This window comes from Spinacia oleracea, chromosome 6 (genome assembly GCF_020520425.1).
Source record: "Spinacia oleracea cultivar Varoflay chromosome 6, BTI_SOV_V1, whole genome shotgun sequence".
NCBI lineage: Eukaryota > Viridiplantae > Streptophyta > Magnoliopsida > Caryophyllales > Amaranthaceae > Spinacia > Spinacia oleracea.
Window position 1 is genome coordinate 120,694,799 of NC_079492.1, and position 72,089 is coordinate 120,766,887.

At 36.1% G+C, this 72,089-nt stretch overlaps 3 protein-coding genes and 1 long non-coding RNA gene across 5 annotated transcripts; 1 reads left to right on the forward strand and 3 right to left on the reverse strand.

The window, feature by feature from the left end:
* Nucleotides 1-20,821: 20,821 nt before the first annotated feature.
* Nucleotides 20,822-26,252, reverse strand: LOC110803968 (sugar transporter ERD6-like 7). Its single transcript, XM_022009517.2, has 18 exons — nt 25,986-26,252; nt 25,822-25,884; nt 23,794-23,883; nt 23,642-23,701; nt 23,481-23,546; nt 23,339-23,404; nt 23,174-23,249; nt 22,978-23,042; nt 22,810-22,902; nt 22,619-22,699; nt 22,417-22,501; nt 22,273-22,319; nt 22,123-22,185; nt 21,989-22,048; nt 21,831-21,884; nt 21,672-21,731; nt 21,403-21,517; nt 20,822-21,313 (listed from the first exon to the last, which is right to left on the reverse strand). Exons 1-18 carry the CDS (start codon nt 26,169-26,171, stop codon nt 21,192-21,194), a joined length of 1,452 nt encoding a protein of 483 aa, XP_021865209.1. The 5' UTR covers nt 26,172-26,252; the 3' UTR covers nt 20,822-21,191.
* Nucleotides 26,253-29,493: 3,241 nt separating this feature from the next.
* LOC110803963 (uncharacterized) lies at nt 29,494-31,479 on the reverse strand. The gene is made up of 3 exons (XM_022009513.2): nt 31,304-31,479; nt 29,733-30,000; nt 29,494-29,688 (listed from the first exon to the last, which is right to left on the reverse strand). Exons 1-3 carry the CDS (start codon nt 31,477-31,479, stop codon nt 29,494-29,496), a joined length of 639 nt encoding a protein of 212 aa, XP_021865205.2.
* Nucleotides 31,480-31,978: 499 nt separating this feature from the next.
* LOC110803974 (DNA polymerase delta small subunit-like) lies at nt 31,979-39,687 on the forward strand. Of its 2 annotated transcripts, XR_008924166.1 has the most exons (16): nt 31,979-32,135; nt 32,247-32,376; nt 34,313-34,419; nt 34,532-34,658; nt 35,499-35,606; nt 36,622-36,737; nt 36,835-36,918; nt 37,439-37,507; nt 37,614-37,685; nt 37,796-37,887; nt 37,964-38,091; nt 38,389-38,490; nt 38,601-38,668; nt 38,788-38,867; nt 39,083-39,248; nt 39,386-39,687. XR_008924166.1 is itself a non-coding variant. In XM_022009524.2 (15 exons), the coding sequence occupies exons 1-14, from the start codon at nt 32,079-32,081 to the stop codon at nt 38,845-38,847; spliced, it is 1,320 nt and encodes a 439-aa protein (XP_021865216.1). In that variant the 5' UTR covers nt 31,979-32,078; the 3' UTR covers nt 38,848-38,867; nt 39,386-39,687. The 2 variants fall into 2 exon arrangements, 1 of the variants encoding a protein (XP_021865216.1); XM_022009524.2 differs by lacking the exon at nt 39,083-39,248.
* Nucleotides 39,688-43,320: 3,633 nt separating this feature from the next.
* Nucleotides 43,321-45,243, reverse strand: LOC130462712 (uncharacterized). Its single transcript, XR_008923408.1, has 3 exons — nt 45,163-45,243; nt 44,438-44,502; nt 43,321-43,452 (listed from the first exon to the last, which is right to left on the reverse strand). It is a non-coding gene; the product is annotated as an uncharacterized lncRNA (long non-coding RNA).
* Between the last annotated feature and the right edge of the window lie 26,846 nt (nt 45,244-72,089).

Sequence of the window (72,089 nt, forward strand, 5' to 3'; positions counted from 1 at the left end):
TCAAAGTAAGCAGTTCTCAAACAAGTAATCTCAAATCACTCAGGTATTGAGGATTAGTGTCTAATAATTTTAATGAAATTTACTTATGACAGATTTTCATCTCTTACAGTAAAGTTTCATAGGTCTGTCCGATACTAGTCTTCCCAAAGTAAGTATCTATGCAAATGATTATGACATTGCCATGTCCTCATAGTTCAAGAAACAGAACTACTAGTCATCTTGCATTCTAGTCGTCTAACGTTTTCTATGCGTCCATCTTTATAGAAAACTCCGACCATGGACTATTTTCAACTTTTGACATTCAAGTTCACTTGATAGACATTTCTTAGTCACGGGACTGGTCCTGACAGTCTATCTTGAATATATCGTCAAATTGAAGGGAATCATCATTTAATAAACCACAAATTAAATGGAAAGATGAATTATATTCATTTATTGTGAATGATTAACCAATAATGTTTTACAAAGTATTAAACTCTAAAACTTTAAAACATTAAATAAGGACATCAAAGCCATTCTCCAATATGCTTGATTCCCATAGCTGCAGTGTGCGAGTTGTGCTTCGTCTGCGGCAGAGGTTTAGTCAATGGATCTGAGATGTTGTCATCAGTTCCAATCTTGCTTATTTCAACTTCTTTTCTTTCAACGAACTCTCGTAGAAGGTGAAATCTACGAAGTACATGCTTGACTCTTTGGTGGTGTCTAGGCTCCTTTGCCTGTGCAATAGCTCAATTATTATCACTATACAGAGCTATTGGTCCTTTAATGGAGGGGACTACACCAAGTTCACCTATGAACTTCCTTAGCCATATAGCTTCCTTTGCTGCTTCATGTGAAGCAATGTACTCCGCTTCAGTTGTAGAATCCGCAATGGTGCTTTGCTTAGCACTTTTCCAGCTTACTGCACCTCCGTTGAGGCAGAAGACAAACCCAGACTGTGATCTGAAATCATCTTTGTCGGTTTGGAAACTTGCGTTCGTGTAGCCTTTAACAATTAATTCATCACCTCCACCATAGACCAGGAAGTCATCTTTGTGCCTTTTCAGGTACTTCAGAATGTTCTTGGCAGCAGTCCAATGTGCCTCTCCTGGGTCTGACTGGTATCTGCTCGTAGCACTGAGTGCATACGCAACATCCGGGCGTGTACATATCATAGCATACATTATTGAACCAATCAATGATGCATATGGAATCTCATTCATTCGTCTATGCTCATCAAGTGTTTTTGGGCACTGAGTCTTTCTTAGAGTCATTCCATGAGACATTGGTAGGTAGCCTCGCTTGGAGTCTGCCATCTTGAATCTTTCAAGCACCTTATTGATATAAGTGCTCTGACTGAGTCCAATCATCTTTTTAGATCTATCTCTGTAAATCTTGATGCCCAATATGTACTGTGCTTCTCCTAGATCCTTCATCGAAAAACATTTCCCAGGCCAAATCTGGACAGAGTTTAACATAGGAATGCCATTCCCGATAAGTAATATGTCGTCGACATATAATACTAGAAAAGCAATTTTACTCCCACTAACCTTCTTGTATACACAAGATTCGTCTGCGTTCTTGATGAAACCAAAGTCATTGACTGCTTCATCAAAACGTATATTCCAGCTCCTTGATGCCTGCTTCAATCCGTAGATTGATTTCTTTAGCTTGCATACCTTTTTAGCATTCTTTGGATCCTCAAAACCCTCAGGCTGTGTCATAAACACAGTTTCTGTTAAAACGCCGTTTAAGAAAGCGGTTTTGACATCCATCTGCCATATTCCGTAATCGTAATATGCAGCAATTGCTAACATTATCCGAATAGACTTTAGCATTGCAACTGGTGAAAAGGTTTCATCGTAATTCACACCGTGGACTTGCGTGTAACCTTTTGCAACTAATCTAGCTTTGAAAACTTCAAGTTTCCCATCCTTGTCCTTTTTCAGTTTAAAAATCCATTTGTTTCCTATGGCTTGGTATCCATCTGGCAAATCGACCAAATCACATACTTGGTTTTCAGACATGGAGTCTAATTCAGATTGCATGGCTTCATGCCATTGCTTGGAGCTAAGGCTCGTCATAGCTTGTTTGTAAGTCGCAGGTTCATCACTTTCAATTAATAGAACGTCATAGCTCCCGTTTGTCAAAATACCTAAGTACCTTTCCGGTTGAGATCTATATCTTTGCGATCTACGCGGGGTTACATTTCTAGATGGTCCATGATTCTCACCAGATACATCTAAAGATCTCTGAGTTTCATCCTGAATGTCATCTTGAGCATTCTCTAGAGTTTGTTGTTCGACTCGAATTTCTTCGAGGTCTACTTTTCTCCCACTTGTCATTTTGGAAATGTGATTCTTTTCCAAAAAGATACCATCTCGAGCAACAAACACCTTGTTCTCAGATGTATTGTAGAAGTAATACCCCTTTGTTTCCTTTGGATAGCCCACAAGGATACATTTGTCAGATTTTGGATGAAGTTTGTCTGAAATTAATCGTTTGACGTATACTTCACATCCCCAAATCTTAAGAAAAGACACATTTGGAGGCTTTCCAAACCATAACTCATATGGAGTCTTTTCAACAGCTTTAGACGGAGCTCTATTTATAGTGAGTGCAACTGTATTTAGTGCATGTCCCCAAAATTCTACTGGAAGTTCGGCCTGACCCATCATTGATCTAACCATGTCTAGCAAGGTTCTGTTCCTCCGTTCCGACACACCGTTCCATTGTGGTGTTCCAGGAGGAGTCAATTCTGATAGAATTCCACATTCTTTCATATGGTCATCAAATTCATAGCTCAGATATTCACCGCCTCTATCAGTCCGCAGTGCCTTAATCTTCTTGCCTAATTGATTCTCTACTTCACTCTGAAATTCCTTGAATTTGTCAAAGGATTTAGACTTATGCTTCATTAGGTAGACATAACCATATCTACTGAAGTCATCAGTGAAAGTGATAAAGTAGCTGAAACCACCTCTAACATTTGTACTCATTGGTCCACATACATCTGTATGGATTAAACCCAATAGTTCAGTTGCACTTTCTCCAACTTTAGAGAAAGGTTGCTTTGTTATTTTTCCAAGTAAACCTGATTCGCACTTACCATAATCCTCTAAGTCAAATGGTTCTAGAATTCCTTCCTTTTGAAGTCTTTCAATGCGTTTCAAGTTAATATGGCCTAATCGACAATGCCACAGATAGGTGAGATCTGAATCATCCTTTTTGGCCCTTTTGGTATTTATGTTATAAACTTGTTTGTCGTGATCATAAATAAAGTCCATTGACTAATCTAGCAGATCCATAAAACATCTCTTTAAAATAAAACGAACAACTATTGTCTTTTATTAAAAAGGAAAATCCCTTAGCATCTAAGCAAGAAACAGAAATGATGTTTTTAGTAAGACTTGGAACATGGAAACACTCTTCTAGTTCCAAAACTAGCCCAGAGGGCAACGACAAATAATAAGTTCCTACAGCTAATGCAGCAATCCGTGCTCCATTTCCCACTCGTAGGTCGACTTCACCCTTTCTTAACCTTCTACTTCTTCTTAGTCCCTGTGGATTGGAACATAAGTGTGAGCCACAACCTGTATCTAATACCCAAGAAGTTGAATTAGCAAGTATACAGTCTATAACGAAAATACCTGAAGATGGAATGATTGTTCCGTTCTTCTGATCTTCCTTTAGCTTCAAGCAATCTCTTTTCCAGTGCTCCTTCTTCTTACAGTAGAAGCATTCGGACTCAGAAGTGGGTTGAATGACCTTCCTCTTTTCAGACTTGGCGCCAGTTTGCTTAGTGGGGCTGGCCTTCTTGCCACCTTTCTTAGCATTCCTCTTCTTTCCAGATTTCTTGAACTTGCCCCCACGCGCCATAAGCACATCTTGCTTATCACTTTTGAGCGTCTTTTCAGCGGTCTTCAGCATACCGTGAAGCTCAGTGAGCGTTTTGTCCAGACTATTCATACTGTAGTTCAGCTTGAACTGATCATACCCGTTATGAAGAGAATGGAGGATGGTGTCTACAGCCATTTCCTTAGAGAATTGCTGGTCCAGCCGACTCATATTCTCAATGAGTCCAATCATTTTGAGAACATGTGGACTTACGGGCTCGCCTTTCTTAAGCTTGGTCTCAAGAATTTTCCTATGAGTCTCGAATCTTTCGACCTGAGCCAGATCTTGGAATATGTTCTTTAACTCACTGATGATCGTGAAAGCATCTGAGTTGATGAACATTTTCTGTAGATGTGCACTCATGGTTGCAAGCATTAGACATTTCACATCCTTGTTGGAATCAATCCAACGATTGAGGGCTGCCTGAGTGACCCCGTCGCCCGCGGCTTCGGGCATCGCCTTTTCCAGGACATACTCCTTTTCTTCCTGCATAAGAACTATTTGCAAGTTCCTTTGCCAGTCAAGGAAGTTTTTCCCGTTCAACTTCTCCTTTTCGAGAATTGATCGAATGTTGAATGAATGTTGTTTGCCATAGTTAAAACTACAATTGAAAAAGAATAAACAAATAAATAATCATTCACAGTTTCTCTTAATAAACTTAAATTCTAGCATATATGCATAATTTAATGTTCATTAAGCATTTTATTCAAGTTATGTGTTCCGGCAGGTGTAAATAAAATGATTCCAAAACCCTAAAACCCATTAAAGAATTAAGCACATTATGTATTTAGACTCAATTCTAAAATCTTTTAGGTAAGCAAAAGCCTTTTGCTAATAGTCTAGAAACTACTCTTGGTTGATAGGTACGTCTAAGAACTTATTAGGTAAACCTATCGATTTTGCCACGACATAAAAGGGCTCCTTACTTATATCGTTGAGTTTCACCAAAACTAACATGTACTCACAATTATTTGTGTACCTTACCCCTTTAGGATCAATAAGTAACACCTCGCTGAGCGTAAAACTATTACTAGATTGATGTAAATGTTATCCAAGTAAGTGTTATTTTGGCATGGCACCTTTTAACTCAATTTTTAAGTTTGGAACTTAAGGCTCTTACTATGTTGGTTAGATTTGAAGTGAACTAAAATCCTTAATCATGCAACATAATCAAGCCACAATCTCATGCATATTTAAGACATATTTAAAAGCAATAAATAAATTAAAGCATGCATAAGATAAGTGTGATCTAATATGGCCCGACTTCATCTTGAAGCTTCAACTTCAAAGTCCGTCTTGAAAATGGTTGGAAACTTCGTCTTGAATTTCACCGTGGGAGGCGCCATTTTCTTCAAACAGGATAAGCAATAATTAAACTAATTACAACTATTTGATGGTACGCAGACCATATTTGAATTGAAAAACAAACTTTGGTGCATTAGACCAATTACATTCAAATTAATGGTACGCAGACCATATTTTCTATCCTATTTGGGCCATACTAGTCACTTCATAACCTGCAAAACAGTACATATACAATATATACCATTCACCCATTCATTATCATGAATGGCCCACATAGCTGGTTAGTAAAACACGTTATGCATCACATAAATATTTGCAGCAATTAATCAAGGGCACCAATAATCTACCAATTATTCAGTCCTTATTAATTCTAATCAAGTTGTTTAACCTTAAAGGATTTGTAGACCTAATCAAGAGTTTATGACTAAAGGCTCCCACTTAAACCAATAACTTTATATGCTTTACTAATTTTAAACATAAAAATATATTTCTAGTCTAACCGGAAACATACAAGTTTAATTGAAATTTAAAGCTCATATAAAATTATAATCGAATCCATTTAGTTTAATTTATTTTTCAGTTGATTTAAACGAATTTAAATTAATTCAAGGTTTAATTTTAGTAAAATAATTAGTATAAATTAAAATTTATAATAATTATAATATTCAAAATTAAAATCCGTGAAAACAATTTAAATTATTAATTTTAAAACTAATTAAAATTATTTCCGAACTGAAAATTCAAATTAAAATTCAAAACGACTCAATCGCAACACGACGAGGCACTTGGGCTTGCGCCCAAGCCCCATCGAGTGCACGACCGATCGCATGGCCATGGCACAATGTCAGCAGCAGCCACGCGCAAACGCAGCAAGCCAAGCCACGCTTGCGCGCAGTCTGCTCGCCCGCATGCATCGCAGCAGCTCTGGAAGGGATGCATCGCTCGCTAGGCGCGAGCAGTCCCTCGTGGCGAGGTAGCGCTCGTTGTGTGCGGAGCAGTGCTCGCTGGGCGACCCAGCTTGCGCTCTGCGCGCGCCTCGGCCTTGTGCCACTCCCATTCGCCCGCCGCCCATCAACACAGCACACACGCCCAGGCTCCTCGCCTCGCGCGCGTGCCATGACTTGGTTGCTCGTTGCATTCGTACCGCACGGGCGACGAGTTCCCTTGCTCGTCGTCGCGTGCCCGCACTATACAACACCCCTTAAGGGTAACACGTAGCTTCCATTGCTTTGTGCGTGCAACATTTATGGGCGTTTTTCATAAAAATTTAAAAAATTTTAATTCAAAATTAATGACAAATTAATAAATCATATTAATTTCATAATTTTAGGGCGAAAAATCGAAAATTTATTAATCAATTCATTTCCGATTAACATGGATTCAAATATAGGTCATAAAAATTTAAAATTTATCATAAATTAACAATTTTTATGGTGGTTTTTAATCATGGATACCTAATTAAATTGTCAATCAATTATGAAAATCAAATCAAATTCTAAATTATTCGAATTTCAACAAATTAATTACAATTACAAATTAGGTTGTATAGTTAACAAGCTTAGGCATTCAAAATTGTTAAACATATAGAGTAGGTCAATCAAAAATTCAAGATTTATCAACAAGAATCGCAAATATTCAATTTAACATCTTAAATTTACAAACTTTTGCGTTCGAAAAACTAAAACCTCCGAAAAGTCATAGTTAGGCTTCGAATTTGGGAATTCTGGGTTTGGCCGAAAAATAGTGTTTTGTCAAAATTTTAGAATGCCTTTTACATGCGGAATTGACACAAAAATCACTCGATTTGGATGAGTAACGAAGAAACTGCCAAAAAACTGCGTACATATAATTAAATAAACGCAATTTGCAATTAATTAACAATTACGAAAATTAATCACCCCTTTTAATTCTTTGCAACTTTGTAAAATTTAACCATGTCATGCAATTTGGATTATGAAAATAATAAGAGGCTCTGATACCACTGTTAGGTTATGATACATATGACAAAACATAAATCATGCGGAAAACCTTAATGCCATGAAACATATTATTTACACATAATCATTTAGCATAATTTAGGTGCATACACTTTGTAGCGTGCCCTCCCTAGCTGCGCCCGAACCGAACAAGAACAAGTCTTTAGGACTCCAAGTGTCGTCCCTCCGTAGATAGTCCACAGCACGTCCGGATCCGCCTTAAGCTTGACCAACTAGAATCGCCCTTAAGGTTCCTAGGAATTTTCGGCTAAAATGGTTGCAAGTGTTTGGCTGATTTTTGCTTCAAAATATTACCTTTGAATACTTCAATGTTGTGTATAAATTTGTGACCCTAGGCACCTATTTATAGAGTTATGGAAAAGGACTTATAATCCTATTAGAATACTAATTTAGTTTAATTAGAATCCTTCTAGGACTCTATTAAATAAACTTTATCTATTAGGATTAGGATTTAATCATATGACGAATCCCGATAGCTTTAGGATTCGTGTAACACGCACACTAGCAGCGCACAAGCACCGCACGCCCATGCGCAAGCCTTGCGGCCCACGCACAGCGCACAACGCTGTGGCCCACTTGCTCGCAACCCATCGCTGCGCTCGCGCGCGCCAAGGCTTGGCTGGGCCTGGCCTTGCGCTGGGCCTGGTCGAGGCTTGGCGTGTTATTGGATGCGTGTGGCTTGCTGGGCGATGGCCTGGCTTCGTGTTGGGCCTTCGTCTAGCAAGCCTCGTCCGATGCTAATTCGTACGATACGCTTCCGATTAAATTCCCGATTCCGGAATTCATTTCCGATACGAACAATATTTAATATTTCCGATTCCGGAATTAATTTCCGTTTCGAACAAATATTTAATATTTCCGTTTCCGGAATTATTTTCCGATTTCGATAATATTTCCGATTCTGACAATATTTCCGATTCCGACAATATTTCCATTTTCGATAATATTTTCCGATACGTATCATGTTTCCGTTTCCGGCAACATCTACGACTTGGATAATATTTATATTTCCGATACGATCCATATTTCCATTTCCGGCAATATCATCGTTTCCGGAGTATTCATTTCTTGCTTTTGACAGCTCCCACTGAAACCAAGATCCGTCGATTCCGAATATCCATAGATGGATTATTTAATGCCATTAAATACTTGATCCGTTTACGTACTATTTGTGTGGCCCTACGGGTTCAGTCAAGAGTAAGCTGTGGATTAATATCATTAATTCCACTTGAACGTACTGAAGCGACCTCTAGCTAGGCATTCAGCTCACTTGATCTCACTGAATTTTTAACTTATTAATTAATACTGAACCGCATTTATTAGACTTAACATTAAATGCATACTTGGACCAAGGGAATTTATTTCCTTCACTCAAACCACGCGTGCTACAGCATTGGCCCAGACCGTGCGCTTGGCTTGTGCGCCAAGCAAGCTTAGGCGCCAAGTCTCCTTGCGCAGCAAGTAGCTTGGGCCTCAAGCCTTTGTTTTCCTAATCCTACAATTGTTGGAATTCTAGGATAATTATTGTTTGATTATTCCTAGAATACTAAGTAGTTATGTTTAATTATTATTACTCCCTACATCCAGAATATTCGTTACACTTACCTTTGCACAAAGTTTTAGGTGATAAGTGGTTGTTTGGTATTTATTGAAAACGTAGATGTGGTAGGAGTTAGTGGGGTATTTTTTTAATTGAATGAGAGAGGGTGTGAGGACAAAAAAAATAGTGGGAAGAGAGAGATAATATAATAATTGTGAGGTCATTCCTAATTTGGAAGTGTAACAACTAATCTGGGACGGATGAAAAAAGAAAGTGTAACAACTAATCTGGGACGGAGGGAGTATTATTATTAGTATTATTATTATTATTATTATTATTATTATTATTATTATTATTATTATTATTATTATTATTATTATTATTATTATTATTATTATTATTATTAATCAAATGCCAACAAAGTCAAACATTTTACAAATAATTAGTGGGAAGCCGAGATACAATCTTGGCCCCCACTCCTCTGGCTATAGCAAAACCTATCCTGGTGAAAATATAAGCAGTAGCACGAGCCTCAATGTCTTGTGTCCTAGAAAACTTATGAATCCGCTTCAGCAACGCAACAACATCCTTATCCAGCTCCCCCAAAGAAGAGAAAGATAATGGAAGAAAGCCATAACCATTGGCCCTGCAACGTGCTCCGTACTTGGCCCGCTTTCGAATAGTCGCATCATTCACAACCCGACCCGGGGAAAAGCCAGACAACCCAAACTTTGTCAAAGGAGAAGATCCCGTCAAGTCAACACACACATCACAGCCCCGATCCCAAGAGTAGAGCAATACGTTTGTTGGTTGGAGAGCTCCATCGTTCCCTCCAGATAGACCAATATCAACCTCTTTCCGCGCCGAGATCCCAGACCGATAACAAACATCAATAAGGGTATCCCGAACCACATTATGACGATGTTTAATACCCACGATGCCAGCACATGACACCGCATGATCACCAAAGATGTCTCCCGCAAAGACCCTGGAGCAAGCAGAATATGGCACCATAACAGAGAACAAAGGGACCCCCAATCGATAACAGAACACACATCGATAAGCCTTAGCATTCATCGTCTGTCCCAAACCTGATATGGGGACCGCACGAAGCCAAGCAGAGGTGTGATCTCCCTGTTGCGATTTCCACAACGCCGACTACCGAGACGATAAAGAGAAGGTGGATTCTGCAGATGCAATAACCTTTGTGAAATATATATCTGCCAATTTCTTCATAAGTTTAGGGGCAGAGACCTCACTAGGGTTACTCGGAATGTCATAATCCACCGTTCCACTAAATAGACTCAACGCATCTTCAAATGCTCGACCAGGACCAACAATATCAGCATGTCGTAGAAGCTGTGTCTGCAAACCAAAAGACTGCAAACGAGAAGCAAGAAAAAGCATAATGTCGAACATCACCCGCGGAATAAACACCAAGTCCGCCAAAAGAAAAAGGTAAAGTGGCAAGTCGCCACTGCCAATCGCCAAAGGCAGGCCCCGTAGCAGTAACAATACGCTCCAAGGAAGATCGAAGAGCCTCATCGAAAGTGCGCTGAGCCGCCTCAAATATTATTATTATTATTATTATTATTATTATTATTATTATTATTATTATTATTATTATTATTATTATTATTATTGTTATTTTTTTTTATTTTTTTTTATTATTATTATATCAAATGCTAACAAAGTCAATCAAAGTACAAAAAGTTAGTGGGAAGCTGAGATACAATCTGGGCCCCACTCCTCTAGCTATAGCAAAGCATATCCTATTATTATTATTATTATTGTTGTTGTTGTTGTTGTTGTTGTTGTTGTTGTTGTTGTTGTTGTAGTAACGAAGTATTATTATTATTATTGCTTTAATAAGAAAAATGTTGTTTTCTAGATCTGAACTGATATGTCCATATCAAAATCAGTATGATCAGATCATGTCCATATCAGAACTGGTATGATCGGTATGTGCAGATCATGTCCAGATCAGAATCATTTTGTTATGATCATAACCGGTATGTGCAGATAAGTTATCAATATGTATAGATAAGTTAAGATAAGTTTTTATAAATTTAGATAAGTTCAGTTTAAATAATTTTAGGATTTTTTTTCGTGACATTTAAATACACAAATAAGTTATTTTCAAAAAAAAAAAAAAGTTTAAATAAGTTATTTTCTATCAAATTTAATTGAACGAAATAAAACCTTAATATGAAGTACTCGGTAAATATTACCTATACAAAATATGGAGTGACATTTAACCATGATGGTACAAGAATAAAAATTTGCCTTGTGGAGGCCAACAAGCTGAAATCAGGCAATATATTCATAAATGCAAAAATAGCCTTTACTAGTTTTAAAAAACACCCAAAACAATGAGAGATAGAAACTAGAAATGGAAAATACAAGTAAAAATAGAAAACTTTGTGTTGATAAATTAATTTAATTTGGATTTATGGAAAATTGAAAAGGAGTATTTCCACTTGAAGAATTGACCCAAAAATTACAAAAGAAGCCAAATGGTTGTTCTTCAAAGTTGTTGACCAAACGTAGAAGCTGCCAAAACATAATGTGGGGCGCACGTTACTATGGTGAAAAGGGTGCCTCCACAACGAGACACCCCCATTAATAATAAAGACCACTACTTACAATAATTTATTATTGATATTAATATTATTCTAATACTCCATTTGTCTCAAAATTATAGTTTGTTTGACTAAAAATACGAATTTTAAGAAAAGTGGAATTAAGTGGGTGGGAAAATGAAATACTGTAATTATTAATTATTACTCCCTTTGTCCCGGAATATTCGAAACGGTTTGACTTTTTGCACTGTTCACATAATTTACTTTAATGGTATTTTATTTATAGTATATAAAAATAAATGTTACTCCCTTTTTCTCTTTTTGTTTTTTACGTTTGGTATTTTGCACGCGTTTTAACGACTAATTAATGTGCATTGAGATTCTTCTTAGTTTTTATGTAAACGAGGAAAATTACGTTTATTTATAATGTTTTCACTCTTATCAAAATTCTGATATTGGGAAAATGAGAAAAAATTAATGTCATAATGGAAAAGTGTGAGAGATTAAATGATCCAATTGATTTAATTGGTTAAAATAATAATTGGACACAAATTTTGATAGAATATTAAATTATTTATGTGATAATATAAAAAGAAATGTAAAGAACATTTTGAAACACCCTAAAAGGAAAACGTAAAAAACAAAAAGAGACGGAGGGAGTAGCATATATTATATTGTTGGTTTCATCTTAATATTATATTTTTAAAATAATATTTTATAAGTTTTTAATATGTAATTAAAGATATTGATAGTCAAAGTTGTGCATTAACAAACGTATCAAATCAAACCATTGCGAATATATCGGAACGGAAGGAGTACTTCGTATAAAAAATGAGGAGAGAGAATTTGAGAAAAAGGGGGTGGCACATGATTAGCCACCTCTCAAATAAGGACAACGTACACGTCCATAATTTGTGAGCACTACCAAATAGCTTTTGTAATCATTTATTGGATTTTTATTTCACTCTGTGCTTTTGCCATCGTTTTATGTTTTTTTTTAAATACGGAAAGAAATTCAGGTTAAGCCCTTCGAAAAAATCGACTTAAAACATAATTGCGAATAATAAGAGAAAGAGTGGTTAATACACTCAAATCATAATCGACATAAAATTTCATGAACTTTTTTTGCCGCCTTAAAGTCCACAACTTAATTAGTTTTTTTTAGTAGCAACTAGTTTAGGACCCGTGTAACGCACGACTATTACTAATTTTTTTTATTATTTTAATAGTAACTAAAAGACTTGTGATATTAGGAAAACATGAAAGTAAAAAGGATATATGAAAAAGTATAAATTCAAAGTTGTGTAAAAAAAATATTCAACTGAACTAAATTTGCATATTACGATACAAAGTTAAAAATTATAGTAGTTTACTTTATATTTAGAACAATCTAACAACGTTAACCAAACCCGAATGGCTCAAGACTAATTTTTGAAAAGACCAGATCGAGCATAACCAAGATAGTCAAATACAACATATTTTGAATTGAGTAAAATCTTGATAAATAAACTTATATGTTAGTCTACTTACCATGTATTATTATTTTAATTAACATTCTCACTTACCAGTTACCATGTATTATATTATTAATAGTAGACTAACATTAGAATTTCATTTATCAATATTTTTTATATTTCTTATCAGATTAAAAATTTATAATAATACATAAATAAAATTGTATCATAAAGGAAAAAATAATATTGATTTAGCTTTTCTCCAATAATATATTATGCAGTACACATCTATGGTAATTAAAATATATTTTTATCTTAGTTTCCTAAAAAAACGTAATGTAATTTATTTATTTTAAAGTAAAAAAATAAAAAAATATTTTGGCGGGAAAAAATCGTACCAGGAAATGACACGTGTCATTCCTGGTGTCTCTTTTAGTATATAGTAATAGATAGATTGTCGTAACAAATTCAACATATTAATGAATTATTAAAATCGTGAGAGTCGTGGTGTATAAGTATATTGTTATAAAACTCGGGGTATCTCATGAAAAATAAGTTCTAATCAAATATATTAGATCTAATTGAATCAGGGGAAATAAGACGAATCAAATAAAGCCTCACACAAATATGAAAAGTAAATAAAAAACTTATATAACTTCGTATAAATAGATCTATAAAATTCTTCCAACTTCTAGTTTGTTGTTATAAATAAAATACCATGGAGTATAAAAGTGGGAGAAGTATTGTGATAACTAGGAAAGGAAGGTGATTTTGCTCAAGAAATTATTTGATTTGGTAGATTCCATAGACTTTTATCAAGTTTGAGTGAAAAACTATGCAAACCAATATAGGCAAAAGATAACGAGAGAGAAGAGATCAAGCTTCAATATTTGGATACGAGGTTGGGGTAAGGAAAGGAAACGAAAGGAAGGGATCTCCCTCCTTATTTAATACGGAGTAAACACTATCCATTTAAATTGGAGAAATTTGGAGGAAAAATGGAACTCATCTCCCCCTTCCTCTCTGGAAATTATTTGGTGTACTTGAATACACCGTGCATCCAATGGTATTTTTATGCCCATTTATGACCCCTAACACATTTTCTCCTCATACGTAGGGAGAAAATATGAGAGAATGCATCGTACACCCGAGTGTATGTAATAAGTTCCCCCTCCCCCTCTTCATCTCTCCCCCCTTCTCTCTCTCTTTTTTCCTATATTGCTTATTTAAACATACTGTATGTGATTTTCATATACTTTTTCCAAATTCAAAAAAACAAAAGTTGGATTTAAAAAATATATATTTTTCGTGTTTGTTTAATTTGATCTAGTTCGAGTTTTTTTTTTTTGATAAGCCCGAGCTTGTATTTAAATGAGCTTCTCATGAGGTAAATTGTACAATGAAAAATTTAAATGAGTCAAGCTCGATTAAGCTCACCTCGAGTTAAGATATTTCTTCTCAAGTCCAGCTCGAATAACCAAATACTCGCGTATGTCACTATAGACACCTCATATGTTAGGATTATTTTATATTGCCTCTGTTCCACAATACATGTAACATTCTTTTCGCACGTTCCAAAACGCTTCTTTGGACATTAATATCTCCAAATGCATATAAGTAAAAATTATAAAAATTGATTTTTGGAATCTTCACATTAATACGAACTTTACAAGATCTTAGTATCTCACTTGACTATGTTTTTCTTACATAATTGTGAAAGAAAGATTGTCAAAGCAAAAGGTCTTGCATGCACAAGGTGTACAATAAATTTATTGTACACCAATATGTCTTTTACTATATTTTCTCTAACTTTTCCCCACTTTTCTCTAATTTTTATATTTATTAAAAAAAAGTTAATAGATAAACATCTTAAAGTGTTAAATGATTAATTTTATACATTATTAGTGATTTTGAAGAAATATTATTTATTAAAATGAAAAATTTTATCAAAAAAAAAAAACTTTTACGTGTATAAGGGTAACTTTAAGCATTTTACGTTGACTTTGACTTCGGTGTACAATATTTATCGTAGACCCCATGTAAATAAGAATATGTGTTGTCAAAGTTGATTGATGAATAGTGCGCAAATGAGAAATGACGCATGTATTGTGAAACAGATGTAGTATTAGGCTCCGTTCTATTCGACTTCTTTTGACTGAACTTATCTAAACTTATTTTATCTAAATTAAAAAACTTATTTTGTCTGAACAAAACTTATTTGTGTGTGAAAAGTATGAAAAAAAATTATTTTTTCTGAACTTGTATTATACTCCCTCCGTCCCTAAATACTCGCACCGCTTTCCTTTTCGGGCCGTCCCTTAATACTTGCACCGCTTCTACAAATGAAAATTTATACCAATATTATATTATTTATCACACTTACTTACTAACCCCACCTACACCCCTATTCCCTACAAAAAAAATCATTTAAAAATGCACACCCTCACTCACTACTCTCCACCTCTTAACATTTCCCACTAATTATATTAAAAAAATACTTCACTATCAACTAACACCCATTAAATTAGTACTCACTCCGTATTTTTTTAAGAGATACACTTGGCCGGACACGGGTATTAAGAAGAATAATTGAATGAAATAAAATAATAAAGCAAGTGGGGTTGGATAGATATTTTAATAATTAAATATGTGGGGACCATGTCATTTTGGTGGGTGGAGGGTAGGGTGAGTTTATGAAAATATTTGTTTAATAGGATGGTGGGTGATAGGGTATATTAGATGTATTATTTAATTAGATGGTGGGGTTGATAAGTTACTAAAAATGGCAAGTGTATCTCTTAAATAAATACGGCCGGAAAAGGCAAGTGTATCCCTTAAAAAAATACGGAGGGAGTATAAGTCAATTCAAATGTCTTAAACTCCGCACCGGTCAAACCGGTGCGAGTATTAAGGGACGGAGGGAGTAAGGACTTATCCGAATTTAACTGAACTTATCTGAACTTATTTTGTCTGAAATAAGTCAAAATAAGTCGAACAGAACAGAGCCTTACAAGTTACAACAATACTTTTCCATTTTAATAACCAAACAAGGTAAAATAGAAAATACTCGTATTTTCATAATTGTACTTATATTCTCTCAAAATAACATGACTATTTCTAAACGGAAGAATTACAGGACCGTGTATAATAAGTGCGAGAAGTGCCAAAAGCTTGATAATCATTAATTTCTCTAACCATTGGTTGGTTTGTTTGGTGTGGTTTGGTTTGGTTTGGTTTTGTTTAATGTGGTTATTTGGTTCTCAAAATTCAAGTTTTTGTCGACATCATACAAGTTAGATATCAGAAAAATAAAATGTTGGATTTTGTCCATAAAAGTAGAGAGACTTATCAAATTTGTACTCATCCAAATGAATAAAATTGGTAGAGAAAAGCAAGTAAAGGTTACGTAATGGGGTAATGAAACTTCCTTTTCCGTGATAAAATTACAAAAGAGAGAGAAAGTTTAAAGACCGACAATTATTACCATCACATTATTCACATACTCCTCTTCATATGTAAGACAAATTCTATACAGTTGCTTGTCCTCTCCTTTGTCCTATTCACCACTTGCCTATTCATTATGATGACAACTCGGGTTAATGGGTTGGATTTGAGTTTAGTCTCGGGTAAATTTCGAATTATGTTTAAAATATCAGAAAAAGTGTAAAATTTTGATAGTGTATTACTATTATATTTACTGCTAAGGTTCTATTTTGTTCGACTTATTTTGATTTATTTCAAACAAAATAATTTCAGATAAGTTTAGTTCTGTTCAAATAAGATCAGATAATAAGTTCAGCAAAAATAAAATTTTTTCCAGATAATTTCACACAAATAAGTTATTTCAGACAAAATATTTTTTTTTAGATAATATAAGTTCAGATAAGTTCAGATAATATAAGTTCAGTCAAAATAAATCCAATAGAACGGAGTTTTAAGTACTCTGTGTGATAATGGGTCAAATTGGGTTGTTTAGGATCGTCCAAGTTCAGTTGAGGCGGGGTTTGAGTTTTCCTCAATAACTTCAAGTCAGAGTCGAGTCAGGTTATCGGTCAGATTAGGGATTATGCGCCCTACTTAAAAGTGTGCAATGAACTCCACTCCCTTCATCTTTAAAGGTCCATGGTAGAGGCTTCTGCGCTTTAAGCTTCTACCGTGGACGAAGCTTAAAACGCAGAAGCCTCTACCATGGACCAAGCTCAAAACGAAGAAGTCTAATTTCTTTAAATTATTGTTTTTTATTTTTGGGTTTTTATTAAATGTATGAACCAAATTCATTAAATTCTAAAAACACATTAACTAAATTTATTAGCAAGTTTGATGGAGAGATTAAGAGTGAGGTGGGGTAAAATGGGGGAAAGAAAAAGATAATATAATCAAGGGTATTTTAGTAACTATATAGGGTGAGTGAGTAATAATAGGGCGGGGTTTAGCGCTCCACTTAAAAAATTGTCTTATTTTTCCTTTTATTTCACACGGTCCTCTAGTTTTCTCTATTTATCTTTCAAAAGGTTTTACACGCACAAGGTGTACAATAAATTTATTGTATATCAAGATAACTTTTACCTAGTTTTTTGTAACTTTTAATTATGTTTGATTAACCTTTATACTCTATATAAACAAAATTGATAGATAACATTTTAAAGGGTTATATGATTAATTTTAAATATTATTAGTAATTTTGAATAAATAATTTTTATTAAAATGAAAAAAAATTATCACTAAAAATACTTCGTAGATAACCTTTTTCTTATATAAGGATAACTTTTAAGTATATTTTGAATTAACTTTTACTCCGGTGTACAATATTTATTAAACACCACTTGTAAATAAGAATTTATGTTTATTTTTTACCCCCACATGTTGATAACAAGTTTAACATTCCACTTTTAAGGTTCGGAGATGAGACAATCTTTTAAGGATGTTGAAAAATTTTAGTTTACTTTTTCTATGTAGATTAACTAGTTATTAATTCGGGTGATATACACTCTGTATATATAGTCATATTATATAATGCGACTATATGAGATCACAATTTTTAGTTGGTTTATTATAGTTCATGGCATAATGAAGTATGATTGGTTAGCCAGTTTAGTTACGCGGGTCTGCGCTTGAGCCACTTTCAAATATTATTCAACTTATGTGGTTCGATTATGTAACCTCTAAGTCACAAGGTAAGTCCTCAACGAACTTGTGTTGATTGAGAATACTCTTTACATGAAGTATGGATTGTTACAGGTTTTTTTTTTTTAAAGGTAAGATGAAGTGTATTACCAGATTAAAACTCCGAACGAGTTAGCAGGCTAGACACTTTGAGAGTGAGAGGATGGTAAAGAGAACCCTCCTTTAAAGTGCCCCTAGTGGGGATTGTACCTCCAACCTTTTGGTTGGAAAAATGAATCATTTCCACTAGGCCAATATATTGCTTGGTATGGATCGTTATTGATGAAACAAAATACACAACAAAATTGAATTAATACGTAGTAATTCCTTTGTGTCTAAAGTAATAGGCCGGTTGCGTGTTTGAGTTTTGATTGACACATATTTACATAAGAAACATTTTGATTTGAAGCCGTGAACGCATTTTCATAATAAGAAAATTAAACATGTGACGAAAGATATTTTTTTTTTGTCCTTAGGTTTTATAAATTGTTAGATGTTTTAACTCATTGAAAAATATTTTTAAATCGTATAAATCTTTTTTCTTCTCTAACTTAATGATGTACAACATGAATTATAGTATTTGGTCCCTAATAAGTACGGAGTACCTACTAGCGGTCATTGTTTTTTAAAGGTCGTAACTCGTAAAAGCTGATATCATAGCTAATTGAAAATTGTACATAAAAAAACTTTTGGAGTAGGCGACACTCATGACGGAGAGAGAGAAAGTCGGTATAAATACTACACACAAGAGATATCATATATGGCTCTCTTGAAATGTTGTTATCTCAACCACTCATAGAAAATTGCAACCCTAATTGTTACGTAGTGATTATATAAATAAGATGATTTCCATATTGAAGTTGGTAGCAGGAGAATTCATTAGTACACTTTTGTCTTAATTCTGATTACGCAAAACAAGCTTTTCAAGAGGATCTTAAGAATATTCCAAGTAGCTCCAATTATCATTTTGTGTTTTATATTTTGTATTGTCTAAGCTGTTTTGGCTTTAATGAGTAGCTTTTTCGGGGTGCAATGAGTCATAGGACGCAATATACAATATGTGGTTTTGAATTTATGTATTTTTTGATTACTTGTAAATGAGTATCAGAGTATGTAGCTATTGATTTTCTTTTGTGTTTTGTTCTTATACAAAAAAAAAAATCGGATTTTTCATGAGATACCCCCGAGGTTTAAGTTTATTCACCAAATACCCTCGTTGTTTCAGTAATTCACTAAATACCCCCGAAGTTTCTTTTTCTCGCATGAAATGCCCTTAATGACCCTTAATGACATACGACGTTAAGTCTCCGTTAGTGTGTTTTTACTATTCTACCCCTACTTCAACTTCTACACCCAACCTTTCTTTTTCCTTTTTCCTATGTTCTTCCCTCAAAAAACACCAACTCTCTCACTTCCCCACTCTCTCCGCCGCCCTTCCTCAACCACCATCCTCTTTCTCCTTCCTCCGCCACCTCTCCTCTTCTTCTCCGCTTATGATGCATTTCAAACTTTTCTGCCTAGTCGTGCGCCCACACACCAGATTCATGCGCTAGCACAAAAACACGGAGCAACGACTCACCGATTTATTTTGCGCAAAGGGGGCTGTGTTCTGTTCGGAGGAGCAACAAGAATATATGGAATATAGCAGCAGCAGCAGCCCGAGGTGGGGAGATTAGAGAGCAATTAGAAAACAGATTTTGTAGCTTAGAATTGGAATTTTAGTTTTTCGGAGTTTGATTTTTTCCTTCTTCGTTTTTCTTATTTTCGTTTGGCAGCCCATTTTTTATGTTCGAAGATAGCAGCAACAATAGCGTAATTAGAGGATCAGCAACAACAACATTTAGGTAGATTAGAGCAATTAGAAGTTCGAATTTTTGTTTAGATTTGCGTTTTCTATGATTAGAATTCATAAATTTCAGATTCTCTTCTCCATTTTTCTGGTTTTTGTTCTTCATTTTCATATTTTAGTTCTTCGATTTCCAAATTCAATTTAATTTATGGTAAACCATTTTGGTGAATTACCCAATTAATTTCAAGGTAAGTTTTAATTACTAGCTTGTTTTTGCAATTTTTGTTGGGTATTGAATTGGGTTTGTGTTTTTTTTTGGTTTAAAAGTTGGATTTTTATTTGGGTAACGGTTGAATTTTATTTTCATGGTGGATTTTTATTGTTTAGTTTGTGGAATTGAATGATTCGATAGTAACTGATTATGATCAAGGTTTTAATTTGATGTCTCCGTGTTCAAATATTTTGGGTTTGTTAAGTTTTTGTCGTAGTTGATTGGATTGAATAAGTTGTGATGAATAAACAGTTTGCTCATCGAATGTGTTGTTGTATGTTGTCAAGTTAAATTGTGTGAAATATTGTATACCATAGGACATATGGTGAAAATATCAGAAACCACAAGGGTATCTGGTGAAATAAAGTTTTTGAAATAAAGTTTCTAACGGCCACTTAACAGCAGGGTTAAGTCATGCGAGAAAAAGAAACCTCAGGGGTATTTGGTGAATTACGGAAACAACGAGGGTATTTGGTGAATAAACTTAAAACTTGGGGGTATTTCGTGAAAAAATCTGAAAAAAAAATTGAGCTTTGAGTGAAATTCAGCCAATGGGTTTATGAGTTATGATTTTCCCTGTAGACTGTAGTCCACTAGTGCATATGGAGCTAATTGTGCATAGAGTGGGTCATTTAAAACACTACATATTTGTGGTCCATAAATTAAGTGGGCTTTTCTAGAAAACCTAATTTGACCCAGCCCACTATAGACTATAAAGATAATAGCAAGTTTTTATGGACTCGGGTCCTAGGCCCATTGTGATCTCGTCTATTCGTCACAATTTAATTCAAATCATTTTCCACTTACACGGAGTATAAACTTACTTTTATAGAAATGAGCGGAAATAAGGTGAACATAACGGAGTGCTTGTAATAATTATTATCAGTAGCTTCTCTGCTTCTGACTTATAAGGTAGTTTTTGTATCTCAAAATTTTGTCAAATGCGGTGCAAAACTGTTAGACACCCCATGTTTTTCATATGTAAGTTGTCCCACATTGGAGAAAGAGGAGAGAAAATACCACTTATAAGCTTGTGGAGTCACTCCCACTATTGCCAATTGGTTTTAGTGTGCAACCTCCATTGGACTTATAAGTGGACTGAACTCTCCTAACTCAAAACCTCTCCAATATTAGACTAAAGATAATTCACAACCAACAACAACAGTTTCAAAATCTAGAAAAAGAAATGTGAAAATGAAGAAAAAACATGAAAATTATTTGATTTGGTTGATTGAAGCTTGAATCTCCTCAAGAGTTTTCCCCTTAGTTTCAGGTACTAATTTTGCCACAAAGAGGACATTAAGGGCACCAATAGCTGCATAGAAGTAAAAGGTGCCTGAAACCAAAGACATTCCAGTTAATTTTATTTTTAATTAGTAGTCCAAAATTAATGTTAAACCTAGCCTAAAATGAAAGGTTTAGTACCTGCAGCACTGTAGTTGAATAAGAAATTAAAAGTGTAGGAAACTGCCCATGCACAAAACCAGTGTACCAAATTCACCAGACCTCCTGCTGCCCCCTTCACATTTATTGGAAATATCTGCAAGCAGTAACATAAACGTTGCTATTTAGTCCTTAATCATTCAAATTAATCACACTATTTCGTGCTTATTTCTTGCAGAAAGTCGCCTTTTTGTTCAATTTCTTAAGCAAGACATCAAACCAAAGGATGAAGTTCTAAAATGGTGTCATACCTCTGACATCATAACCCATGGAATCGCTCCAACTCCAATAGAAAATGAACCGATATACATCTGATAGAATTGCAGTTTGTTAAAAATGAAGGGCTAAACAGTAGCAACATGACATATCATATAATATGATAGAATATTGGTTTAGATTAGATGAATTACCAGTGCTCCTCCTAGGACTAGATATGGAGCTTCTTTCTCCAAAAATCCGAGGTTCTGTATTACAATGTCACCTCTTAGATCTAATAACAAACCATAATACAGACATACAGTAATGTACTATAACAGAAAACTGTAATATATACTTCGTATGTAATTACCTTAGCAAAGAAAGCTGATCCTGCCATAAAACATCCTAAACACGTTCCTGCAGCCGAAACCTGCAGTTTGAGTTATAATCTGTTTGCTAAATCAGAGGTATTGATTGACCTGTTGTGGGATAAACTTTGCTTACCAGTAATAGAGGTTTACGTCCACTTCTGTCCATTAGCACTGCACCAATTGCTGTTATAGGTATCTGCAAAACAATCATATATGTTGTTTCTTAGTTTCATTGTGCGAGCGTTATTTAAACAAACTAAAGTCGTACAGAAATATAATCTACCTGTATACTTGCATACATTATGATTCCGAATTTGCCTGAAGGGAAACCTGACATTGCGTAATGTAACTAGACTAGTTAATATCAAGTATATCTTGAATAGAATATCGCTAGCTCAAATGAGTTCATATCAACTATATATCTTACCAGCAGCAACAAACATTTCGCTTGCATAGAATCCTATGCCGTTAGCACCACCAAGTTGCTGCAAAAGCATAAGTCCGACTCCAATCTACAAACCAAACAAATTTCACACAAATGATACTATATCATACTTAAACACGGAGTGGCAAAGATTATCTTTCGTGCTAATCAATGAAAAAAGTATTTCCAAAAAAAGAGATCTCACAGTGACTGAACGCAAGTATCTCTGCTGGAAAAGGTCCAGCATCCTGGCTTTAGGCAGGTGTTGCACAGTTTCTATGTAATCCTGTCATGAAAATTATAGAGTTTAATCATTTGTTCAGCTATTATGTGGACTTCATTAAAATTTAAAATCCCATTAAATCAAATTGTTCTTAGAATATGATTGTATCAGACCTGAATTTCAGATGCTTCAGCTGAAATATCAGCATCTTTCCCTCGAAGCATTCTCAATGCATTTTCAAACCTTTTCATCTGCCCTGCTTTTGCCTGCATTTCATTTTATATGAAGTCTAGCATTTCAATAAATGGTAGAGTCAATATGACATGACATTCATATCTTACCAGCCATCTAGGTGACTCAGGTATGTAAACCAGGCCCACCAAAAGAATGATACATGGTATGATCCCTTCAAAGTTCCGATAAAAAGGAAGCAGAAATAAGAAGAAACAATATGTTAATGAAGCTTTTCGATCAATCTGTTTAAAACAACTTTATTGTACAATTTCAGTAAACAGTTTGTTCTAAGGGAGTAATCACCTGTTAGTGCTAACTGCCGCCATGTTACAACTGTTCCTACAAAACAAGCAGTTGCTGCTCCAATCACGATCATAAGCTGCAAAAAACAAGCACTCAGAATCTAATCCATCTTTCTTTTCCCTTTCCATTAAGCAAATCATTTGATGATGGGAACGTGTAATGTACCTGATTAAGCGTACCTAAGCCCCCGCGTAGATTCTTTGGTGCAATTTCAGCTATGTATATGGGTACCTAGTTTAAACCATGACATCAACATTAAGCTGATTCAAAACAAGAGACTGGTACAAAAAGGCAAATTAAAACTTACCACATAAGAGGAAACTCCAATACCATATCCAGTAAGGAACCTTCCAATGTCAAGTGAAACTGCCTCCTTTAGTTTATAATGAGCAGATATTTTATCAGTGAGCATGATTTGTTAGCAAAATTGAGCTCACTGCAGTCTGCATAGTGCAGAAGCGTGCTTACCTGGGAGAAGTAAATTGTAATCCATCCTCCTATGCATGTAACAGTTGACATTGCCAAAGCCTGTATTTTATTAAGACACCAGAAATTATTGCTGTACAAACATAATGTAGTATGAATGTGATATCAGTTGTGGGAAAAAGAATGTTTGTTACCCCTTTGCGACCAATCTGATCAGCAATACGTCCACTAGTGGTTGCTCCAAGCACAGCTCCAATGCTCAAAATTGAACCAAACAGAGAAAACTGAAAGATGCAGTGGAAGAATTATTATTCATGAATGGTACATTGCTTTTCAGTCTTAGCTCAGTAGAAACAAGAGTTCTACCAAAGAGATAAGTGAGAGATATGAGTTCTCACAAATATTGTTGTACATTTCTTATTAATGTAATCAATGATCAAAATACAATTTTGTTATATAATTGAGGTCCATCAAAACTTCCGCGTGCGTCCTCAAATTTCTATCATGGTATCAGAGCCGGAAAAGTGATTACGACAAAATTGAAGATCGGAGACCCAAGACCCAAGACATGAAGGGTTACGAGATTTGAAGAAAGAGGTACGTGCTAAATCTAAATTTTCTTAAAGAAAATATTAGCAGAGTATGTTGGTGACAAAAAAAATATTCACAAAGAGAATTTTGGAGTTTGCTAATGACACGAGCATTAGCAGTGATGGGTGGTGATATGAGCACCACAACAAAAGAAAAATTTGGAGAAACAAATGGCAATGAAGAATATGTAGAAGAAAATATTTTGAAGAAAATTTTAAAGTTTGCTAATGAAAAGAGCATTAGCGGGATGGTTGGTGACATGAGCACCAATAACAAAATAAAATTTGAAGAAAAATTTCAGAAAATGACGGGTGACATGTGCACTAGTGGGATAGTTGGTAACATGGATACCAACGAGAAGATGATCAAGATTAATAAAAGGTATCAAGAAGATGGAGGTTGGTAACACGGGTGCCAACATTATTGGAACTCAAGCGTTCATGACGATTGGTGGTTGGTGACAAGTGCATCAACGAGTTTTTCGAAAGATAAACATTTTGGAGTACAAGATTTTTCAAGATTAAGGGGGAGTGTTAAAATATTAATCTAGAAAAATCTAGATAATATGTTTGTAAAAATCTAGTAGTGAAATGTATTGTGTAGAAAAATCTAGAAATATGATTGTAAATTATAATCTAGAATAATCTTAGGAAATGTCTAGAATTATCCTAAGAAAAATCTAGTTAGAAAAATCTAGATAAATGACAAGTGTAAAAAAATCTAGAAATTAAAATACAACCACTATAAATATGTTGTATGTGCATGAATTGAGAGGTGAGCCAATCAAGAGAGCTCCACAAAAAAAAAGTGAATGAGGAGTAGTAGAAACAAGAGTTCTACCAAAGAGATAAGTGAGAGACATGAGCTCTCACAAATATTGTTGTACATTTCTTATTAATGTAATCAATGATCAAAATACAATTTTGTTATATAATTGAGATCCATCAAAACTTCCGCGTTCGTCCTCAAATTTCTATCAAGCTCATGCAGCAGTTGATCAGTACTGCTGTTTTTTCTTCCTAAAACTCGACAGCATGTTCTAAAGGCGGCGAGTACATGGCTTTTCATAGAGAATTGACAACACTACTTCAATCACCCCAAATTTGTTACACCAAATTCTTTTGGTGATACATCATTAATCATTTTGCAACTAATCTGTCAAAACTTCACCCTTTTTCTTCGGTTCAGTGTCCATTATACACCGGTCTAGGTACACCCAATTAATGGCGGATCTTCTTGATGTTTGGGGACTGGGTGGGCCCGGCCCCCTAGGCGAAAATTTAAATAGTATTTTCAGTTCTGCTCCCTAACATTTTAATATAATTGTATAAATTACAAACTATATTGTTTAATTCTTCTATTGTTCCACTCGTAAAACTGTTCAAGATCCGTCACTACACCCAATAATATGTTATGCTCATGGACATGGAACTCTCTTGTTCTGCTTAGCGCCAAATTTACAAATGAAAAAAAACAAACTAACCTTGGGTGTCCTTAGATCCAGGTACACCCAGATAAACAATGGAAATTATGAATTCTCTGTAAGCAACACAATGAATTCTCTATAAGCAACACAATACATCTTGTTGATGATGGGTATGACATTCCTAAAGTTTGTAAGCATCACTCACCTCTGCCACTGATAAGTTGAGGTCCTTAACAATAGATGTTTGAGTAGGTGCTGTAAATCCAACCTGTATAAATAAAAAAAAAAAAAAAAAGGTTAACTATAAAAACAGATTCAATTAAGGATACTGTAATTGCAAATGGTGAAAGTAAATGTACTAGTACATACACAAGAACCAAACTCATAGGAGCCCATGACAGCAATCATAGTACTAAGGAAAACAACCAATATTGACCCTTTACTGTCATTTTTGCCTTCGGAAGAAGACTTGTTTTCTTGGCCTTGGATCAATGGCTCCTTAGCATTATGCCTTGCTTCTCTCGCACCAATTTCGGCATCATACTCGATACCCATTTTGCTGCTGGTTATCGATTGAAGGCAGCAGGGTGAATGTTGTTACAACTGAGTCCTGCAAAGATTTATATACCATGCAGATGATGCTATATAGTATATAGTATATACTAACAAATTAAGAGTTAACAATTAGTCAGTGATGTGTTTTATTTGTCTTAATGTGGATGGTGGTGAAGCTGTCAATAACAAAACAAAACTCAAGGAGATCTCATCAGTAGATAATGACATAACTATACTTTTATTTATATAATTATATTATAAACTTTGTTGAAGAACTTCACCTAACCGTTAAAGATTCTTTACCAAATTAATCTTGGTAAAAATATAAAAATATACACTTATTACGTTTAGCGCAATCAGTGATCCTAAGATACGTATTTACTTATGAATCCTTCTCGATATCTTGCACTATGTTGATGAATAACCATTGATCCTAAGAGACGTATATATATTTACCATTTATAGCTTAATACACGTCACACGTACGTACTTAAATTTTATCCTAAGACATATCAGAAGCACATACTTAAAATTAAAATTATCTTAACACAAGTGAGTACTTACACTACAAAAAAATCGTTTTATAAAGATGAGGGATTTTGTCTCTAAATAGTCCAAATCCGTCTCAAAATGATGATTGGAGACGGATTTGAGACAGAAATGGGGCGTCTCTGTAGAGGGCGTCTCAAAAAATTTTGAGACGGATTTTGGCAAGTCCATTACAAATTTGAGACGAAAATTTTGAAACTCTATATACAATCCCATCTCAATTTTAGTTTAGAGACGAAATTTTAGTAATCCATCTCAAGTTTGAGATGCTTATAGTTTCCGTCTCAAATTCCGTCTCTAATAATCCATAATTTTGTAGTGTTACTAGCTAATCCTTCTTGATCTCTTGCATTGATAAATAACCAATTATCCTAAGACACACTCGCGCATAGTCGCAAAAGAAAAAACACATGAGTTCCATGTTGATAAATAAGATAGAGGGTGCAATAGCAATATCACAAACCTCCATAAGGTTAGTTAATTCTCATGTCACATCATCATTGTATAAATCTCCCACTAAAGTACCAAAAACCTTTCATCAGTAGCAGATTAAACCTGTCTAAAGGTTTGTGTGTGAGACCCATTAATAAAATATTACAACTTGATTTTATTTATACTTAAAAAAACAAGGACAAATTATTTTTTTACCATCTATAAAAATCAAAAAAATTGATTTTACCACCTATAAAATTAAAACTTTATTTTACCACCTAAAAATATTAAAACTTGTTTTTTACCACCCGAAAACGAAAAAATAGATGAAACTTTTATGTATGGCTATCTAATTCAATTTCCATCCAATTTTTTATACTCCATATGTGATTTTCTTTAACATTTTTACGTTTCTCTCTTTATTTCCATTAATTTTGTCAATTTTGTAAATTAATGGTGGTGAAAAATTAAGTGAATTCATGATGGATACGGGGAAGAGACAAGAGTTAAGTACATAAAATCGTAGAAAATGAGAACATATTAGAAATATTATAGTTATTATGGCGCTCCACCTAACATTTTAATCTATTTTCCAATTTTCAGGTGGTAAAAAATAAGTTTTAAACTTTTTTATGTGGTAAAATACAAGTTTTAGTTTTTTATGTGGTAAAAAACAATTTTTTGATTTTTTTTTGGTGGTAAAAACAATTTGTCCAAAAACCAAAATCATTTTTTTTTAATCATTTAGCTTGGCCCACCAAAAAGTTATCAAATGTAAAAGATGTGCCGGTTACTAAAACTATCCATTATGCTTCTGTTGATTTAAGCCGATATGCATGAAGGATTGAATGAGGAGTTTAAGGCTATGTTCTGTTTGACTTAGTTTAGACAAAATAAGTTCAGATAAGTTTCGTTAAGTTCATATAAATTCAGATAATATAAGTTCAAAATAAATAAGGTTTTTTCAGAGACATTTTCACATACAAATAAGTTTTTTTCAGATAAAATAAGTCCAGACCATTTCAGTTAAGTTCAGATAAGTTCAGTCAAAATAAGTCGGATAGATGGAGCCTAAGTAAAGGTAAAAGTTTAAGTAAGGATAGAATGTGTATTCAATAAAGTGGTTTGAGTCTGTTTGAAACTGAATTTCGATTAAATGCTAGAAGATGTCACAATATTTCTAAAATATACCCCTTTTCTATAAATTTTCAACCTACCGTCAACTTCAACACAAATTTGTAACTTTTTTTTCCCGGATCACCAACAAACTACTAATTGAACTGACGATTTTACTTTAAGCAGAATGGCTAACTCAATCTGCGATCTAAAGGAAAAATCACCAATTGGAGATTTTGCTGAAATAAAATTCTTTGTCTTAAATCATCAAATGAGTTAGCAATTCAGTAACTCATAAATAGCCAACTGAATTCTCAATTTACTCAAAAAAAATCGTTACTTGAGAAGGAAATCTTGTGCTGACTCGTTAAAAAATAGACCAAATTTTTTTTTTGCTGACGTGGATGGAAAATTCATGGGGTAGAAGTTTAAGAAGAAGGGTGGTATTTTGGTAAATTTAACGTCTTCTACCATTCTAGTTGGATATCGTCAATATTATTTAGCGATAATAGCAATTCACTCTTTTATTTTTTTCAAAAGGTCTTGCACGCACAAGGTGTATAATAAATTTATTGTACACCAACATAACTTTACCCACTTTTTTTATAACTTTTACCTAATTTTTGTATAACTTTTTATTAACTTTTATAAACATTTTAAAGAGTTAAATCATTAATTTTATACTTCCATATTAATGATACTGAAGAAATAATTTTTATTAAAATGATTATTTTTTTTCGCAAATAAAAGAGAAATTTTTACCAAAAGGAGAGAAAAGGCACATCAGCCTTACAACAATTGCCATTAGACCTCAAAACCAACCGCATCACAGAACACCTTACAACAGCTAGGTGTGCAATTTAGAAGGTGGACCATGGTGCACAGTGTCAGTGAGCATGGTGCACCTTAAGAACACTAGTATATAATTGAAAGAACATCTGGTTACGAGAAAAGAACTTGAGTATATATTTTTATTTATGTTTTTAATAAATAGTAAAATAATACATTATTTTTATAACAAAAAGTGAAATATTATATCGCATGTTCTTTTGCCGTAGTGTCATGTTCTTTTGCTTATGCACATATGTTCTTTTGGTGCACCATGCTCTATGTGCACTACGGTCCATAGTCCACGGATTGCAGCTAGGTGTTCAAATCAAGAAGCAAAGAACTAAGCTTATCACTAGCTCTAGAGGCAACTCTAAACCGAATCTCCATAAAGAGATCAGTACGTAGGAGTTTTACAATGCTGATTTAACACTTTATCATTTCTATTTAGCCACACAGAGTAAATGCATTCAGCAAAAAACATCATTAACAATTCACCCATTTTGCTACTTTTAATCACCCACTGTAACTCAGAAGTAAAGCCACCAGGAGGCCTAGAGAACTGCAGTAGCTTCAAAACCTTCTGCCAGACCTGAGAAGCAAAGGATCGGAGCATTCAAAAAACAGATGCTCTACAGATTCAGTACTGGCAGTGCAAACAGGGCACTTATCAGAAGCAGCAATATTCCACTTGAACAATCTATCAAGAGTAGGTAATCTACCCCACAAGGTTAGCCACATGATGAATTGACTCTTAGGAGTTGCCTGATTGTTGCAAATGACTCGTCTCCAAGGAACCTTAACATGAACAACACAAAGTTTCTGGTACATACTTTTGATAGAGAAAGAATAATGCTTCTCCACAGCAGTCCATCCTCCAACATAATCCACCAACTGAACACAACTGAATTTTTTTTTCATAGCCCATGACATAGCAACAGGACAGTGATCTACCCTTCATATAATAGCTATCCACCCATCTTACCCATAGCTTATCTTTTTTGAGTGAGAGCCCAGAGAAGTTTACACACAACAACTTTATTCCAAAAAAAATTATCACTGTAGAAATACTCTGTAGATAACTTTTAACTAAATAGGGGTAACTTTTAAACATTTTTGGTTAAATTTTACCCCGCTGTATAATATTGGGTACACCACTTGTAAAAAAAATTGCGTTATTTCTTTCATGAAAAGCAGCTATTCACTTTGTTTTACGCTACTCTCTCCGTTCATAGATAAGTGTCACTTTTCTATAAATGACATTTTCTTATAAGCGTCCACTTTCTATTTTTGAACATACACTTTTCCCACTTTTTCCACTTTTTCATAAATCATTATTACTTTTTCTTATCCATTCTCACATCCACTTTTATTTGTAATTTATGAATAAATAATTATATACTTTTTTTCATTTTCCAAAATAAACCATTCTCAATCATTACCTATTACACATTTTTTTTTAATTACCGTATCACTCTCTACAAGTGACACTTATTTGGAAAGTGAAAGAAGTATTATTTTCGGATATTTCATGAAATACCCCCGAGTTTTACCGTAATTCACCAAACGCCCATCAAGTTTCAATAATTCATAAAATACCCCTCACAAATAACTTAATACCCCAAATACCCCTTCATGACGTCATCATCTTTATAATCAACCGATTACGATCTAATTACCCACCTAAACCCTAATTAACCCCCCAAATCCCTAATTACCCCCTAATTCCCCATTAACCCCACCCATTAACCCATTAATCCACCCATTTCATTTTCTTTTCTCTCTCCCCTTCCTTCTTCCATTAATCCACCACCAACCTAAAAAGGATTTCAGCCTCACCGCCCACGAACCACCAACACCCACTCAGAAAACTACCTCCACCCAACCGAAATCAACCAATACCACCTGAAATCCAACCTCACCACCTCAATTTTTCTCGATCTCTCGTCACTTCGCCCCTATCCAAAGCACATTTGTCTTCCATGACCTCCATTAACAACCAACAAAACTTGAGCATAAACCCATAAATGAAAGCAAATCAACCCCAAAAAACACCCACCTATCAAATCTCTTCATTAAATCAATATCGAAATTGAAATCAAATAACAGAATTAGACTTGTAATTGAAACCGTAATTCATATTTTCACTCCTTAATTTCATTTTCTTTTTTTGTTTTTGCTCGACTGATTTCCGTTGTTTACAAAACCTCTTTTGCTGAGGCAGATACGAAACTCGGAAAAAAGCATTTTGAAAGAAGATAATCACACTCAGATAGCAACGAATGGTCGGACCAAATATATCGCCAATATCTGGAAAATAATTATTACTTGACAAACCCAATAACCTGAGAAAATCACCATCATCGTGATGATCAAAGAACATCCCCGGCTTACAATCATCAATGAACACGTGTCCACCATCACTCCCAAAACCCGGTTGCTTAAACAAGTCGGGCGCGCTAGAGATAATTCTTTAAGAATGGGGTTGAATTTCGGACTTTTATTTTGGAGGCTATTGAATTGAAGCAGAGAATGTATCCAATGATTTGGTAGAAAAAGATCGTCGTTGTCGTCGAAAAATGAGGTCGAGGAGGAAGAAGATGGGGGCGAGGTGGTGTGAGGTGGTGGCGGCGGTGATGGGGTCGAGGAGGGAGGGAAAGAAGAGGCAGTGGCAGAAGATGGGTTAGTTAGGGAAAAATAGATTAATTAAGGTAAATGGATGGGTTAATTAGATGTTAATTGAGTTAATTAGGGATGATGACGTCATGAAGGGGTATTTGGGGTATTAAGTCATTTGTGAGGGGTATTTTATGAATTATTGAAACTTGATGGGCGTTTGGTGAATTATGGCAAAACTCGGGTATTTCATGAAATATCCTTAATATTTTCGTGACCCGCAAAACCGATTTAAACCAAAGTTTGGAGGTCACTGTGAGTAGTACTGGCATTGTAAGAAGCGCAGTGTTCATTCTTTTTCCCGCCATGGAAGTTGACGGCGAGCAGATCCTCCAACGCAAGCACTCTCACTACCATAACTTGGTATTTTTCTTTCTTCTCAATTTCTTGTTTCTTCTTCTTATTCGCATTTTCTCTCTTGCAATTTAATCTAACAATTAATAATTCTTAATTTTTTATGGGACTAATTTGCAGGATGAAGCGTTTATGGTGCGAAATGAGGTGTATAAAGGGCAACAATACAGTCAAATTTACTACGCAAGGCTTCATTTGTTGAGGACTGTTCTTCATTCTCTTCTTCCTCACTGGAAATCCCACATTCCCGGTTTGTTTCCCACTTTTTCTATTTTCTAAAAAAATAAAATTCCCTCGTCGTTTTTTTTCATTGATTTTTTCTACGGAGTATATGAGTTTGATCCATTAAATTTAGGTCACTTTTCATCTGATTTATGATTATTTTAGTTTGGTGTATTCGGTTCAATTTTATGATTTATTTTATATTTTTTTTGGGAGGTGGGAGAGAGAAAGAGTAGGGAATTCCAGCTTTATTTTGAGGTTTGAGGGTAACCCATGTAAAATTTCAGTCATTTTAAGTTTTGAAGGGTTTTCTTTAGTTTTGTTATTTTTGGTTCAATTTGATGATTTTTTAGATTTTTGGGGATTATCCCATATTCTTTTGTTGGGTGGCGGTTCCATATTGTCTAGGTTAGGAGAAAGTTAAGTTTCTGGAGGGGAGGAGGATTTCTGATTCGAGATTAGCTTAGTTATTTGGTACTGGTTTCATTTGAAGTAGGGTTTTGACTTGTTAGCACCTCTAGTATCATACTATCATCATTTTGATGCTGCTATTGAATTGTCTCCGTGATTCCATGTGTCTTTTTGATCCACAAAATGAGCTGTGTTGTTTGCAATTGAGATAGGTGTTCCATTTACTTACTGGTTATGATCGCATCATTAACATGTATATTATTGATTATTTGAACTTTTGGGAGAAATGTAGCTGCTTCGAGAATTTATTGTGTCATTTATCTGTATATTAAAAGGGTTTTCTTTGATTTATACTCGTGTTTATGCACGCGATGCATGCGTGGTATTTTATATGATATTTGTAATTTAATAAAACAAAGCTCATACAAACTATGTTTTTTGTTTGATGCAAGTATTGTACTAAAAATTAAATACTAAAAACTACTCCCTCCGTCCCGGAATACTTGACCTGTTTTCCTTATCGGGCCGTCCCTTAATACTTGACCTGTTTCTAAAAATGAAAATATTCTAACAATATTATATTATTTTTCACTCCACCCCTATTAACCCACCTACCCCTACTTCATACAAAAAATAATTAAAAATTCAACCCCTACTCTCCCCCAACCCCACCTATTAACCCACCTCCCACTAACTACATTAAAATAATACCCCACTATCAACTACTATCTATTAAATTAAATAAGTCAATTCAAGTTCCTTAAACTCTGTGCCGGTCAAACCGGATCGAGTATTCCGGGACGGAGGGAGTATTACACAAGAGTTCATGGAAGTTTATCCTCCAAAAGTACGTCCGCAATAAACCCCGGGTTGTTCAAAATAAACTAGATCATACTTGGCTCATACAAACTATGTAGTTGCTTAGAAAAATGGAAAAAATATATATTTTGGTTAGAAATGATCTGTTTCTAGAAATTGATGGTCATTTGTTTTCTTTTCATTTAAACAAATCTAACCCATTAAGCGTATAATAGGTATTTCACATTACAAACTTTTACATAAGGCGGTCTTACAAAAAAGACCACCTTGTTGTCATATAAGTTAAGCACTAGAACTAATTAGTTAAACACTGGAACTAGTTAGTTAAACCATGGAACTAGTTAGTTAAGCAATGAAATCAATTAGTTAAAACAATCAAAGTGGTCTTTCCGGTAAGGCGGTCTTACACAAAAGTTGCCGATTTCACATGGGGACACCAAAAAGTCAAAGATATCAGGTGTTTCCTAATAGAATAGAGATTATATTTGATCGATTATTTTAATTTCTCGACATGATTACTTTCTGTTATCTTACAAATGCTGATCAATGACTTTGGTGTCCTCTTTGTATTTTTTTGTATTTTTGTTGCTGGCGATGTCAAATGTCTTTCTATGCACATTCTCTTTTCGTTTTGGTTATTGTTGTGGTTGAGCCAAAATTGTGCATTATTACTTCAAAACCCAAGCACACGAGTGTGGAATCTCTTACAGCTTTGAGGTTTTTTTTTCTTGTAGTTCGTAATATTTTGGGTCTAGAAGAGGGCAAGGAATGTATCCTTGTCGGAACAGTCTTCAAGGACATGAAACTCAAACCCTGCATTCTTGATGAGTATGCTAAGGAGGTAAGGAGGTTGATATGGAATGCAATATTATTTTGCTCAAGGGATGTTGCTTATTCTAAACTAATTCTCTCTTTTTCCTCATTCTTGATTTCTTTTTTTCTTCAACAAATAGAGGTCTGTGATTCCTGTTGTCAAGCCGCACAATTTTATGCATCCTGATGATCACCTGATCCTAGAGGATGAAAGTGGAAGAGTGAAGCTGGAGGGAGCTACACTTTTTCCATCTGTTTATGTGACAGGTATATTGTTTTTATCCTTACTTTCCCAGGAGCAGTGAAAATTTAGCATATTCAAATGTGTATAGGACATTTATCAATTGGTGGACAAATATCCATACTAGAAACAATATTCTGGTTGGTTTGCCAGAATATTTCGTTCCATGTGCGACTTTAATCCTGACGTTGCAAGATTTAGTGAAATAGATGTAAGAAATTAATCATAAAATATAAATGTGTACTTCATTTATGTATTTTACTGGATATCTTGATAATTTTGCAATATATTGGCTTTTAACAATTGACGTGAGCTGCCTCAGAAAGAGGATGATGGAAATGACAGTATTCTATAATAACATTATCTATGATTCGAAATGTAACTGAAAATCTAAGTAAGCCTTATATATTAACACTTCATGTGCTCTCTGCCCCCAAAAGAACGACAGGGTGGTTTTTGAGTTTTTAACAGCGTGGTTGTTATTAGTTGTATAAAACCGTCTTAATTTTTTTGCATTCATGGTGAATCATGTGTGAGGTTGTACATTAGCTGGTTATCATTATGACGAGTAAGGAAAAATATTTCGCAATACTTTTAAATAGTTGAGTTGTATACTACTATTGGATCATACATGGCTTTCTGCTGGCCTTACCATAAAAGTGAGGAAAGGTTGTCGACTTTGATCACTATTATTGATTATAACTCCATCATTTGTGTATCAACTGTTATTCCTTTTTGCTCTTCCATGTTTTGGTGTCTGTTCACTTATTAAAGTTAAACCTATTATTAGCTGATTTAAGTGTTTACCTAGATGTACTTGTTGGTGACATATTGCCATTTTGGATTGACATAATAAACTTCAACAGGGGTTGTGGTTGCATTCCATGGAAAAGAATCTGGAGCTGGGTCGTTTCTTGTTCAAGATATCCTTGAAGCTGGCTTACCACCGCAGATCGAGAAGCCTCTAAAGCTTGGTAATCTTACTCTACGTTCTCCCAATCTTTGTGCGGAGAAGTTATCATTTGAGTGGATATCTTGTTCTTACATGTAACTCTTATCAAGAAACGGCGATTATTTAGCAAATGTAACTCTTTTTTTTAAAAGGAGGGAGTAAAAGGATTGGAAGTAGAAAACTTGTAAAGGAAAAAAAACAATAAATATGTTTTTAGTATTTTTGGAAACTAAAGCAAATCACGGAAAATAAAATTAAAGGAAGGGGAAATAAAAAAGTAATTAAGTGTCATACAAATGAGGGTTACAACAAAGTCCGATCAATTTTATGACTCAAATGTCGCCGGATTCATTTTAATTTACCAAATTATCGCCGGAGAGTTTTTTTAACAAATTTTGGCCGCCAAAACTAAGGGTTATTGTTGAGGAGGTGAAGAGTAAAAAGTAGCTTCTAAAGCTAATCTGAACATTAGGTTAGGGTGCTTGAGGAATCAACCCCTCAATCTCATGCATTGTTGGTGGAGCTTTACCCTTGTGCCCTATTTGGCTCTCAGTCTAAACTCTAAACCTTCTAATCTTCTATAGAAGGGTTGACGACTGCTGGGTCCTTTGTGGACCTATGGTTTAAGTCGGGCTATCTTTACATGAAATAAAGTTAATAAAACAAAAAGTGATGTATAGTATGAACAATAGTTACAGGAAAGAAGGCATGAAGAAATCAAGTAAAGTATGCATTAATAAAACAAAAAGTGATGCCTATCTTTACATGAAGTGAAGTATGTTTACTTTGCTATTTGTCTCAGAATAAGGAAACCAGTGCATTTCTCATTCCCTAGGACTTCTGTTTGAGGTTCTAGACAGATATATAGAGGCATAGAGCCCAGGGGGCCAGGGATTTTACCATCCATACTTCATGCCTTCTTTCCTGTAACTCTTTTGTTCCGGCTGCTTACATGTAAATGTGAAATACGCCGTATCTGCTGCATATCAACTGCCTTCTTTTTATGTCTGAAACTCCTTGGTTTTATATGTTTACAGGTGATGACAAGTATGTTGTCTTCGTAGCAGGATTAAGTGTTGGGAATAGCACCTCAAACCCTCTCCAGTTCCAGCTGCTTGTGGATCATATAACTGGCCACTTAGGCGACGAAAATGTCTTACTCTTCAGTACTTTATCCTGCATCAATTAATTATTACTGTAGAATTGTAGAATCGCATACTAATCTATTCATTGCTTTTAAATCTGTACAGGAACAGAGAATTGCTGCAGAGATAGTCCATGTAGTAATTGCTGGAAATTCTCTAGAATTCGCCAAAGGACAGTTTAATGGACAGGTAACATACTTTTTGGCATTTCACTGAGTTCAGGAAATAAGTCACATGCTAGACCAACTTCTACAACTTAGATTTTCATTATTGTAAGGTTTATACTTCATGTATTGCTGACTAGCTTTTTGCTTATTCTTTTTTAGCTTGTACCTTCTTTCGCACTAGTTTTATAAAACATACTCGCTGTTAGTATTATTGGATTAGGGGTGATATGAAGAGCATCGTTCTCCTGATACTGCTTCCAGATTATTTGATAAAAAAAAAAGCACTGGAATCCTTTTTTAAATTTCTAAAAAATGATGACTAGGATTTTACTATTGCATTCAAATGGCACCTATTTATGGTTATGACGATTCTCTTGATTACTGAGTGAAGTTACTGTTTTTGATATAATGATGCTTAATTTCTGTTTATTTATTCAATAATGTTAGGATGCTGCTGGGGGGGGGGGGGGGGGGGATGGGGTGGACGGGTAAACATATATTCTTGAAGAAAATCAGTCTTTTTATTTTGTCTGTTTCTGTAGAATTCGGGATCTAATGATCAATCTAAACTATCTGAGCCATTTAGAGAGCTGGATGTCTTGCTGACTCAGGTTCTTACATCTGCTTAATGTGTGAATATGTTTTTTTTCTTTTTCCTTCTTCCGTTTCTTTTATAGAAAGTGCTGAGGTCAACATGACCTTAAATTTTATATGTAGATTGCTGCTGGTGTGTCTCTGGATATCATGCCAGGGCCAAATGATCCTGCAAATTTCTATCTACCACAGCAGGTATTTTGCTGTTTACCCTAAATATGAGTTTGATTTTTATGCTACTATAAGTGTATCACTTCTGGTAGCCTTTGATTTCGTCTTATCATTGTTCTTTTCTTTTTTTCCAGCCTTTAAATAGATGCCTTTTTCCTGGGTCTTCAGTTTATAACACCTTCAGGCCTTGTACTAATCCTCATTCCTTTGAGCTTGACAGTGTCAGGTAATGTTTGGCCCTCTGTTTGTTTTTATTGGTTTTCAAAATGGATGTGTACTTACCAGTGGGATACATCTTATAGATTTCTTGGGACATCAGGGCAGAATATTGATGATCTTGGAAAGTATTCTGAAGCTAAAGATAAACTCGAGTTCTTGGAAAGGACGTTGAGATGGAGGCATCTTGCTCCATCTGCACCCAACACTCTAGGTAACAGTAAAAGTAACTCTCTTTTGTTTTTGTTTTTGTTTTTCTCCCTTCTTATTTGTCTATGTTGGGGGTTTGGGAAACTAGTAATTGTCTGTGAACATTCTGAATAAGGTTGCAGAAAGCAAAACTTAACAACAGCTTACTACTAGTACAATGGTAACAACAGCCGTAATGTACCATTGGCAAGTGGGTTGTTGGAAATCAAATTGAGTGTTATTCCTTATTCTGGGGAGGATATAGTTTTTCTTTACACAAATCTTGATGAACAGTCTTTTTTTTTCTTTTGGAAACTTTTAGGGTGTTATCCATTTCCAGACAGGGATCCTTTTGTAATTGAGAGCTGTCCTCATGTTTACTTTGTCGGCAATCAGGATACGCACGAAAGCCGTTTAATCAAAGGTACTCCTTGAATTGTGCACTTTTCCAAATATTACCTGAAGTAATCTGATTGTCACTCAATACTCCTATATACGAAGTATAAGATATCTCACTCACACTTTTGCACACAGGACCAGAAGGGCAAATGACACAACTTATTACCATTCCCAAATTTTGCGAGACAGGAGTTGCTGTGGTGGTAAGCTTTGTTACATGCTGCATTACTATGTTAGGATATATTTCTACATCATTATTCTAGGGTATATGGCATTCCCTTTGCAGGTGTTGAATAACTAACGCCTTTTTCTTTTCTGGCAGCTTAATTTGAGAAATCTGGAGAGCCATGCTCTGAGTTTTGGAACTCAATTCAGCTTGTAACTGTGAATCATGAGTTTCAGGTACAGCCTGAATGTTTCTGAATTTCGTTATACAATGTTTTTTAACCCATGGTAAGACTTAATCTTCAGCGCCATAGCTACCAGGCATTCCTTAGTGTTCCTTGCCTCTTGAGGGTGATTGATTTGGTACTTACCTTCTGTATGGTATTCCTTCACATAGGTTCAAATATTGGCCGCAAAAGTCAGTAAGTAATCATGGTTGTTTTATCATGTAGGCTACTTTTAAAAAACCCACATCATGGGTTCTACCCATCATCATTTTTCCTGCCATTCTCTTTCCCAATTTCATCCCGTCATCACAGTTACTTTAGAGTCCAAGAACATCACACTGGTAGTGGTATTTCGTCGGAGCAAATGAGGCTTCTGCCGGTGAAAATGAAGGTGAATTATAACAAAAACCAAGATTTAGAAAATGGAACTTGAAAGAATTCATGAGGTGCCGGAATATATATCTCACAAGATGTGAGAAAATTGATTTATTTAGGTCACCATCCAATATGGTTGTTTGATATTTGCAGGTCATCCATAATTGTGAGACGATAGGATAGAGGAAGAAGATTAATTGAAGAAATAGGCAGAGAATTCAAGGCGAAAAACTGAGGGACTTGGGTAATTCTCTGAGTAGGTCATGGCTATAAGTCATATAACCAGTTAGAATTTAGTGGTAATGTGCAATATATGTGTTGGTTACTTCCATTTGTATAAAAAGAACATGAAAATATGGTTGGATTTTATGAAAGTATGTGAATCTTATGGATGTTCAACAGTTGTAGTATCTCCATTCCTTAAAGTTCTTTCCGTTTTTGTTCGTTCCTGATAATTCTTTATACTCTACTTTTTTCCATTTTAGCATATAAATTTTACATTTATACCCTCATTTAGCCCACTAGAACATGCAACTTGCAATACTTTAATACTTCCCCCATATTTAAATAGGAGTCACATATGGTCGGGCAAGGGTATTAAAGAAGAAGAGTTGAGTGAAATAAAATAATAAAGCAAGTGGGGTTGGGGTAAGTATTTTAATCAAGTAAAACAAGTGGAGACCATTAAATTTTGGAGGGGTTGGGTGGAGGGTTTCTGAAATTAATTGGTTAATGTGGTGGTGGGTCATAAAGTAAATTAGATATAGTATTTAACTCACTTTCCCATTTGTTACCCCACCATCACATGTTCACCAAAGTTCCTTAATTATCGTGTAAATAATAAGTGTAAAGATATTTTAGAAACAAAGGTAGTATAAAAAATATATTTAACTTACAACAACCGAGTGTTTATAATGTAATATCACAAAATAACTTTTTTCATTTTTTTTCACTACCTATATATCATTTTGAGTGAATTGTTCAACATTATTAATTTTAATTGTGTTGCTAATGACATTTTAGTTTATTGACATGGTTATGTAAGTTTTGAAAATAAGGTCTATGACGAAGTGAGGTACAAAGTTGGTGTTCGTCTTCTTGCTTCATGATACGGAGTAATAAATAACCTATTAAATGGATTTTGAAATTTATTTCATTTTATTACATTTTTTTCAATGTTGAGTCTTTGGAAAAGATGAAACTATTTTGCTGATTATATTTAGGATTTTTTTCAAAATTACCATATTTTTTTTGACAAGTGCTAACTAAACAAAACGTACTACGGAAAATGAGAAAAGCAAATTAAATCTCGTGCAGCTCCAGTTGCAAGATCGTGAGCTTGATTCACCCGCACTCGTTCCACCTTGAGAACGCTGCACTAGGAGAAAACCTTACCTAGAGTCCTGATTTCTTCCAAGGTCCAACAAATCTGCATATCCTGAGAATCTTCCTTCACAAGCATTGCACCAACTGCTGGGAGTCCGTTAGAATTGTGACATTTTCCATATTAGCCTGACGAGTCCATTTCATACCATAGAGGCAGGCCAAAGCTTCGACTTGTAAAGGCGTTTATGTAGTTCCTGAGGAAGCCCCACCCATAATCAAATCATCAGTCCTTAAGCTATTCTCCCAAACCCAGCCCATTCCTGCATTGTGATTGTTTTTATGCCAAGAACCATCCACCTGAATATTTGATGTTGATCCCTCGATAGCCATGGTGGAAAAAGTTGCTCTGAAAAAACCCGGCGGAATGTGTGGGTCATCTTCCGGTGGATGAAGAAACTGCAGTTAAGTACCGATGTTACTAACAAACACTTTATGCAGATCCAGACCTTCCTTGAGCAAAGCAAACATAAAAGTTGTTGTTATCTCATTCCTGAACGCACGGTTATTCCTGGACAACCAAAGTGCCCATAAAGTACTAATAAAATAAATACTTTTGCCACTGTTTTCCCATCCGGGCGTTGAAAAAGCCGGATATAGAACAGAAACCATTCCGCAAAGGAAATAGTTTCATTGAATTCTGAATAGATTGCAAGAAATCCATCCCTCCAAACTTGTTGCGCTATCGTACAGAAACGAAAGTTGTGCTGAATATTATCCTCTCCATTCGCACAGAATTCACAAACAACCACCATCTGAATTCCTCTAGAATGCAGGTTGAATTTTGTTGCAATTCCATTATGGGGAAGTTTCCATATAAATAACTTCCATTTTGGTGGAATCTTAAGAGACCAGAGATTCGTATAGAAATCCGAGGGAGCTCTATTATAGCTGATCGACACATCTTCCTGTACTAACATTGCATAAGCAGATTTAACCGTGAACTTACCAGACTTGTGAAAGCTCCAATACAGGAAATCCTCACGATTCAGAGAAGGAAGTTCTATACTTACAATTCGACGAGCATATTCAAACTCGAAACTAGCTTTGATCCTGGCATGATTCCAACCAGTACCGGAAGGAACAATAAAATGGATAACCTTCTAATCCTTGGCATCTTGGAGACAAACATCGGGATTAAACACTGGAACCTTCCTTCGAACCCATATATCATTACCTGCCATTACCCGTTGACTATTACCAACTTTCCAGTCACATCCTTTAAGGTGTAAATTATTTGCCCTACAAAGCCCTCGCATACCCCAAGAGAAACTCTTACCTACCTGTGCAAGTAACCCTATTTGTAAAGGGGAAGGGAATTTCCTTCCACAAATCCCTGCTAATATACATTGTGGATTGTTAAACAAACGCCAAGCTTGCTTCATCAAAAGGGCCTTGTTTAACGAAGACATACCCCTAATTCCTAATCCTCCCAGACCTTTAGGAAGCTGAATAATATTTTTGTAACCCAAGGTATTCTTGATTTACCTTTATTAGCCTAGAAGAACTGAACTAACAACGAATCAACTTTATTCACTATCGAACCAGGAACCTCCATGTATGAAAGAACATGAGAAGCCATAGAAATGAGGATTGTATTTATTAATATTAGCTTCTGAGATTGTGATAGGGAAATGGAATTCCAAGCATTAATTTTGGTCACAATCTTATCCACAATGAATTGAAAATTTGAATGCTTTGGACCTACCAAATCATTTGGAACTCCCAAGTGAGTCGACAGCGAAGGAACTAAATGAAGGAAATAATGACCTTGGTCCAAGTATGCATTTAATGCTGAGTCTAATAAATGCGGTTCAGTATTAATTAACAAGTTAATAATTCAGTGAGATCAAGTGAACTGTATGCCTAGCTAGAGGCCGCTTCAGTTCAAGTGGAATTAATGATATTAATCCACAGCTTACTCTTGACTGAACCCGTAGGGTCACACAAATAGTACGTAAACGGATCAAGTATTTAATGACATTAAATACTCCATCTATGGAGATTCGGAATCGACGGATCTTGGTTTCAGTGGGAGCTGAGATCGTCAAAAGGCAAACAATGAATACTCCGGAAACGATGATATTGCCGGAAACGGAAATATGGATCGTATCGGAAATATAAATATTATCCAAGTCGTAGATGTTGCCGGAAACGGAAACATGGTACGTAGCGGAAAATATTATCGGAAATGGAAATATTGCCGGAATCTGAAATATTGCCGGAAACGGAAATATTTTCGGAATCGGAAATATTATTGGAATCGGAAAATAATTCCAGAAACGGAAATATTAAATATTTGTTCGAAACAGAAATTAATTCCGGAATCGGAAATGTTAAATATTGTTCGTATCGGAAATGAATTCCGGAATCGGGAAATTAATCGGAAGCGCGTCGTACGAATTAGCATCGGACGAGACTTGCTAGACGAAGGCCCAACACGAAGCCAGGCCCGCGTCCAGCAAGCCAGCGCGCCACACAAGACAACCAATGTAACACCCCAACAATTCCCATTTTCTAAAATAATCCCTTTTTTAAATATAACTGTAGGGAATTATCAAAGTATTATCGCCCGTGTGAAAACGTTACGGCTTATTCAGAATTTTGCAGCGGAAAACATAAAACTAACTTTTAGGTTCATAAATAATCTATTACATATTAGGTCCAAACCAATTAACTGAAATAAGGGAATACGAATAGTACGACAAATTTCAAATCCAAGTTAACAAATTAAATCACTTAATTAAACAAATAGAACTACAAGCTCTCTAATCCCGATCCCAATGATGCATCATCTTCAAACCTGTAGATGGGCAACGCTTATTGATCCTTAGAGACTGCTCACCAAAGATGGGTCATCACAGGATCAATAAGGCATAGCCATGATCAACACACACAAACAAAGCACGTAATCAGCAAAGCTGAGTACTACATACTAAACAATAATATTCCTAACATGATACTATTAAAGGAACCCTAACATGATACTAATGAACATAAGTAAGGGCAGACAAAGCATGATAATTTGACGACCATACTTGACTAGACTAGGCTAGACTTATGATAATAATATTATTTTGGTTGAAATAGACAATGGACCGAGTTGTCCATCCAGAAGTCTTCACTAAGGAAGACGAGGTACGGGCGCGACTCCGTAACCTCAGTGACCTGCGATATCGAGGAACGTTTAAATAAAAATAGGACACGGTGATCAATCCGGTCCCAGAAAAGGCCATGGGCTACCACCATGAACCCCAACTCCTGTTTGTCCGTCACTTTAGACGTGCACAGTCTAAAGCTATTGCTACTCAGTTTCACTTTACATGATTTACAAATTGATACTCTGTTATGACTCAACAATCACATAAGGCATATAATCCACATTCGTTCACAACTGTTTTTATCTTGGAATTAAGTACGTGATCATAAAGGCATCAATCAAGACTCATTCCAATTTACCCAACCTTTCCTTTAACCATGATCAACCCTGTATATGGGTATAAAGTTTCAACTTACTAAACAAGGTCCTCGGCCCTCATAAAGTAGTGAAAAGCTAAAAAGGGAACAACAACCAATTGATCCAAACCAATCATATAGAATAATCTAGTGCTCCCAACCAACGTGTTTGTACCAATAATCCATACCAACATGTTACAGTTCTCTTAGTGCAAAACAAGTTCAATAAGTTTGTCCAACAGTATTAAACATGCACATTCCATATAACCAAGTTTGTCTAGAATATCAACATCACCAAGTTCAACAATAATATCAACATGATTTCAACAATTAGCACACATTCCAAGCACGCGGGTATGTACGTACCTTGTATAAACAAATTGATAGGCCACTTTAACACTTTCAAAAGTCGCCTAAAGAGAATTCTCCGCCTAAAACAACCAACAAATATTCCCAATCAATTCCTACTCATTGATAACCATAAGAGAGCATTCTAAATGCATCCTAAACATATTTAGAACTTTCCCCAATATCAAAACTTAAACATTTGATCTCCTAGAATCATAATTATTGAATTAGTGATTGAAATTCGTTGAAAACTTTCGCAAACATCGTACTTTAAATTTTCAGCAATATAATTTCATCTAAAAGCTTCACCATGGTCAATCTACGTTCCTAGTATCTCCACACAACCAATTCAATGATCCATACTCAACCTATCATGATTAATAATCATAAAAACTTTGAATTTCATACTTTAAACAATAAAAAAAAACCAATATTTCAGTGTAATTAGATAATCTGAAAATTAATAACTTTATTATAAAATTCATATAATCTCAAATTTATAATTTAAATCACAAAACCCATAACTTTAATTCAAGAAAACACAATTCAAGTTAATAAATCATAAATAAGCCCTAACTTAATTTTAATTAGTCAAAACTGAAAATTAATTCGTTTTTAATCTCAACCCAAATCTTAAAATCATGTTCAAACCATAAAAATCATGAATTTCATATCAAGAACATAATCTAAATTAAAAAACTTTAATTCAAGATAATTAGTTACTTAGGATTTAAGAAAGTAACCAATTCAAGAGTTTAAGGGGAGTGCTGGCCGGCGGACAGCGGTGGCTCGCGGCAGGGCTGAGCACGGTTGCGTGCGGTGGTCGGGCCTTGAGTCACTGGTTGCTGCGCGAAAACGAAGGGAGTCAAGCCATGAGAGCAAGAACGAAAATAAGGAATTACAAAGAAGAAGGAGGAAGGAGGAGAAGCTTGAAGGAGAAGAAGGATTTACCGTGTTGATGGTGGTCGGCTGGGCGGTGAGCAGCGGGAGAGAAAAAAAACTGAGTTGCGTGAGGTTGAAGGAGGGTTTTCTCTCTTTCTTTTGGTTTTCACGTGAAGAATAGAGAAGAGAAGGGTTTTATTTTTTGTTTGGGCTTTGCCCAATTGGGCTAGGAGTAGGATTTAGGTTGATGAATCCACAATGGGTTAGGACTTGTTTTCTAATTTCAATAGAATGTGGTTTTGCAATTCGAACTCGTTTTAAAGTAAAACTCGAAAATACATTTTGATTTCATAAACCATTTAAAATATTCAAAATGTAATAACATAATTATATTTTAATTACATATTCATTTCTAAAATTCGTAAATTACATTTAAATATATTAGATATACGTTAAAATATATAAGTAAAATATAATAGAATTACGGGGGATTACAATCTACCCCTCTTAAAAGAAGTTTCGTCCCGAAACTTGACACGGAAATTCACATATCTTTCCAAACTTTTCAACTTATTCTAATTGTAGAAGTACTTTGTACCACTCTTGTGCATTCTTTTGCCAACTAAGAGTTACTTGAAATACTCAAGAACACATTTTCTTATGCGGAGAATCTATTTACTTGCATCAACATGTAAAGGTTGCTAAAAAATAAGCATAAAATGCATAAAAATACCATAAAAGATAGCTAAAAGCGCGAATTTCTATCGCATTCTACCCCCCTTAAAGAAAACGAGTTACGCCCTCGTAACTCACCTTGGAAAATAATTCTGGGTACTTGATCTTCATTTCAGCTTCGGCTTCCCACGTTGCCTCTTCGTACTCGTGGTTCGACTAGAGCACTTTCACTATGCTGATGTCCTTATTGCGTGTACTACGCACTTTCCTATCAAGGATTTTCACAGGCCTTTCCTCGTATGTGAGGCTACTATCGATCTGGATTTTCTCAGGCTCTAAGATATGACGCTCATCAGGGATATAGCGCTTTAGTTGGGAAATGTGAAACACGTCGTGCATCTTTTCGAACTCCATTGGCAAGGCTAACTTGTATGCTACTTTCCCTATTCGTTGCAGAATCTCATATGGGCCTACATACTTGGCACTTAGCTTGCCCTTCTTCCCAAATCTCATCACACCCTTGGTTGGTGATACTTTCAAGAACACTTTATCACCTACTGCAAATTCATCATCTCTTCTTTTCAAATCAGCATAACTCTTTTGCCTATCCTGGGCAGCTTGAATTCTAGCCTGAATTATTTTCACATTCCTGACAGTCTCCTCATTGAACTCCGTTCCCAAGACTATATTTTCACTGAAATCATTCCAGCAGGTGGGACTTCTACATTTTCTCCCATATAGTGCCTCAAAAGGTGCCATCTTAATGCTTGCATGGTAGCTATTGTTGTATGAAAATTCGATCAAGTCTAGATGGTCTTCCCAACTACCCTTTAAGTCAATCGCACAAGCCCTCAACATATCTTCCATAGTCTGGTTAGTTCTCTCAGTCTGACCATCGGTTGCAGGGTGGAAAGCAGTGCTCATTTTCAAAGTTGTCCCAAGGTTCAACTGGACCTTTTGCCAAAATTTCGAGAGGAATCTTGAATCACGGTCTGAGATAATATCGGTTGGGACCCCATGCAAACTCACTACATGCTTAATGTAAGTCTTTGCGAGCTGTTTCTTTTTCCATGTCTCTTTAATCGGAATAAACACGGCTGATTTTGTTAGACGGTCCACAATAACCCAAATGGTATCATTTCCGTTCTTTGATCTAGGCAAGGCAGTAACAAAATCCATAGAAATGGAATCCCACTTCCATCCAGGCACTTCTAAAGGTTGAACTTTCCCCATGGGTCTTTTGTGGTCTATTTTGACTTTCTGACAGGTTAGGCATCTAGACACAAACTCGGCAACTTCCCGTTTCATATTAGGCCACCAATAGATTTGCTTCAGGTCTTTGTACAACTTGTCACCCCCAGGGTGCACAGAATATGGAGTATTATGCCCCTCATCCATAAGACGTCTCTTGAGTTCTTCACACTTCTGTGGTACACACCATCTCCCTTTGAACCTCAAACTACCATCTTCATGAATCTTGAAATCCACTTCTTTCCCTTGACCCATTTTTTCTTTGATTCTCTCTAAGCACTCATCCCCAGCTTGACTTTCTCTAATCTCCTCGAATATAGACAACCCCAATGATAATGCACTCAGTTTCGCTTTGGTTTCCCCAGGATTTACTATTTCCAGGCTAAGTCTCTGCATGTCTCGACACAACTCTTCAGGCACTACCAAGACATTCATACTATGGTTAGATTTCCTACTCAATGCATCGGCAACTACGTTTGCTTTCCCCTCATGGTACTGGATGTTCAAATCATAGTCCTTGATCAACTCTAACCATCTTCTTTGTCTCATGTTGAGATCTTTCTGGGTGAAAATGTATTTTAGGCTTTTGTGGTCTGTGAAGATCTTACATGTTGCCCCATAGAGGTAATGTCTCCAAATTTTCAAAGCGAAAACAATCGCAGCTAGCTCTAGATCGTGGGTAGGGTAATTAGCCTCATATGTTTTTAATTGACGCGACGCATACGCAATTACCTTCCCATTTTGCTGTAATACACACCCCAACCCATTTTTCGACGCATCACTATATACCTCAAACCCTTCATTCCCATCAGGCAAGGTTAAAACAGGTGCTGAGGTTAAACGCTCTTTGAGAATTTGGAAGGCTTCCTCACATTTTTCGCTCCACTCAAATTTTGATTCTTTCTTCATCAAGTTGGTCATGGGTCTTGCTATCTTTGAGAAATCTCTCACAAATCTCCTATAATACCCAGCTAGACCTAAGAAACTCCGAATATCCGACACATTCTTTGGAGTAGGCCACTCACTCACAGCTTGAATTTTGGCAGGATCCACAGAGACCCCTTCTTTTGACACATAATGCCCCAAAAATGCTACCTTTTCCAGGCGGAACTCACACTTAGAGAACTTTGCATACAACTGGTTCTTCCTAAGCGTCTCCAAGATAACCCTCAAATGATCATCGTGTTCCTTTTCATTCCTCGAATAGATCAGAATATCATCAATGAATACCACCACAAACTTATCTAGGAACTCATGGAAAATCCTATTCATCAGATCCATAAATATGGCGGGTGCATTGGTTAACCCAAAAGGCATTACTGTAAACTCATAATGGCCATAACGAATCCTAAATGTAGTCTTAGGAATGTCTTTTTCAGCTACCCTCAATTGGTGATATCCCGAACGCAAATCAATCTTTGAGAATACACTTGCCCCGTTCAACTGGTCAAACAAGTCATCTTAACTAGGCAAAGGATATTTGTTTTTGATTGTTACGTTGTTCAACTCCCTATAATCAATACATAGCCGCATACTCCCATCTTTCTTTTTGACAAACAATACTGGAGCTCCCCACGGTGATGCACTAGGCCTAATGTACCCCTTGTCGAACAAGTCCTGCAATTGTGTTTTTAACTCACTCATTTCTGGGGGTGCCATCCTATAAGGTGCTTTGGATATAGGTGCGGTTCCGGGATTTAACTCTATGGTAAATTCAAGGGTTCTAGCCGGTGGCATACCCGGAATCTCATCCGGAAATACATCTACAAATTCTCTTACGATTGGGACATCCTCTATCTTTACCCCAACTTTCTTACTCACATCTTGGACACTACAGAAAAATAGTTCACACCCTTTATTGACCAGTTTCCTCACTTGTAATGCGGAGATCACCCCAAAGTTCCCAGACTTCCCAAAACGTCTATATGATATTGATTTCCCAGTAGGGTTCTTTAGGCTTACTTTCTGAATCTCGCAATCTATCCTGGCCTTGTATAAGCTTAGCCAATCCTTCCCCAGAATCACATCTAGGTCCCCCAAACTAAATTCTATCAAATTAGATGGAAAAGTGCAATCTTTTATCTTCAAAGGCAAGTTCTTAAATAATTTCGTACACCTTATTGTTGCACCATTAGGCATACTAACAGGTAAATCAATTGCCTCAAAATCTACTAACTTCAAATTTTTAACAATAGAGGTCGAAATAAAAGAATATGTTGCCCCTGAATCAAACAATGTTTTAACAGGTAAGGAGTTGATAGAGAAAGTACCCGAAACTACGTCTGCAGAACGTTCAGCTTCATTTCTACTCATTACGAACAGCTTTCCGGGAGCCTTGTTGTTATTGTTGTTTCCATTGGCAGGTTTGTTTTGGTTTCCCTGGTTGTTTGGTGCCCCAGCAGGCTTCAAACCTTGGTTCCCCGAATGGTTAAACCCTGGTTTCCCTTGGTTACTACTCCCACTACCATTCTGCTCTCTCTTCTGCTTTGTGAAGCACTCAAACTCCCTATGTCCCTTCTTATGACAATAGTTGCAAATTACCAATTCCCCCTTACAATCCTTCCCAGGGTGGTTGTTGTTGCACCTCTTGCAGTGGTACACTCTGTCAGTTTGGTTTCTGTTGTTATAGTTATTCCCCTGGTTGTTTCTTCCCTGGAAATTACCATTACCATTTCCATTACCATTACCATTACCATTACCATTACCATTACCATTACCATTACCATTCCCATTTCTATTCCTTTTGAAGTTCCCTTGACTGCCCCCAGCATTGAACTCTTTCCTTTTATCCCCAACAACAATATTTCTTTTGTCTCTCCTGGTCTGAAGGCCATAGATATGAGCAACTCTCCCATAAACAATGTCTAAGGACGTAAAGGTTTCCTCGCCTAGTCCCAGCTGGATCTCATCGGTCAACCCCTGCTCAAACCTCTGAGCCTTTAGCTCCTCAGTAGCTACCACTTCCGGTGCAAACCTCGACAAAGCTATAAACTTACTGTAGTATTCAGCAATGGTCAAATTCCCCATCCTAAGGTTGATAAATTCCTGGGCTTTCTACTTCCTCATAAAAGGAGGATAAAACTTCCCCCTCAAAGCAACAATAAAAGAATCCCAATTGAATCCCTCAGCAGCGCTTAGTCTAGTCCCATTTTCCCTCCACCAAAGGTCGGCCTCATCTTTCAGGTAGAGGACAGCTTGGCCTACTTTCATATGCTCAGGACAGTTTACCGCCCCAAATAGTTTCTCAAATTCCCTGATCCAGTTTTCAAGGAAGGTGGGGTCTGCCTGCCCCTTAAAGTATGGTGGCTTAACTTTCGCAAGCCTTTCAAACATGTCCCCTGCAGAATCGGGACGCTCAGTTCTTTCCTGGGTTAGTTTTTCCGCCAAGAGGCGAATAGCAGCAGCTAGGTCACTATTATTGGCCATCCTAGAGCGCGACCTGAAATTAATATGCTCTAATTCAGGTTCAAAACTTTACTTACATTATCCTCTAGCAATGCAATATCACATTAACATTCAAAATGCACACGAAATGAACAATCATGCAAAACATTCAACTGAGAGACAAAGAATAACTTCAATCATCACGAATAATAAGTTAGAATAAAAGAAGAAAACATTTCCCTTGCGTGCCTGTAAAACTCTGATCCTTTAGATAGTCAATAATCTAACTTTTATTCCTCAGAAGAATGTCAATAACAATCCTAAATATTAACACACCTGTTCTCAAAATAAAGTAAAAAGGTTCTACGATATAAACATAAACTATGGTTGGGCGGATTGTCCAACATTTTTCTCACACACAACTAAATATGTAAGCCAAGCTAAAGGGAAACATCATCAGACTTGTCCTTTGATTCGCTATAACCTTCTAGGGTGAATAACTCATATTTAAGTTCATCATCGTCATCCATATCAAAATAATAAGCTTCTTTTCTTGGCCTAGAGGATCTTCGTAGACCTTGAAGTTGATGATTAGTTTCCTCTGGCTCAGGTTCAGGTTCAGGTTCATGTTCAGGCTCAAACTCAAACTCAGGTTCAACCTCCAATTCATGCTCGAACTCAAACTCAAATTCTTGTTCGAACTCATACCCAAATTCATGCTCGAACTCAGGCTCCGAATCGCTTTCAGGTCTCAAAACAGCTTGATAAATATCGACCCTAGTTTGCCCTCTAGCACGATCAAATTCACGAAGGGCTTCATCATCACTATCAGGTTCTCCTGCTCTTAAAGCTCGACGCAGAACAAGTTCATGGCTGGTGTAACTGTTAATGTCAGACTCGTAATCCATTTCATTTTCATCATCGCTTAGAACAATAGGGTTAGAATTGCTCCCTATTCTATTTCCTTGTATGCCAGACATGATTAGTGATCTATAACAATTAAACATAGTTTCTATGTTAGTAATTAGTACTCTCGCTTACCGTATGATCCCACAATACACAACAGGTAAGAATATGTATTAATAGCAAAGCATAGGAAAGACACGACAGTTAGCAGGCACAAAAGTACAATCATGTTGACATAGTGCAGACACAATGTTTCTATTCTATATGCCCTTTCCTATGCTACCCATCTCTCAAAATAAACATAGTATATCAAACATTGAAGCATAAAAGAATAAAACGAGAATGATTTATAAGAGTTAATTTGTTTAAACGAATAATTATTTAAAGACAAATAATTAATAAATAAATACAATATATATATATATATATATATATATATATATATATATATATATATATATATATATATATATATATATATATATATATATATATATATATATATATATATATATATATATATATATATATATATTTTCTACGGTACTGTAGCAGCAGTAAAAGTTTTTTTTTTTTTTTAAATTTTTTTTTATATATATAATTACGAAAATATTAATTTAAAAAAACGAAATACGTGAAGTCACACAAACAAGAACGTATTTCAAAGCATGTAATTCAAGAGTTAATTTTAAAGTAAATTCAAACATTTTTAACATTTTTTTCAATTTATTCACTAGTTGTAGTTTACTTCAACGAAATTCTTTTTATGTAACTAATTAGTTAGTTAGGTGCCTAAAATTTAAAAAGGTAGACACGAAATGTCAGTAAAACCTTTAGCTCAAAAATACCACTTTGTAACACCCCAACAATTCCCATTTTCTAAAATAATCCCTTTTTTAAATATAACTGTAGGGAATTATCAAAGTATTATCGCCCGTGTGAAAACGTTACGGCTTATTCAGAATTTTGCAGCGGAAAACATAAAACTAACTTTTAGGTTCATAAATAATCTATTACATATTAGGTCCAAACCAATTAACTGAAATAAGGGAATACGAATAGTACGACAAATTTCAAATCCAAGTTAACAAATTAAATCACTTAATTAAACAAATAGAACTACAAGCTCTCTAATCCCGATCCCAATGATGCATCATCTTCAAACCTGTAGATGGGCAACGCTTATTGATCCTTAGAGACTGCTCACCAAAGATGGGTCATCACAGGATCAATAAGGCATAGCCATGATCAACACACACAAACAAAGCACGTAATCAGCAAAGCTGAGTACTACATACTAAACAATAATATTCCTAACATGATACTATTAAAGGAACCCTAACATGATACTAATGAACATAAGTAAGGGCAGACAAAGCATGATAATTTGACGACCATACTTGACTAGACTAGGCTAGACTTATGATAATAATATTATTTTGGTTGAAATAGACAATGGACCGAGTTGTCCATCCAGAAGTCTTCACTAAGGAAGACGAGGTACGGGCGCGACTCCGTAACCTCAGTGACCTGCGATATCGAGGAACGTTTAAATAAAAATAGGACACGGTGATCAATCCGGTCCCAGAAAAGGCCATGGGCTACCACCATGAACCCCAACTCCTGTTTGTCCGTCACTTTAGACGTGCACAGTCTAAAGCTATTGCTACTCAGTTTCACTTTACATGATTTACAAATTGATACTCTGTTATGACTCAACAATCACATAAGGCATATAATCCACATTCGTTCACAACTGTTTTTATCTTGGAATTAAGTACGTGATCATAAAGGCATCAATCAAGACTCATTCCAATTTACCCAACCTTTCCTTTAACCATGATCAACCCTGTATATGGGTATAAAGTTTCAACTTACTAAACAAGGTCCTCGGCCCTCATAAAGTAGTGAAAAGCTAAAAAGGGAACAACAACCAATTGATCCAAACCAATCATATAGAATAATCTAGTGCTCCCAACCAACGTGTTTGTACCAATAATCCATACCAACATGTTACAGTTCTCTTAGTGCAAAACAAGTTCAATAAGTTTGTCCAACAGTATTAAACATGCACATTACATATAACCAAGTTTGTCTAGAATATCAACATCACCAAGTTCAACAATAATATCAACATGATTTCAACAATTAGCACACATTCCAAGCACGCGGGTATGTACGTACCTTGTATAAACAAATTGACAGGCCACTTTAACACTTTCAAAAGTCGCCTAAAGAGAATTCTCCGCCTAAAACAACCAACAAATATTCCCAATCAATTCCTACTCATTGATAACCATAAGAAAGCATTCTAAATGCATCCTAAACATATTTAGAACTTTCCCCAATATCAAAACTTAAACATTTGATCTCCTAGAATCATAATTATTGAATTAGTGATTGAAATTCGTTGAAAACTTTCGCAAACATCGTACTTTAAATTTTCAGCAATATAATTTCATCTAAAAGCTTCACCATGGTCAATCTACGTTCCTAGTATCTCCACACAACCAATTCAATGATCCATACTCAACCTATCATGATTAATAATCATAAAACTTTGAATTTCATACTTTAAACAATAAAAAAAAACCAATATTTCAGTGTAATTAGATAATCTGAAAATTAATAACTTTATTATAAAATTCATATAATCTCAAATTTATAATTTAAATCACAAAACCCATAACTTTAATTCAAGAAAACACAATTCAAGTTAATAAATCATAAATAAGCCCTAACTTAATTTTAATTAGTCAAAACTGAAAATTAATTCGTTTTTAATCTCAACCCAAATCTTAAAATCATGTTCAAACCATAAAAATCATGAATTTCATATCAAGAACATAATCTAAATTAACAAACTTTAATTTAAGATAATTAGTTACTTAGGATTTAAGAAAGTAACCAATTCAAGAGTTTAAGGGGAGTGCTGGCCGGCGGACAGCGGTGGCTCGCGGCAGGGCTGAGCACGGTTGCGTGCGGTGGTCGGGCCTTGAGTCACTGATTGCTGCGCGAAAACGAAGGGAGTCAAGCCATGAGAGCAAGAACGAAAATAAGGAATTACAAAGAAGAAGGAGGAAGGAGGAGAAGCTTGAAGGAGAAGAAGGATTTACCGTGTTGATGGTGGTCGGCTGGGCGGCGAGCAGCGGGAGAGAAAAAAAAACTGAGTTGCGTGAGGTTGAAGGAGGGTTTTCTCTCTTTCTTTTGGTTTTCACGTGAAGAATAGAGAAGAGAAGGGTTTTATTTTTTGTTTGGGCTTTGCCCAATTGGGCTAGGAGTAGGATTTAGGTTGATGAATCCACAATGGGTTAGGACTTGTTTTCTAATTTCAATAGAACGTGGTTTTGCAATTCGAACTTGTTTTAAAGTAAAACTCGAAAATACATTTTGATTTCATAAACCATTTAAAATATTCAAAATGTAATAACATAATTATATTTTAATTACATATTCATTTCTAAAATTCGTAAATTACATTTAAATATATTAGATATACGTTAAAATATATAAGTAAAATATAATAGAATTACGGGGGATTACAACCAAGGCCATGCCAGGCCCAGCAGGCCAAGGCTGCCAGCATGGCTGCGCGCGCAATGGGCTGCAAGCATAGCTGCTCGCGTGGGCTGTGCGCGGGCATGGCCTGCGCGCATTCGGGCCATGCTCGTGTGTGTGTTTGTGTACGATACAAATCCTAAATCTAATGGGATTCATTTAAAGATTAAAATCCTAATCCTAATGGATAAATTAGTTAATAAGAGTTTTAATAAAATTCTAATTAAGCTAATTAGTTTCCTAGTAGGATTCCAATTCCCTTTCCATACCCCTATAAATATGTGGCCATGGTTCACAATTTATATACAACATTCAAGTATTCAAAGTGACTTTTTGAGAGCAAAAATTCACTCAAATAATTGCCCCATATTAGCCGAATATTACTAGTACCTTAAGGGCGATTCTAGTTGGTCAATCTTAAGGCGGATCCGGACGTGCTGTGGACTTTCTACGGAGGGACGACACTTGGAGTCCTAAAGACTTGTTCTTGTTCGGTTCGGGCGCAGCAAGGGAGGGCACGCTACAAAGTGTATGCATCTAAATTATGCTAATTGTTTTGTGGCAATTAATTTGGAATCCTGGCATTTATGGTTATTTCCGCATGATTTATATTTGTTTATATGTATCATAACCTAACACTAAATCCATCTGAAACATACTTTTAAATTTTTGCCTCATCTTTAGAGGTGTATTCGGGATTACTTTAAAATGAGATTTCTGAAGATTCAGTTGTGTCCCGGTATTGCACAAAACCTACCAATGATATTTTTAACCTGAATACAAATTGCCTCCGTAGCTTTGAAAAACAAAAGAGCGTCGTCAGCAAAGAACAAGTGAGACACTTGAGGGCAACCCCTTGTGATACTAATCCCTTGAAAATGATTTAGATCAGTTCCCATTGTAGCATTCGAGACAAAATATCCATGCAGAACAGAAACATAAATGAGGACAAAGGATCACTCTGTCGTATGCCGCAATTAGATTTAAACTGTTCTGACGTATCTCTATTGATTAGCACTTTGTAAGAAACTGTAGAGATACACTGATGTATTAAATGGATCCAGTGGGAAGGAAACCCATAAGCCCTTAACACTTTCCGGAGAAAAACCCAATGAACCCTATCGCAAGTTTTACTCATATCAATCTTAACTGTTGCAAGGTAACAAGAACATTTCCTTTGATGATTAATCTTATCAATAATCTCATGACTTACCAGAATATTGTCTGACATGAATCTTCCCAAAATGAAAGTGTGTTGCGTCGGGGAAATAATAGAAGGAAGAATGGACTTCATTCTTGTAACCATACACTTCGACGCACATTTATAAATTGTGTTGCAAAGGCTGATCGGCCTCAAATGCCCCACTTCTTCCGGAAGTTATTTTTTTGGAATCATAGCCAAAATAGAATGGTTTCATTCTTTCAGTAGATACCCAGAAGTAAATAATCTCTTGACTGCATCACAAACAGATCTATCTACCTTTCCCAACGGAGTTTGAAAAAAGTCGTTGTAAACCCGTTTGGACCCGGTGATTTATGGAAAACATCGCAGACCTAATATCTCCATTCGTAAAAGGTCTGTCAAGCATAGAAGTCTGGCCTGTGAGATTTGAGGAACACCTAACTCTCGAATAACCATATCGAGGTCATCGCTTTGAACAATTCCATCATTGGAATGAAAAATGTGTTATAAAGAGTCAACTAGAAGACCCTTAACCTGATCTTGACCTTCAACCCAATCACTGTCTTGATTCTTGAGAGTAAGGATTTTATTATTTTTTTTTGTCTCATTTTGACCTTATTATACATCAATGAGGTCGGAATATCTCCATCCTTAATCCACCGCTCTTTCAACCTTTGTTTCCAGAATTTAACCTCTAAGGAAGCTTGCGAAAATGCATGATCAACTTTATCAATATAAATCCTAGCCTCACTTAAATCCTCACCAAAGTACCTTCATTTGAGAGATTTTCTCAATTCCCTCCAATTAACTCCCCATAACTTCTTGTTAAGCAAACACCAACGCTTAATTTTCAAACGAATGGACACTAATCGCCTAGACAAAACGTACATAGGAGAACCTTGGAATGGAGTTGTCCAAATATTATTGATCATGTGACACACCTCATCAAATTGAAGACACCAATTTTCAATTTGGTATGGTCTATTTTTCCTCAATTCAGTCGAATCATTTGAAAAAACAATTGCAGCATGATCCGAGGCTACAAAAGGGAGGTTTAAAATATTGTTATCAGGAAAAAGCAAGAACCAGTCATTTGACATATACCCTCGATCAAGCCTTTCCAAAATTAAAGCTGAGCCATGTCTCTTATTACTCCAAGTAAACCTTGGTCCAGAAAAAGGAACTTCAAGAAGGTGAATATTAAGTCTCCAGCTAGCAAAGTCATCCCACCCACGAATGGAATTCGTACCTCCCAGCTTATCACTGAGGGTCTCAATTTGATTAAAATCCCCCAGCAAAATACATTTAGGGTACAAACTAGTAAATCTAACAGTTGACCCCAAATTAAAGGTCTATCTTCAACTACAGGAGCACCATAAAAGAAAAGCACGTAGTAGAAAATATCACTAGATTCTTCAATTTTACAAAGTACAAAGTGAGTTGAGCTAACTACACAAGTGATGGAAGAAGGACTCCAACTAAAAACAACCAAACCACCACTTGATCCTACAGGATCTACTCCACAACTAAAGGAGGGGTTTTACAACTTCATCTTATCAACTACATGACATACATTCATTTTAGTTTCAGATAGAAACAAAAAAAATGGATTGTATGTACGCAAAAGCCAAAATATATATGGTAGCTTAGGGGAATTTGGTTCATTAATATCCCTGAAGTTCCATAGAACATCCTTCATTCTGTGGAAGAAGGCGATGCCTCCGCATGAGATTCAGCCAAAGAAAGGGTGGATTTGGATTTTTTTTGAAGTTGAAGTTATAGTAAATTCATGAAGACGTTTCTGGCCTCGCTCACTGAAGGTGTTGTTAAGATTAGAAGGGTCAACCTGCAACCTAGATGAGAGAAGTTGCGTAGATTCTGTAACAGGATTAACAAGAGTAGTAGCATCATCAGCACTTTTGTGTCTCTTTTGAGACCAACTGGAGCCCGAGTAACCAAGGTGGGACTTAGAATCATAGGAACGAGCTCTATTGAAGGTGAGAGGCTGTTTCCTTTTCTTAGACACAAGGTTTGCAGAAGTAGTAGCTTTGAATAGGATAGGAGCAGAAACAGGAATAACATCCGGCACTTCAATATGATTCCCTGGAGGCGGATGCCCTATTACAACAGGAGGATGAACCCGCACTCAACCTATCCAATGATTCAGCAGCAAAGGAGAGTCCTGGAATTTTTATTCTTTGAAAAGTGGTTGAACATGAGTGGGGCGTTTCATAAATGTCTCTGAAAACCCTCGAGCAGGGATATATGATTTAGCACGATCTGAATTTCCAAATTTCCCACCTGAAATAGCATCATTATCTCCCAATTCCTCCTGTGTTTGCTGAGTAACATCAGTATACCCAGTAGCAGGACCAAACAAACCCAATGGTGCAACTGGAATTGTTGTGAAAACATTATCTCTTAACACTTGTGATCTTCCTTCAACAAACCCACCTGAATTATACACCTTTTCAACATTACATGACTGGTCTGGTTGAGTTGAAACTGGAACATGTTGAGCTGCATTTGATGGCTCTCCTACTTCAAAATTTGACATAATACCAGTTGGATTCTCTGTCAAAGATCCACCAAGTCCAGCCTCAGAAAGACTGGTGTCACTGCTATCAGTGTGCAACGAAGGAGCTCTCATATGAAAACTCGTATTTAAATTTTGCTGTGTAGAAGGAAATAAGGTTGGTAGGGTCTCCAGAAAAAGGTAGTATTTGAAATTGTGTGCCTATGAGTGTCAAACCTTACTGGATGATGATAGTTTTTAGGAGTTAGGGGATCTGAATCTTCAGCCAAAACACCACCATTCTGCAGCTCAGTATCAATTTCATCATCAGTTGAATTCGCTTTTGCACTTGCATAAAATTCATAGGTTGAACTCTCATTTCTTCCTCTGAATTACCAGTCATAACATGAACAATCTCATCTTCAATTGGACCATTTTGTGTTTCCCCAAAATGCATACTCCCATTATGATCCCACCATTAATCCCATTATGATCAAGCTCATTAGGTTGATTCATGTCTCAATTCTGATAAATAATATTATGCAAATCACCCCCACCCCCATCATTATTATCATTATCATCCGAAGAACCCCCATTATCATTATCATCATCACCAACTTCAGGTTCTTCTTCATTAGTACCTTCTTCCTCCCCTATCTCCACATCTAACCCAAGCAATAACAAATTAACTCGAACATTCCTATACCTATATCTATCAGGAAGCCCTTCCATCATGTTCGAATATAAAGGAGTTTCCATAGGACCATGAATTACAGTTAATCCAGCAGCCTCCAAACCTTTCATTTTATCAGAAATTAAACGAAAAGCATGGTATGCAGAGAAATCACAATTACACATATAATGCCCAACTACACCACACTTTTTACAGAACTTGTAAACTCCCTCGTAAAAATAAACCCAAACAAGCTGACCCCCAGGTACAAGGACAAAACAGCCAGGAATTAGAGGTTTTGATAAATCTAACCATACCTTTGCTCTGCATTCTGGAATTGAGGGCAGAACGTTATCATCTTGTTCCATCATCTTGGCAAAGCCAATGAGATTAAAACACTTCAAAGCCCATTCATGATCAAGCAAACCCAGAGGTAACCCAACAAAACGAATCCATAGCCAAGCTTTAGTGAAGTCAATGTTGGGCAGAATTATACTCACACTACCTCTGCGAAAAGTAATGACTCTACCATCAATAATGGTGGAGTGAAGCTCAAGAATGGATTCAACATCTGCATGATGAGAGCAGACAAAAACATAGTACTCCTCTTTACGGTATACTGTAATATTTTCCCGTTTCAACCATCTAGAATCCACCAGATGGTGAACCATGGACTAACTAGGAGGATTGGAATCAAAGAAATGACCCACAACCGGCTTATCCCAATTAATATCTCCCATATGAAAATCATGAGGAGGGTTAACAAGGGGACCCATCCTGTAGGTTTTCCAAGGGTGTTGATTCATTAAGAAACAAAGGAAACTTTCAAGAGAATAAGACTGAAGAAGAGTAGAAGAAAAGATTCATAGAAGAGAATAAAGATTAAACAAGAGTAGAAGAAAAGATTCAGAGAAGAGTAGATGTAAAGAAGAGTAAAGTGATAGAGTCATAGAAGAACAAAAGAAAGGAAGGAGAATCCAACAAGACAGAAAAATTAAGGGAGGATTTAAAACGATTTTTGTAAGAATTTAACTGGAAAAGGACAAGTGTTTAGAAATTAGTTAAAAAGATTAACAAGTTACTATCCCTACAGGAAGACGGTTGTCGATTTAAAAAGAAAGCATACAAAACAGGTGTTAAACAAGGAATTAAGAAAGGAAATCACTGGAATTGTAAAGAAATTAAAAATATAAACAAAGAAAGGTGAAGAAAATCCGTGAGAACTGGAGAACAAAGTGAAACCCTAATAGCCTAGGGGATATTTTTTACTCTCTTTTCTTTGAGAGGTTTTGAGCTACCTGCTTAATTTTGAGCTTTGTGCTTTATGGAAAATCTTATAGGAAGTGTTAGTTATCATTACCACCTTATAAAGTTCACCTTTTCAAATTTACCACCTTATAAAATTTTATTTAAAAATTATAAAATCACAAACCTTCAAAGTTACCACCATAACGGAAATCGTTAAGTTTTCCGTTAGTGGGACCCGTTTTTTTCGTTTTCTTTTGTTCTTCCTCCCTTTTTCCACGATTCTTCCGCGATTCTTCCTCTTTTCTTCTTCATCTTTATTCTTCATGTTAATTTCACCCAAACGTTACTGGAGAATTACTAGCTTTTAAGTCCAAGGTTTATGTCGATCGCTATCTTTATATTTAACATAGCCTCTAACTGTAGAATATCTTGAAGATAATGGAGTTCTTTAAGTAATGATGATTGGATTATTGGTTCCCTCACTGAGTTCGAGTGCTAGATTATGCTTTATTTGGTCAGCAAATAGCCCTATTATGCAGCTAAGGTTGAATCCACAGGCTAAGAAGGCCTTAACATTATCATGTAGTCGGAGAGGTGGCTTCTTCAGGGAAAAATATGTTAGGTTATGATTCATATGACAAAACATAAATCATGCGGAAAAACCATAAAGCCAGGAAAGCATATTATTTACACATAATCATTTAGCATAGTTTAGATGCATACACTTTGTTGCGTGCCCTCCCTAGCTGCGCCCGAACCGAACAAGAACAAGTCTTTAGGACTCCAAGTGTCGTCCCTCCGTAGATAGTCCACAGCACGTCCGGATCCGCCTTAAGCTTGACCAACTAGAATCGCCCTTAAAGTTGCTTAGGAATTTCGGCTAATATGGTGCAAGTGTATGGCTGATTTTTCTTCAAAATCTTACCTTTAGAATACTTCAATTGTGTCTATAAATTATGACCCTAGGCACCTATTTATAGAGGTATGGAAAAGGAACTGGAATCCTATTAGGATACGAATTAATTAAACTAGAATCCTAATAAAACTCTTATTTAATTAATTTATCCTTTTAGGATTAGGAATTTAATCATATGTCGAAACCTGATAGCTTTAGGATTCGTATAGCACACAAACACACACACGCGCGCACAACAGCCCACAAGGGGCGCCATGCGCGCGCGCGCAGCCCACTGCCACGAGGCCCACACGCTGCCGCTGCCTTGGCGCGCGCTGGGCCTGCCTTGCGGTGGGCCTGGCTCAGCCTTGGCTGGTGCGTTGTGGCGCGCTGGCTTGCTGGGCGATGGCCCGGCTTCGTGCTGGGCCTTCGTCTGGCAGGCCTCGTCCGATGCTAATTTGTACGATACGCTTCCGATTAATTTCCCGATTCTGGAACTCATTTCCGATACGAACAATATTTAATATTTCCGATTCCGGAATTAATTTCCGTTTCGAACAAATATTTAATATTTCCGTTTCCGGAATTATTTTCCGATTCCGATAATATTTCCGATTCAGACAATATTTCCGTTTCCGGCAATATTTCCGATTCCGGCAATATTTCCATTTCCATCAATATTTTCCGATACGTACCATGTTTCCGTTTCCGGCAACATCTACGACTTGGATAATATTTATATTTCCGATACGATCCATATTTCCGTTTCCGGCAATATCATCGTTTCCGGAGTATTCATTTCTTGCTTGTGACGATCTCAGCTCCCGCTGAAACCAAGATCCGTCGATTCCGAATATCCATAGATGGAGTATTTAATGCCATTAAATACTTGATCCGTTTACGTACTATTTGTGTGACCCTACGGGTTCAGTCAAGAGTAAGATGTGGATTAAAATCATTAATTCCACTTGAACTGAAGCGGCCTCTAGCTAGGCATTCAGCTCACTTGATCTCACTGAATTATTAACTTGTTAATTAATACTGAACCGCATTTATTAGACTATATGCATACTTGGACCAAAGGCATTATTTCCTTCAGTCTCCCACTTGTCCTTAGGGACAAGTGTGCAGTACCTAATTCCTTTGTCGCTCGATGCTTGCTCTTAAACATAAGGTAAGAGTTGTCATCCTTATTATGTCCAGAGGTGTTTCTCGGTTTCAGAGTTCAACTGATCAAATAAACAGATAATCATAGCCTATGATTCATCCGAGCACGGCCATGCATTTCACAGTTTCTAGCTCTCCGAGTGGCCTTGTACAACTTTTAAGCATCTCATCCCGATTTATGGGAGGACAATCCCAATCTTGTGATCTTGAGATTAGACTTCGTTTGATAGGTGATTACCTGAGCGTTGCCTTTATAGCCTCCTTTTACGGTGCGACGGTTGGTCAACGTCAAAGCAACCAGTTCTCAAACAAATAATCTCAAATCACTCAGGTATTGAGGATTTAGTGTCTAATAATTTTAATGAAATTTACTTATGACAGATTTTCATCTCTTACAGTAAAGTTTCATAGGTCTGTCCGATACTAGTCTTCCCAAAGTAAGTATCTATGCAAATGATTATGACATTGCCATGTCCACATAGTTCAAGAAACAGAACTACTAGTCATCTTGCATTCTAGTCGTCTAATGTTTTCTATGCGTCCAATTTTACAGAAAACTCCGACCAGGGACCATTTTCAACCTTTGACATTCAAGTTCACTTGATAGACATTTCTTAGTCACAGGACTGGTCCTGACAGTCTATCTTGAATATATCGTCAAATTGAAGGGACTCATCATTTAATAAACCACAAATTAAATGGAAAAATGAATTCTATTCATTTATTGTGAATGATTAACCAATAATGTTTTACAAAGAATTAAACTCTAAAACTTTAAAACATTAAACAAGGACATCAAAGCCATTCTCCAATATGCTTGATTCCCATAGCTGCAGTGTGCGAGTTGTGCTTCGCCTGCGGCAGAGGTTTAGTCAATGGATCTGATATGCTGTCATCAGTTCCAATCTTGCTTACCTCGACTTCTTTTCTTTCAACGAACTCTCGTAGAAGGTGAAATCTACGAAGTACATGCTTGACTCTTTGGTGGTGTCTAGGCTCCTTTGCCTGTGCAATAGCTCCGTTATTATCACAATACAGGGCTATTGGTCCTTTAATGGAGGGGACTACACCAAGTTCACCTATGAACTTCCTTAGCCATATAGCTTCCTTTGCTGCTTCATGTGCAGCAATGTACTCTACTTCAGTTGTAGAATCCGCAATGGTGCTTTGCTTAGCCCTTTTCCAGCTTACTGCACCTCCGTTGAGGCAGAAGACAAACCCTGACTGTGATCTGAAATCATCTTTGTCGGTTTGGAAACTTGCGTCCGTATAGCCTTTAACAATTAATTCATCATCTCCACCATAGACCAGGAAGTCATCTTTGTGCCTTTTCAGGTACTTCAGAATATTCTTGGCAGCAATCCAATGTGCCTCTCCTGGGTCTGACTGGTATTTGCTCGTAGCGCTGAGTGCGTACGCAATATCCGGGCGTGTACATATCATAGCATACATAATTGAACTAATCAATGATGCATATGGAATCCCATTCATTCGTCTACTCTCATCAAGTGTTTTTGGGCACTGAGTCTTGCTTAGAGTCATTCCATGAGACATGGGTAGGTAGCCTCGCTTGGAGTCTGCCATCTTGAACCTATCAAGCACCTTATTGATATAAGTGCTTTGACTAAGTCCAATCATCTTTTTAGATCTATCTCTGTAAATCTTGATGCCCAATATGTACTGTGCTTCTCCTAGATCCTTCATCGAAAAACATTTCCCAAGCCAAATCTTGACAGAGTTCAACATAGGAATGTCATTTCCGATAAGTAATATGTCATCGACATATAATACTAGGAAATCAATTTTGCTCCCACTGACCTTCTTGTGTACACAAGATTCGTCTGCGTTCTTGATGAAACTAAAGTCACTGACTGCTTCATCAAAACGTATATTCCAGCTCCTTGATGCCTGCTTCAATCCGTAGATTGATTTCTTTAGCTTGCATACCTTTTTAGCATTCTTTGGATCCTCAAAACCTTCAGGCTGTGTCATAAACACAGTTTCTGTTAAAACGCCGTTTAAGAAAGCGGTTTTGACATCCATCTGCCATATTTCGTAATCGTAATATGCAGCGATTGCTAACATTATCCGAATAGACTTTAGCATTGCAACTGGTGAAAAGGTTTCATCGTAATCCACACCATGGACTTGCCTGTAACCTTTTGCAACCAATCTAGCTTTGAAAACTTCAAGTTTCCCATCCTTGTCCATTTTCAGTTTGAAAACCCATTTGCTTCCAATGGCTTGGTAGCCATCTTGCAAATCGACCAAATCCCATACTTGGTTTTCTGACATGGAGTCTAATTCAGATTGCATGGCTTCTTGCCATTGCTTGGATCTAGGGCTCGTCATAGCTTGTTTGTAAGTCGCAGGTTCATCACTTTTAAGTAATAGAACATCATAGCTCTCGTTTGTCAAAATACCTAAGTACCTTTCCGGTTGAGATCTATATCTCTGCGATCTACGCGGGGTTACATCTCTAGATTGACCATGATTCTCACCAGATACTTCTAAAGATCTCTGAGTTTCATCCTGAATGTCATCTTGAGCATTCTCTAGAGTTTGTTGTTCGACTCGAATTTCTTCGAGGTCTACTTTTCTCCCACTTGTCATTTTGAAAATGTGATTCTTTTCCAAAAAGATACCATCTCGAGCAACAAACACCTTGTTCTCAGATGTATTGTAGAAGTAATACCCCTTTGTTTCCTTTGGATAGCCCACAAGGATTTATTTGTCAGATTTTGGATGAAGTTTGTCTGAAATTAATCGCTTGACGTATACTTCACATCTCCAAATCTTAAGAAAAGACACTTTTGGAGGATTTCCAAACCATAACTCATATGGAGTCTTTTCAACAGCTTTAGACGGAGCTCTATTTATAGTGAGTGCAGCTGTATTTAGTGCATGTCCCCAAAATTCTATTGGAAGTTCGGCCTGACCCATCATTGACCTAACCATGTCTAGCAAGGTTCTGTTCCTCCGTTCCGACACACCGTTCCATTGTGGTGTTCCAGGAGGAGTCAATTCTGATAGAATTCCACATTCTTTCAGATGGTCATCAAATTCATAGCTCAGATATTCACCGCCTCTATCAGACCGCAGTGCTTTAATCTTCTTGCCTAATTGATTATCTACTTCACTCTGAAATTCCTTGAATTTGTCAAAGGATTCAGACTTATGCTTCATTAGGTAGACATAACCATATCTACTGAAGTCATCAGTGAAAGTGATAAAGTAGCTGAAACCACCCCTAGCATTTGTACTCATTGGTCCACATACATATGTATGGATTAAACCCAATAGTTTAGTTGCTCTTTCTCCAACTTTAGAGAAAGGTTGCTTTTTCATTTTGCCAAGTAAACATGATTCGCACTTACCATAATCCTCTAAGTCAAATGGTTCTAGAATTCCTTCCTTTTGAAGTCTTTCCATGCGTTTCAAGTTAATATGGCCTAATCGACAATGCCACAGATAGGTGAGATCTGAATCATCCTTTTTGGCCTTTTTGGTATTTATGTTATAAACTTGTTTGTCGTGATCTAATAAATAAAGTCCATTGACTAATCTAGCAGATCCATAAAACATCTCTTTAAAATAAAACGAACAACTATTGTGTTTTATTAAAAAGGAAAATCCCTTAGCATCTAAGCAAGAAACAGAAATGATGTTTTTAGTAAGACTTGGAACATGGAAACACTCTTCCAGTTCCAAAACTAGCCCAGAGGGCAACGACAAATAATAAGTTCCTACAGCTAATGCAGCAATCCGTGCTCCATTTCCCACTCGTAGATCGACTTCACCCTTGCTTAACTTTCTACTTCTTCTTAGTCCCTGTGGATTGGAACATAAGTGTGAGCCACAACCTGTATCTAATACCCAAGAAGTTGAATTAGCAAGTATACAGTCTATAACGAAAATACCTGAAGATGGAACGACTGTTCCGTTCTTCTGATCTTCCTTTAGCTTCAAGCAATCTCTCTTCCAATGCCCCTTCTTCTTGCAGTAGAAGCATTCAGATTCAGAAGTGGGTTGACTGACCTTCCTCTTTTCAGATTTGGCGCCAGCTGGTTGCTTAGTTTGGCTGGCCTTGTTGCCACCTTTCTTAGCATTCCTCTTCTTTCCAGATTTCTTGAACTTGCCCCCACGCACCATAAGCACATCTTGCTTATCACTTTTGAGCGTCTTTTCAGCGGTCTTCAGCATACCGTGAAGCTCAGTGAGCGTTTTGTCCAGACTATTCATATTGTAGTTCAGTTTGAACTGATCATACCCGCTATGAAGAGAATGGAGGATGGTGTCTACAGCCATTTCCTGAGAGAATTGCTGATCCAGCCGACTCATATTCTCAATGAGTCCAATCATTTTGAGAACATGTGGACTTACGGGCTCGCCTTTCTTTAAGTTTGGTCTCAAGAATTTGCCTATGAGTCTCGAATCTTTCGACTCGAGCCAGATCTTGGAACATGTTCTTTAACTCACTGATGATCGTGAAAGCATCTGAGTTGATGAACGTTTTCTGTAGATCTGCACTCATGGTTGCAAGATTAGACATTTCACATCCTTGTTGGCATCAATCCAACGATTGAGGGATGCCTGAGTGACCCCTTCGCCTGCGGCTTCGGGCATCGCCTCTTCCAGGACATACTCCTTTTCTTCCTGCATAAGAACTATTTGCAAGTTCCTTTGCCAGTCAAGGAAGTTTTTCCCGCTCAACTTCTCCTTTTCGAGAATTGATCGAATGTTGAATGAATTATTGTTTGCCATAATTAAAACTACAATTGAAAAGAATAAACAAATAAATAACCATTCACAGTTTCTCTTAATAAACTTAAATTCTGGCATACATGCATAATTCAATGTTTATTAAGCATTTTATTCAAGTTATGTGTTCCGGCAGATGTGAATAAAATGATTCCAAGACCCTAAAATCCATTGAAGAATTAAGCACATTATGTATTTAGACTCAATTCTAAAATCTTTTAGGAAAGCAAAAACCTTTTGCTAAAAGTCTAGAAACTACTCTTGGTTGATAGGTACGTCTAAGAACTTATTAGGTAAACCTATCGATTTTTCCACGACATAAAAGGACTCCTTACTTATATCGTTGAGTTTCACCAAAACTAACATGTACTCACAATTATTTGTGTACCTTACCCCTTTAGGACCAATAAGTAACACCTCGCTGAGCGAAAACTATTACTAGATTGATGTAAAGGATATCCAAGCAAGTGTTTATTTTGGCATGGCACCTTTTAACTCAATTTTTAAGTTTGGAACTTAAGGCTCTTACTATGTTGGTTAGATTTTAAGTGAACTAAAATCCTTAATCATGCAACATAATCAAGCTTTGATCTCATGCATATTTAAGACGTATTTAAAAGCAATAAATAACTTAAAACATGCATAAGATAAATGTGATCTAGTATGGCCCGACTTCATCTTGAAGCTTCAACTTCAAAGTCCGTCTCGAAAATAGTAACTTCGTCTTGAATTTCACCGTGGGAGGCGCCATTTTCTTCAAATAGGATAAGCTATAATTAAACTAATTACAACTATTTCATGGTACGCAGACCATATTTGAATTGAAAAACAATTTTGGTACTTTAGACCAATTACATTCAAATTAATGGTACGCAGACCATATTTTCTATCCTATTTGGGCCATACTAGTCACTTCATAACCTGCAAAACAGTACATATACAATATATACCATTCACCCATTCATTATCATGAATGGCCCACATAGCTGGTTAGTAAAACACGTTATGCATCACATAAATACTTGTAGCAATTAATTAAGGGCACCAATAATCTACCAATTATTCAGTCCTTATTAATTCTAATCAAGTTGTTTAACCTTAAAGGATTTGTAGACCTAATCAAGAGTTTATGACTAAAAATGCTCCCACTTAAACCAATAAATTCATATGCTTTACTAATTTTAAACATAAAAATGTATTTCTAGTCTAACCGGAAACATACAAATTTAATTAAAATTTAAAGCTCGTATAAATTTATAATCGATTCCATTAATTTAATTTATTTCAGTTTGAATTAAACGAATTTAAATTAATTCAAGATTTAATTTTAGTAAAATAATTAGTATAAATAAAATTTATAATAATTATAATATTCAAAATTAAATTCCAAGAAAACAATTTAAATTACGAATTTTTTAAAATTAATTAAAATCGTTTCCGAACTGAAAATCAAAAATTAAATTCAAAGCGCATCAATCGGGTCAAGACGAGGCCATGGGCTTGCGCCCATGCCCCGTCGAGTCCTCGAGGCAGCATCGCCCCACGAGTGATCGCACAGCAAGGCACGAGCAGCTGCCACGCGCAAACGCAGCAAGCCGAGCCACGCTTGCGCGCAGCATCGCTCGCTGCTTCGTAGCGCAGCAGCTGCTTGGCGAGGTTGGGCAAGGCAGCGCTCGTGCTACTGCTCGCTGCCCGCGCGAGCCTGCCTTCTCGCACGCCTTGCTTCATCGCCCATCCGCCCATGCATCATCACAGCACTTGACGCAAGGCAGGGCTGCTTCCTTGTGCTCGCGTGTTACTCGCCTTGCTCGCTGCATTCGTACCGCATGGGCGACGAGCTCCCTTGCTCGTCGTCGCATGCCCGCACTATACAACACCCCTTAAGGGTAACACGTAGCATCCATTGCTTTGTGCGTGCAAGTTTTATGAGCGAATTGCATAAAAATTAAAACTTTTATTTCCAAAATTAATGACAAATTAATAAATCATATTAATTTTATAATTTTAGGGCGAAAAATCAAAAATTTATTAATTAATTAATTTCCGATTAACATGGATTCAAATCTAGGTCATAAAAAATTAAAATTTAACTCAAATTAACAATTTTTATGGTGGTTTTTAATCATTGGTACCTAATTAAATTATTAATTAATTATGAAAATCAAATTAATTCTAAATTATTCGAATTTCAACAAATTAATCATAATTACAAATTAGGTTGTATAATTAACAAGGCTAGGCATTCAAACTTGTTAAACATATACTGTAGGTCAATAAAAAATTCAAGATTTATCAACAAGAATCGCAAATATTTAATTTAACATCTTAAATTTACAAACTTTTGCGTTCGAAAAACTAAAACCTCCGAAAAGTCAAAATTTTAGAATGCCTTTTACATGCGGAATTGACACAAAAATCACTCGATTTGGATGAGTAACGAAGAAACTGCCAAAAAACTGCGTACATATAATTAAATAAACGCAATTTGCAATTAATTAACAATTACGAAAATTAATCACCCCTTTTTAATTCCTTGCAAATTTGTAAAATTTAACCATGTTCATGCAACTTAGATTATGAAAATAATAAGAGGCTCGTGATACCACTGTTAGGTTATGATTCATATGACAAAACATAAATCATGCGGAAAAACCATAAAGCCAGGAAAGCATATTATTTACACATAATCATTTAGCATAGTTTAGATGCATACACTTTGTTGCGTGCCCTCCCTAGCTGCGCCCGAACCGAACAAGAACAAGTCTTTAGGACTCCAAGTGTCGTCCCTCCGTAGATAGTCCACAGCACGTCCGGATCCGCCTTAAGCTTGACCAACTAGAATCGCCCTTAAGGTTGCTTAGGAATTTCGGCTAATATGGTGCAAGTGTATGGCTGATTTTTCTTCAAAATCTTACCTTTAGAATACTTCAATTGTGTCTATAAATTATGACCTTAGGCACCTATTTATAGAGGTATGGAAAAGGAACTGGAATCCTATTAGGATACGAATTAATTAAACTAGAATCCTAATAAAACTCTTATTTAATTAATTTATCCTTTTAGGATTAGGAATTTAATCATATGTCGAAACCTGATAGCTTTAGGATTCGTATAGCACACAAACACACACACGCACGCACAGCAGCCCACGAGGGGCGCCATGTGCGCGCGCACAGCCCGCGAGCTCGCAGCCCACACGCTGCCGCAGCCTTGGCGCGCGCTGGGCCTGCCTTGCGGTGGGCCTGGCGCAGCCTTGGCCGGTGCGTTGTGGCGCGCTGGCTTGCTGGGCGATGGCCCGGCTTCGTGCTGGGCCTTCGTCTGGCAGGCCTCGTCCGATGCTAATTCGTACGATGCGCTTCCGATTAATTTCCCGATTCCGGAATTCATTTCCGATACGAACAATATTTAATATTTTCGATTCCGGAATTAATTTCCGTTTCGAACAAATATTTAATATTTCCGTTTCCGGAATTATTTTCCGATTCCGATAATATTTCCGATTAAGACAATATTTCCGTTTTCGGCAATATTTCCGATTCCGGCAATATTTCCATTTCCATCAATATTTTCCGATACATACGATGTTTCCGTTTCCGGCAACATCTACGACTTGGATAATATTTATATTTCAGATACGATCCATATTTCCGTTTCCGGCAATATCATCGTTTCCGGAGTATTCATTTCTTGCTTGTGACGATCTCAGCTCCCACTGAAACCAAGATCCGTCGATTCCGAATATCCATAGATGGAGTATTTAATGCCATTAAATACTTGATCCGTTTACGTACTATTTGTGTGACCCTACGAGTTCAGTCAAGAGTAAGCTGTGGATTAATATCATTAATTCCACTTGAACTGAAGCGGCCTCTAGCTAGGCATTCAGCTCACTTGATCTCACTGAATTATTAACTTGTTAATTAATACTGAACCGCATTTATTAGACTATATGCATACTTGGACCAAGGGCATTATTTCCTTCAAAATATTATGCAAATCATAATGCACTGAAGCTCATATGTAACAACCTATGTATCGCCAACTAAAATTCCACTTCCATTACCACTAGGATCATGCCATTCCTTACTCGTGCCAACTCAATCAGTCTCAAATTGAACTCAGACCATTCCCCTTTCTATCTAGATGATGAAGTTAGTTAGTCATACTGTGGATTTAGTGATTGTGGTTCTTACATTGTTATTAATTTCTATATAGTAAAAACTCAACCTACAAGCTACCATGCCCACCATGTTGTATGCCTTGTGGATCTAGAGATTGCGCCATGTTGTATTCCTTGTGGATGTTTAGGAAATAAGTCTGAAACTAACTTCTTCCCTATTTGGTTGTGTAAAGGATTAATTTTGGGTGAAATTAAGATGAAGAAGAAGGATGAAGGATGAAGGAGGGAGGAAAAACATAAGAAAACGAAAAAATATGTCCCACTAACGGAAAACTTAACGGTTTCCGTTAAGTGGTGGTAACTTTGAAGTTTTATGATTTTATAAGATGGTAATTTTTAAATAAAAGTTTATAAGGTGGTAAGTTTGAAAAAGTGAACTTTATAAGGTGGTA

Coding starts and splice junctions, on each gene's coding strand:
- LOC110803968 (XM_022009517.2), bottom strand. CDS start 26,171: ATGGGTATCGAGTATGATGCCGAAATTGGTGCGAGAGAAGCAAGGCAT. Junction 22,320..22,416: donor CGAAATGTTTGTTGCTGCTG/GTAAGATATATA, acceptor ACGCAATGTCAG/GTTTCCCTTCAGGCAAATTC. Junction 21,732..21,830: donor TAGTCCTAGGAGGAGCACTG/GTAATTCATCTA, acceptor CAATTCTATCAG/ATGTATATCGGTTCATTTTC.
- LOC110803963 (XM_022009513.2), bottom strand. CDS start 31,479: ATGTTCTTTGATCATCACGATGATGGTGATTTTCTCAGGTTATTGGGT. Junction 30,001..31,303: donor TATCTGCCTCAGCAAAAGAG/GTTTTGTAAACA, acceptor AAAAAAATTCAG/TTGTGTTCAGTTGGTGGATT. Junction 29,689..29,732: donor GCACTGCCAGTACTGAATCT/GTAGAGCATCTG, acceptor TTTGCTTCTCAG/GTCTGGCAGAAGGTTTTGAA.
- LOC110803974 (XM_022009524.2), top strand. CDS start 32,079: ATGGAAGTTGACGGCGAGCAGATCCTCCAACGCAAGCACTCTCACTAC. Junction 37,508..37,613: donor TGGATGTCTTGCTGACTCAG/GTTCTTACATCT, acceptor TTTTATATGTAG/ATTGCTGCTGGTGTGTCTCT. Junction 38,092..38,388: donor ATCTGCACCCAACACTCTAG/GTAACAGTAAAA, acceptor GGAAACTTTTAG/GGTGTTATCCATTTCCAGAC.